Source organism: Pleurodeles waltl, chromosome 7, assembly GCF_031143425.1.
Source record: "Pleurodeles waltl isolate 20211129_DDA chromosome 7, aPleWal1.hap1.20221129, whole genome shotgun sequence".
Lineage (NCBI taxonomy): Eukaryota > Metazoa > Chordata > Amphibia > Caudata > Salamandridae > Pleurodeles > Pleurodeles waltl.
In genome coordinates, this window is record NC_090446.1 from 1,408,642,831 (window position 1) to 1,408,714,919 (window position 72,089).

Genomic DNA, 72,089 nt, shown 5'->3' on the forward strand with positions numbered 1-72,089 from the left:
CAAAACCTCCTTCCTGCCTCTTACCATCTCTTTACTTCCCTCTCCGTCTATCTATCTATCTATCTATCTATCTATCTATCTATCTATCTATCTATCTATCTATCTATCTATCTATCTATCTATCTATCTATCTATCTATCTATCTATCTCTTCTGATCTCATTCTTTCAAAAATGATTCCTGAAAAATAAATGCTGTAAGAAAAACGACATGACCAATCTATGCCCTTGTGCTAATGAAAAACAAACACGTGTGCAAACTATAAAACGGCTTTAAATATTTTACTCAAGCAGATTATAGGAGCACAAGAGTCACAGGAAAGTGTGTCCTTGCAACCTCTAGTGCAGTGGTTCCCAACCTATGGTCCGGGACCCCTGGGGGTCCACGAAGCCTCCTCAGGGGGTCCGCGACTGCTTAAAAAACTAAATAACTATTAACAGATTAGGTCCCAGGCTTCCAGTAATGACTGTATGGGGGGTCCCCGGGCTCCAGTAATGATAAAGTGGGGGTCCACAGAAGTTAAAAAGTTGGGAACCACTGCTCTAGTGAGCTCCACATGATGACCATGCTTTCAGCAGCTGATCTAGCATAAATAGCTCAGATGATTCTGCTTGTCGTCAGCACTTGGCTCTGTTTAGACTGAATGATGATTTTGTAAAAAAAAAAAAAAAAGAAACAAATAGGAGAGGCTACTGAGACGAACACTAAAGGGCTCCACATTTAAGTACTGATTGTGAGGAAGAGTACTTATGCAGTTTGATGTATTATTTACTCCCAACTCAGCAGACTGGTACTACTGCAGCGCTTGGTATGAGTCCATAGTCACCATTTTAAGGAGGCTCAGCTCATAGTCCCTGTACTGGTGCCAAATACCTTAGAGTACAAGGAAGCAGCATTTTCCCTCTTTTGCTGTGGCAAAGGCATGAGCTACCAAGGCTACTGATCAGACGTTTGCCAGATAATTCCAATCCATGCACAAACCCTGTTTGTGCAGGAGCAGATATATACTTTGGTCAAAGTTTAGCAAGTGCAATGAAGTCTGCACACCCAAAAGTTATTCTAGGTACGTATTGGCAGATCAACCCCATGTATCTGTGAACATTGTATATCCTGGGGGCTGTTGATTTTGGTGCCAAGACCACCATCTTATGTTTCATTTTGAAGGGCAAATCTTGCAATTGGTGGTGATTGCTGCAGTTTGTGAATTCTGGACCTTGCAGTATCAGATTTTGCACAGTGCCCTAATAATCTCTAAGCCGTTCCTGGCGCTAATAATGATAGAATAGATATGTCTCTGTTCTGTTCCTGGTACTTTATTCTTTCCTGTTCTATAGTGCTCTTTCACTCATTATATTTCTGGTACTCTTTCTTTTACCCCTTCTGAGTCTTTGGCTTTCACTTTTATCACTTTTTATTCAATAGTACTCCATTTAACTCTCACTGAATCTGTGGATCCAGGGGAATCTTATTGTTCTCTTCTATAGGCCTCCTCTTTCCTCTTTTTCCCTTGTCGTGTCTTTTTGCATCTTTTCTGCAAATGTTTTATGTTCTCTCTCTTTTTGTCAGTCCTAATATTACACGTCTCTCCTTCTCCTTTAAGATGACCATTCTTTTTAGATCCACCCACTCATCCTCTATGCGGTTCCCTTGCCCTGAATTTATTGTATTTCTTTCTCACTCTCGCAATATCTTTAACTCTTTACCTCTCACTGACTTTCTCTCTAATGAATTGAGATAAGTTTGGCGATGCAGGAAGTTACCTAGGGGAGATGAGTTTTCTGTATTTTTTTGGAATCTGAATAAGTTATTGGCAAGCTCAAGGTCTTCTGACAAAATGTTTCATTGATAAAAGCATTCATTAATTTGTACATTTTGTATAATGTTAACATAACGACTAGCAGCCTATTCAGAACACTTCCTGTCTCATGATTAAGGGAGTCATTTGGAACTTGAAAGCTGGGTTGCCAAGCCTCGGAGTCGATGGTGGCCCCAATTCTGCTAGTCCATTGCCAGACCACCTGCCTTATTTACAGATGCCAATTGGGTTGTTGGAGATTTATAGACACAGGTCATTCCTCTGACATGACAGAAGCACTTTTTGCAAAAAGACTAAATGGTGACCAGTAGTCATTGTCATGCCAGCATAGCAGCAGGATGGCATTTTTAGCTCGGCCTGTCTTGCAAGCCTCATTTTTTCCAAAAATTAAAATAAAATACATATGTTTTGGAGGCATTTTAAGTCAATACGCTGGGATGTTCAAATGCCACTAAAATGATGCTTCCTTCCAATACAGTACTCAGGGACAGATTTAAGGAAAAGTGGCACAGCGCGGTGCTATGCCAAAATTGGCAGTGCCACACTGCGTCACTTTAGAAACGCAGGGATGCACCATAGTTAAGTGAATACGGTGCACCCCAGCGTTTCCCCCTGCGCTGATGCACCATCTTGCAAGGATGTCTGTGTTGAGGGGTATGATTGTTTATGTGCGGGAAGGTGTCCCTTCATGCACATAAACAATCACTAATGGTGCTTGGGCACTTCTGTGTGTGCTGCACAGAGAATTAACGCATGTGCCAAGATTAAACTTAGATACCATTCTATTGAGCTACTGTGTTATTTAGAAATAAGATAAGAAAGCTTATACGAATTAAGCCTATAAAAGACACTGTTTGTAAAAGCTGAGCTGAGTGCGATTTCAGTTACAGAACTGAGCTGTGTTCCCTGCCCTATTATTCTTTGATAAATACTATATTGCTACTAGAGTTGAAAACTCGATTACAATAGTCGAATAACATTGCATTATTAAGACGTGGTATTCTGTCATTCAACTCAAGTGTGGCCTCCGCACACAGGTGCTTGCCAGAATACAGAGGGGCTTCATTACAAACACTGTTGGTAGCAGCTCCTGAAGGAAGAAAAGACAGACGAGCAACCAAGGATGAGCTGTCTCAGGGGTAAGGAGTGTGGGGCAACAGGTAGCAAAGAACATATCAGAACAAGGGATTTGCACAGCTGGCAGAGTATCAAGAATTAAATGGCAAGTAAAACGTTCAGAAAAAAGTAGGGGAGTGAGAAAAAACATGACAACAGCAACTTTGAGTGAAGCATCTCTCAAAAAACATTTATGCAGGAAACGTGGCTAAAAGTGATTCTTTTACATTTCTCCAGTTGCATTCCTGCCATTCCTGCATTCGCAACCTTTGCACGTATTGAACCCGTAATCTGTTCCGCAGTTGTGAAGACACCATTGCCCTCTCCATCCCATTTGAATGAAGTATATTTTGCATCTATATCCTTTTCTGTAAGAATCCAGTTCCACTCTTTCACCATCCCCAAGATGTTAACCTGTTATCTGTCCTCAGCCACAAGGCTCTGTGCTCACATTGAATCTTTTACAGTTGTAAGATTCCCATTCCACTCCGTTCACCCCAAATTCACATCCCACTCTGTTCGCCCTATAAATGTTACACATATTCTTCAGTACATTACAACGCATCCAGTAAATGTGCAATCTTTGCTAGTTGTGAGACCCTCGTTTCTTGTTTTCACCACCGGCCCTTGCAGTTCACAGCAGTCTAGCAAGGCGTGTAAGGCTCCCATTTCCCTCACTCGCCATCTCCATGCACCAAGGGCCAGATGTACGAAAAAACCAAATTGCGATTTGCAATTTGCGAGTCTCTGCGACTCGCAAATTGCAAGTCGCAATTTGGGATGCAGAAAGGTGTCTCAGACACCTTCTGCAAGTCGCTATGGGGTCGCAAAGAACCACCTCATTAATATTAATGAGGTGGGTCGCAAATTGCGGCCCCATAGCGACTATGGGCACTCGCTAACATGGAGGCCTGCTGACGTCAGCAGGCCTCCATGTTAGCGACCTGCTGCTCAATAAAGCAGGTTTTTTTTTTTTAAATGTAGCCCGTTTTCCCTAAAGGAAAACGAGCTGCATTTTAAAAAAATCTGAAACCTTTTATTTCGGTTTTTTCAGGGCAGGGAGTCAATCAATCAATCAATCATAGTATTTATAAAGCGCGCTATGTACCCGTCAGGGTTTCGAGGCGCTGAGGGGGGGGGGGGAAGCGCTGCTGATTTAGCGGTCGAAGAGCCAGGTCTTGAGGAGCCTTCTGAATGCGAGGAGGTCCTGGGTCTGGCGAAGAGATGTGGGGAGAGAGTTCCAGGTCTTGGCGGCGAGGAAGGAGAAGGATCTGCCGCCGGATGTCTTGCGCTGGATTCGGGGTACAATGGCGAGGGCGAGGTTGGCGGATCGGAGTTGACGTGTTGGAGTGTAGAAGTTAAGTCTGGTGTTGAGGTAGGAGGGTCCGGTGTTGTGAAGTGCCTTGTGAGCGTGAGTCAGGAGTTTAAAGGTGATCCTCTTGTCTACTGGGAGCCAGTGGAGTTCCTTTAGGTGAGGGGAGATGTGACTTCGGCGGGGCTTTATCTTGGATGCCGGCTTCCTGGAGGCGGGTCAGTAGGGTGCGGTGGCAGACGGTGTCAAAGGCGGCTGATTGGTCGAGAAGGATGAGGGCTGTGGTTTCGCCGTTGTCCATTTGATGTCTGATGTCATCTGTGGCGGCGAGGAGAGCAGTCTCAGTGCTGTGGTTTCGTCTGAATCCGGATTGTGAGGGGTCCAGGATGGAATTGTCTTCGAGGAAGTGGGTGAGCTGAGTGTTGACGATCTTCTCGATGACTTTCGCTGGAAAAGGGAGGAGAGAGATCGGACCACTCCCTGCCCTGAAAAACTATTTTTGGGTGCAATCACAAACTGGAAGGGGTCCCATGGGGACCCCTTCCAATTTGCGATTGTGTTACCATCCACTTGAAGTGGATGGTAACTGCGATGCCATTTGCGACCGCATATGCGGTCGCAAATGGTATTGCATACCATTGCGAGTCGCAAATAGGAAGGGAACACCCCTTCCTATTTGCGAGTCGCACATGCATATTGCGAGTCGGTAACGACTCGCAATATGCATTTGTGCATTGCAAACCCACGTTTGCGAGTCGCAAACGGTGATTTTCGCCGTTTGCGACTCGCAAAAGTGTTGCTAGATCTGGCCCCAAATCTTTTATCCCTCCAAGACTGTGATCCCTAGTGAGATTTCCATTCCCCTCTCCGTACACTCACACTCAGAATGTAGTGAATGTGTTACATACTTCACATGGAGTTAACAGATTCAATTCAACCCGCCCGAGCTCACACCGTGAATGGAGACAACCTGTTACAGCTATCAGATGGCCATTCTTCCCTGCTCAGTTGCATGAAGAATATGTTATTGCTCTTAGCTAGGAGGCTCTATTCCCCTTCACTCGTGCACGAATGCTGTGAGTGTTATGGGTGTGAGACTGCTCACCATCTGCATGCACAAGATGTGGCTTCCATTCACCCGTGTTCACATTCTGAATGCTGTGAGTGTGGTGCAGGTGTGAGACTGCTTGCCATCTGCATGCAGGAGATGTGACTCTCATTCACCCGTGTTCACATTCTGAATGCTGTGAGTGTTATGGGTGTGAGACTGCTCACCATCTGCATGAGGAAGATGTGACTCTTCTTCACCCGTGTTCACATTCTGAATGCTGCGAGTGTGTTGCCGCTGTGAGACTGCTCGCCATCTGCATGCAGGAGATGTGACTCTCATTTACCTGTGTTCACACTCTCAATGCTGTGAGTGTGTTGCAGGGGCGAGACTGTGACTCTCATTCACCTGTGTTCACATTCTGAATGTTGTGAGTGTGTTGAAGGTGTGAGACTGCTCGCCATCTGCATGCAGGAGATGTGACTCTCATTCACCTGTGTTCACATTCTGAATGTTGTGAGTGTGTTGAAGGTGTGAGACTGCTCACCATCTGCATGAGGAAGATGTGACTCTTGTTCACCCGTGTTCACACTCTGAATGCTGTGAGTGTGTTGCAGGGGCGAGACTGTGACTCTCAATCACCCGTGTTTATATTCTGAATGCTGTGAGTGTGTTGCAGGTGTGAGACTGCTCGCCATCTGCATGCAGGAGATGTGACTCTCATTCACCTGTGTTCACACTCTCAATGCTGTGAGTGTGTTGCAGGGGCGAGACTGTGACTCTCATTCACTTGTGTTCATATTCTGAATGCTGTGAGTGTGTTGAAGGTGTGAGACTACTCGCCGTCTGCATAAAGAAGATGTGACTGTCATTCACCTTTGTTCACATTCTGAATGCTGTGTGTTGCAGGTGTGAGACTGTGACTCTCATACACCTGTGTTCACATTCTGAATACTGTGTATTTATTGCCGCTGTGAGACTGCTCATCATCTGCATGCAGGAGATGTGACTCTCATTCACCCGTGTTCACACTCTGAATGCTGTGAGTGTTTTGCAGGGGCGAGACTGTGACTCTCATTCACCCGTGTTCACACTCTGAATGCTGTGAGTGTATTGCAGGTGTGAGACTGCTCGCCATCTACATGAGGAAGATGTGACTCTCATTCACCTGTGTTCACATTCTGAATGCTGTTAGTGTGTTGCCGCTGTGAGACTGCTTGCCATCTGCATGCAGGAGATGTGGCTTCCATTCACCCGTGTTCACATTCTGAATGCTGTGAGTGTGTTGCAGGTGTGAGACTGCTCGCCATCTGCATGAGGAAGATGTGACTCTTGTTCACCCGTGTTCACATTCTGAATGCTGTGAGAGTGTTAAAGGTGTGAGACTGCTCATCACCTGCATGCAGGAGATGTGACTCTCATTCACCCGTGTTCACACTCTGAATGCTGTGAGTGTTTTGCAGGGGCGAGACTGTGACTCTCATTCACCCGTGTTCACACTGTGAATGCTGTGAGTGTATTGCAGGTGTGAGACTGCTCGCCATCTGCATGAGGAAGATGTGACTCTCATTCACCTGTGTTCACATTCTGAATGCTGTTAGTGTGTTGCCGCTGTGAGACTGCTCGCCATCTGCATGCAGGAGATGTGGCTTCCATTCACCCGTGTTCACATTCTGAATGCTGTGAGTGTGTTGCAGATGTGAGACTGCTTGCCATCTGCATGAGGAAGATGTGACTCTTGTTCACCCGTGTTCACATTCTGAATGCTGTGAGAGTGTTAAAGGTGTGAGACTGCTCATCACCTGCATGCAGGAGATGTGACTCTCATTCACCTGTGTTCACACTCTGAATGCTGTGAGTGTGTTGCAGGGGCGAAACTGTGACTCTCATTCACCCGTGTTCACATTCTGAATGCTGTGAGTGTGTTGCAGGTGTGAGACTGCTCGCCATCTGCATGAGGAAGATGTGACTCTCATTCACCCGTGTTCACACTCTCAATGCTGTGAGTGTGTTGCAGGGGCGAGACTGTGACTCTCATTCACCCGTGTTCACACTCTGAATGCTGTGAGTGTGTTGCAGGGGCGAGACTGTGACTCTCATTCACCCGTGTTCACATTCTGAATGCTGTGAGTGTGTTGCAGGTGTGAGACTGCTTGCCATCTGCATGAGGAAGATGTGACTCTCATTCACCTGTGTGAACACCCAGAATGCTGTGAATTTGTTCCAGCTGTGGGATTGCCTTTTCTCTGCTCACACTCTGCATTCAGCAACACTCATCTAGCCAGGGCGTGATTCCCTTTCCCCTGTGTTCACACTCTGTAGGCTGTGGATTTGTTTCAGCTGTGAGATGTCTATTCCTCTGACCACACCTACATGCAGGAGATGTGACGTCCGTTCTCCTCTGTTCACAATGAAGACAATGAGTTTTTACACAGTAAAAAAGAGCACTCATTTGAAGACTTATCTTACTATTACAAATACCAATAGTGTACTATCATATCTGCCTTCAGCTAAAAATCGGAAGCTTTACTGACGGATAATATCTATAGTGCGAGAATGTGATGCACATTTATTTTGACAGCTGCAGGATGTCAATTCCTTGGCTCTCCCGTCGAGTGCTCAGGCCTTCTGCTCTAGCTCCTAGACTTTGATAACGCGTCCAGCCATTATAAATTACCTGTACCTGGACACGTTGGAGGTCGGTGAATCTTTTAACCGAGTCGGGCTCTCCTCATCCTCAATAGTCGAGTCACTCAGATCAATAATCAATAACTGTTGTAATCGGTAATCAGTACTCAATTAATAGATCAATATAACACATCAGAAATCAATAACAGTTGGTATTATGGCGCACCATGACCTTTCAGTCATGAATAACCACACCAGTTTATTAAAAGTTAGTGAATTTATTTCCCTATATTAACAAAGCTAGCACGATGTATATATGTCTCAAAACCAATTGATATATGTATATGAACATTACTAGCTGTCCATAACGGCGGAAGAAACGCAATCTACGTAAAATCTGGATAATGATACACTCTGTTATAGCAATGCAAATCACCAATGTGACTAACTGTATTTGACTAATTGCATACATTCGGTCAGCATAACAAGATTTCAATTCTTCATGATACATTGAACGAATACCTCGACTAACCTCTAATTAGCATTGGCATGTGGGACTTCATGGAAAACGAATTTAGTCAACACAAATTTGGAAAACTTCTAGCTAGGACCCTATCAAAATAGCAGTTGGTACCTAAAAGGAAAAACACAATGCATAATACGTTTATCCTTTCATATTTACCAAATACAATCAGCATTCAAGAAAAGTCTTCGTCCTTCAGGTACCGGTTGATCAGCATGGGGCAAATTTCAAAGGGGCAAAGTTAAGGGCAAGTTTCCTTGCAGCGGCAAGGAGAATGGGGCAAAGTTACTGCATGGGCAAGACGGGGGCAAATCAAAGTTAAAGTCTCTAGGGTGAGAATTCTTAAAGTCTCTTTCTCTCAGATAGAGAAAAGGGCATCAGGGTGTCGTCCAAAATGGAGTCTGGCATCAGGCTTCAAACCGGCATCGAGGAAAATGGCTGACTTCTCTTTGTCCGGTGGGTTTAAGTAAGAAACATTCCAAATTCTGTAGGGTCTTCCATTGGAGGGTTCATAGGTTGGCTTCAAATTGTCCAATCAAAAATTGTCTTTTACTAGCGCCCATTTATGCATACACTGTCCTTGGAGCCTTGGAACACAAATTGTATCATGGTTTGCCAATTATTTTACTATCTGTACCTTCATTGTCCGCAACTGCAGAGACTGACCTTGTATCAAAGGGGATGTAACCGGCCTAGCACGAAACCTTGGAGATAAGTGTACCAGCCAGTTTCTACTGGAAAAATACAACTTCAAGCAAGAATATATGTTTCATTAGTTCAAGGAAAAAAATCACGCAGTTAGAATTTGAAACCAAGCAACTAGGCCAAAGCCTGTACTAAATTTAAGCTAAGCAAAACAGTTTTCAAACAAGAAATCATGGCATACATTTGCGATTATGACGGATTACTACAATTTTAATACTTCGTGATTAATAAAGCTCGTTTATAATGATGGCGAACTTCCCCGAGGGCACATTTTTCCCAGTACATTATTTCTTTTACTAACATCGCTCTATATTATATGTATTGCTTACGCGGTGTGCATGGATATATGTCGGACCTTCTTTTTCTGCGTCATCAATCCCTCCTCTGATGACTAATTATGTCATCACATCAAATCTACCCACAAATTTTATTCCATTAAAATTCTGTATAGTAATTTGGCACTTCAGTCAATTCCCTTTTTCTTTTAGTCCCTTTTGACTTCTCCCGATATATTTCCACCATTTTGTTCCCTATTTTCTCTTCTCTTTTTCTTTTGTTCCTTGCTTTTAACATTTTGAAAGCTTTCCATATTCCCCAAGAGCCTAATAAACAAATTAATATTATCAATATTCCCTTTACTATTTTTAGTAACAATCCGTTCCAAACGTTGCTGAGCCAATTTCCCACGGAAGCAAATCCTTTTCCAACTTTCTCCCAAACTCCGGGTTCTTTCAATTCCTTTAAATCTACACTTTCTTTAGTTAAATTTGTAAGCATCGTTCTAATTTTTCCACTGTTGTCTGGTATATATGTACAACAGTGACGCGTGCCAAGCATTTTGCAAACGCCGCCATCCTTTGCTAAAAGAATGTCTAAGGCAAGCCGATTTTGAAGAGTCATAGCTCTTTCTGCAGCAAGTTCAGCATCCATCAGGATTATAGCTCCTGAAAACTTTGTCAGCATGTTATCCACAATAGTAGACAGCTTTCGTATTTTGATTGAATTCAATATGACTCCTACCGAAGGAATCAATGCTCCAAATATATCTCCTACCACACCAGAAGCTGTCTCCCTTTTCTGAACACGATGTGATTCAGACAGCCTTGGAAATTTCTTTAAGTCGTCTAGTTGGTAAACCTTTGGGAACATTATTCCCAAATAACACCTTCCATACCATCCTTTAGGAAGACGATAATAGGCGTTGAGTCCACAAATATAATATACTCCAGGAATAACTGGGTCTTGTCCATTCAGCATGAACGTCCACTTAGATTGAAATGCATATGTATGTTTACATTCACTCGTTCCCACAAAAACTGTGTCATAATATGATGGAAATCTATGTATACAAAATCTTCCTACATGCAATGTATCTAAAGCTATTTTCCCTTGTGTCTTTATTGCAGCAAAAGCATAATTATCTACAGACGTCCTTTCGTGTAATTCCCTCTCTAATTTCTCCTTCATTTCATTCTTCCTATCATCAGTGCGGTCGAAAAATTCTATTTCTACTGGTAAAAGCAAGCATGTAAGGTTCTCTCTATGTGCGTGAGCTGTGTGAAAAGGTGACATCGGTTCGAAGAATTCCCTCATTAATTTGGCATAATAATCTCGAGCTATCTTACTTAAATGCCCTATTATGGGGACATATGCAAAGGTAACATCGTAATTAGTATAGAAATAATGAATGTCCTTTTGAGCATAAAATCTGGAAGCTACTATACTACATGTAATTCCATACGTAAGAGGCATGCTGTGATACGTTACCCCCTCCACTACTGAGGTAGGTATTTGTGTACACACATAACAATCTTTCGCATCCATGGTCTCAACATACTCACTCAGTAAGCGATAGAAAACGTTAGATGAAAGTTCCTTCTTATCATGCAAGTGTCTCTCGTCTTGCTCGAGTCTCTTCAGAGCTGTTAGTTCAGTAACGATAATAGGTTTAGAAGTAAAAGCATCATTCGTCTCACTCTCACCATGCATTCCAAGAACTATTGCTACGATTATTAGTACGCATGCGGTTATTAAGCCTATACACATGTATTTACAATACTTAATTTTACGCCCCTGTGTGGTGAAGCTAGTCATGATCTGTATAGAATCAGAAAGTTGAAGACACTTTATCAAAGAGTGTTTGCAGGTATTTTCAAAGCTGAACGAGTTCAATGTTCACACAGTTTTCTTTAGCAGCTTAGTCTCTTATCGGTTAGCAGCGTTGTCTCAAAATCGGTTTCAAAGTCAATCAAGTTAGCAATGTCTTAGCCGGTTGAAAAGTCAATCAAGTGATCAATGGTTTCAATCAACAGAGTCCATAAAGTTTTTATTTCCAAAATGAAGTTCTGCCTCTTCGTTCTCAAGACTGAGGGATACGAATTCGTCTGACCAATCGTTATTGGCTACGTACGCCCACTCCGGACCGGAATACCTCCTGCTTGGTATCCTTTTTCTTTTCAATTTTGCATCTCTCTTTGATTCTTTCTCACTGGTACTTTCCTCTTTGGCCAAGTCCTTTTCTTCACTTGGTGTTGGTACTACAACAGACACTTCCTTTCTTTTCTCTTTCACTCTTGGCCCTTCACTGTCGTTCAACGTTTCTCTAGTTCTTAATTTTACAGGCGATATACTTGGTCTTCTTTTTGCACTGTGTCCATTTGATGGACCTGCAATCTCTTCTGAAGGAATTTGAGCAGTTTCGTTCTGTTCTGCCTTGTCCCCTCCTTCTGGGGAGTCAATCTGGTTTTCCTTTTCTTTTTCTGTATCGTCTGCTTCTGGGAAAGCCCTCCTCTGATCAGGCTCTCCTGCTTCTTCACCTCTTTCGAGCTCTTTGTCACCGTTACTTTCTTCAGGCTCTTTGTCACTTTCAACTGCTTCAGGCTCTTTGTTACCTTCAGCTGCTTCGTCGCTGTCTGAGGCTCCTCCTTGGTCTTCCCCAAGTGAATCAGTTGCTTCGTCCTCAGAGAATATTTCTCCCTCCTCTATTTCTGCCTGTTCGCTTCTAGTTCTGTTTCGCTCTGCCACAGCGCTTGGTACTTTGTTATCAGGTACTGGTAATTTCAGCGCTTCAACTTCCTCATCTGTGGGACACAACACCCTCTTTGTGTGACTGGCGTGAATCCAGTTGGGAACTCCCGCACACTTCACAGCGGTGGTAGTCGTCAAAATCACTTGGAAAGGTCCTTTCCAACGGGGTTCCAAACACGACTTCCTCACGTGCTTCTTTATCACGACCCAGTCACCTGCTTTCAGGGCGTGTCCTGGACCTTGGATCGGTGGCAAGGTGGTTGCCTCCACCTGGTGAGAGAAAGATCGAACCACATCAGCTAGACCTTTGGAGTAGTCTAACACCATATCATCTGTAATATTCAAAAGCGCATTTGCAGGAACTGCTGGAAGTCTCATAGCTCTGCCCATGAGAATCTCGTGTGGGGACAGTCCAGTCTTTCTGTCAGGGGTGTTTCTCATTGACATTAGTACCAAAGGCAATGCGTCAGGCCATTTCAAGTTTGTTGATGCGCATATTTTCGCCATTCTTGATTTCAATGTGCCATTCATTTGCTCCACTAGACCTGATGCTTCAGGGCGGTAGCTACAATGCAGCTTTTGCTCAATGTTCAGTGCTGCACAAAGCAATTTTATTACTTCATTATTGAAGTGACTTCCCCTATCTGATTCTAAAGAGATCGGGAATCCGAAACATGGTATTAACTCTCTCAAGAGTAGTTTTGCAACCGTGAGACTATCATTTCTGCGTGTAGGGTATGCTTCAATCCAGTGACTAAAAATGCACACAACCACCAACACATACTTCAAGCCTCCATGCACAGGCATCTCAATGAAGTCCATTTGCATCCTGCTGAATGGACCCCCTGCTCTTCCAATGTGGCTCAAATTTACAACGGTTCCCTTCCCTGCGTTCATCTGTTGGCAAATGACGCAACGGTGGCAAACTGCTTCAGCAACTTGACGGAATTTGGGGTTAAACCAATCAGTTTTAAACAACCTAATCATGGCATCCCTCCCAAGATGAGCTTGTCCATGGTAAAATCTGGCTATCTGTGTCAAAAGGCTATTTGGAAGAACGAATTTCCCTTCACTTGAAACCCACAATTCATCTAGTCTCTTTACACATTCTGATTTGGTCCACGAAAGTTTCTCATCCTCACTGACATCATTCTGTAGGCATTTCAATTCGTCCATCGTATCTATCACCTTTAGAGCAAATATTTTGCTTGGTTCGAGTTCTGATTCACCTATCAAATTCCATTCATCCCTAAGCAATATACAGTTCAATGCGCAGAACCTTGCGACTTGATCCGCATATCCATTTCCCAGAGAAACATAATCTTGTCCCTTCGAATGTGCACTGCATTTTACCACTGCTACTTCTCCTGGTAGTTGGATGGCATGTAACAATTCTTTTATTCTTTCGCCATTTTTCACTGGCGATCCTGAAGAGGTCATGAAGCCTCTCTGTGACCACAGTTGTCCGAAATCATGCACTATTCCAAACCCGTACTGGCTGTCAGTGTAAATGGTAACTTTCATCAATGCAGAGAGTTGGCAAGCTCTAGTAAGGGCTACCAATTCTGCTACTTGTGCAGAGTAAACTCCTTGAAGCCAAGATGCTTCCAAAACACCTGTTACTGTGCATACAGCGTACCCTGCTTTCAATACACCCAGTGCATCTCTTAAACATGAACCATCAACAAAAATAATTTGATTGTTTTCTTCCAATCGGGTATCTTTGATATCAGGTCTTGGTTTGGTGCAAAATTCAGTCACCTGAAGACAGTCGTGCTCGATGTCTTCAGCGTTCTCAATTCCAGCATTTTCACTGTGAAACAAGGTTGCTGGATTCAACGTAGTGCACCTATTCAGCTGCACATTAGGTGATCCCAGAATTATTGTTTCGTACCTTGTGAGTCTAGCACCAGTCATGTGCTGTGTTCGGGAACGTGTCAAAAGTATCTCGACTGACTGAGGGACCATGACTGTTAAAGGGTGTCCCATCACTATTCCTTCACTCTGAGTGAGGCTGATACCAACTGCGGCTACGGCGTGCAAGCACCCTGGCAGTGCTGCTGTGACCGGATCCAAAGTAGCTGAAAAATATGCTACTGGTCTGTTTACGCCACCATGGGCTTGGGTCAAGACAGACAAGGAACATGCATCACGTTCATGACAAAACAATGTGAAAGGCTTTGTGTAGTCAGGCATACCTAAAGCTGGAGCCCTGCACATGCATTCTTTCAATTCAATAAAAGCATCCATCTCTTCTCCTTTCAGTTCAATTTCATCCAATGCATCCTTCTGGGTCAGTTTCAGTAAAGGTTTTGCTAGGGTTGAGAAGTTGGGAATCCATTGTCGACAGTAACTCACCATTCCCAAAAACTTCCTCACCTCCCTCCTCGTCTTTGGGGGACTCATTTGAAGTACACTTGTTATTCTTTCCTTCATTATTCTCCGTGACCCTTTTTCTATTTGGTGACCCAAATATTTCACTTTCTTCTGACAGAACTGTAATTTTGAAGGAGACACCTTGTGTCCGTTCCTTCCCAAATGATTCAATAGGGCAATGGTGTCGGCTGTGCAGTCACTTTCTGTCTTGGATGCAATCAGTAAATCATCAATGTACTGTACTAGGGTTGACTCGAATGGCAATTCTAACGCTTCCAAGTCTTTCTTTAGAATCTGATTGAAAATTGACGGTGACTCCGAAAACCCTTGAGGAATTCGACAGACAAGTCGATGACTGAGAACCACTCGGCATCGCAAGGGACTTGAAACATTATCACAGCTGGATTTGGTACTACAGGGCAGCATTTAATTATTATGTCATTTATTTTCCTCAAGTCCTGCACAATTCGTACCTTTCCACTTGGCTTTATTAGTCCCATAATTGGTGAATTACATGGACTGCTTAACACTTCTTTCAGTACTCCCTGCTTTACAAACTCATCAATGAGTTGGGCGACTTTCATGAGGGTGTCTTGTGCCATATGGTACTGTGGGGTCTGGGGAAAGGTTACATTGGGTTTTACAGTCACTTTCACTGGTTCCACTCCTTTCACCAATCCCACCTCTTTTCCTGTCATATCCCACACTTCTTTTCCGACTGTTTCCTGTAACTCAGCTGGAATATCTGCTTCAGTGATAATCGGAAAAAGGGTAATCAGAGGATACTCTTCATCGACAGTCTCCATCTCATCCCCTTCTACACTGTCCTCTTCTTCCCCATCACTGCTCGTCTGAATTCTAATTCCATCGTTCGAACACATAATCGAACATCCCAATTTGCACAATAGGTCTCTCCCTAACAGTGATATCGGGCTTGAGTCACATACCACAAAATTATGTGACCCTTGGTAGTTACCAATTCTGACTTGTACTGGATCTGTGATTGGGTTCGTCAGGTACCTGTTTGCTACTCCCACTACTTGAACTGTTCTCCCTGAAAGTGGCAAATTTGGCACTTCAATGCTCCTAACAGTTGAACGTGTAGCTCCTGTGTCAACCAAGAATGAAACGCGATGACCCATAACTCTTCCCTCCACATACGGACCCTTTTGATCAACTTCCAAAGATGCTGCAAGCACACAATTTCCCTCCTCATCTGAACTTCCACTCTCCCATACATCGTTTATTCCATTCTCGCTGTGTAGTGGGAATTGGTGTACTGTGTCATTTTGACTCATTCCCTGACCCGTGACCTGTTGAGGAAGCATTGCTTGCTGCTGATTCATTGGTGCTAAAGGTATTTGCATTTGCTGATTAGGTACCATAGGAAACTGCTGTTGCATTGGCTGCAATTGTGTCATTTGCACACAAGGCATTTGCACCTGTTGCGGTTGCATGGGTTGTAGACACTGCATCTGGTTTATATTGTTTTGAAAATTTGGGTTCGGACCTCTCAGTTTCGGTCCTCTCATAGTCTGAAATGCATTGACATCATTGTTTTGCTGACCTACACCTTCCTGCACCATCATTCGGCACTCCCGTTTCCAATGCCCGACGATTCCGCACGTGTGACATGGCATCACCTTCTTCATTGCCTGTATACCATTTGGAATCATAACGGTATTCAAATCAGGACCATTATTCACAAACCCTCCTCGGCCTCTGCGTCTCATCTGCGGCTAAAACATAGCATTTCCCTGTTGCTGCTGCTGCGGCATCTGTTGTTGAAAACCTTGCAAACCTTGTAAACCTGTCTGAGCTGCTCTGAGCTGCATCACCATCACCTTCTCCTTCAATCTTTTCTGCTTTGTCTCAATCTCATCACTGCAGTATTTTGCATAATTCAACACTTCATCAATCGTCTTTGACTGCCAACAAATCAAATGCGATTTAATCATCTGGCTAATTTCGGGTCTCAGCCCTTCCACAAACCTGAACACAAAATGGAGCATGTCTTTTGGCTCAATCGTTTCCGTGCCACTATAATTTTTAAACGCTTTCAACAACCTCTCATAATACGCGTGTATAGATTCTTTAACCTCTTGAGCGGTCCTGTCAATCCTTTGCCAATCCATATTTTTCGACGCAACCTTGGTTTTCAAGTGCTCGATCACCTTATGGTATAAACTCATTACCATAGGTGATGGCACACCTGTGTCCCTATCTCTCTCTGGTTCACTCGTCGGCCAACCTACAGCCCTTTTACAATCTTCCCACAAATCAGCCGGAACCACAATTTCAAATAAGGTATTCAGGTCTTCCCAGAGACACTTCGCAAGTTTCACAAATCTATCCGTTTGTTGATACCACTCAATCGGCTTCTCTCTTAATTTGGGAAAGTCATCCGTAAAGGATTGAATATCGCACCTGTGCCATGGTACATGCACAAGTTTTCCCCCTGCTGTCTCTCTCATTGGTAGCATGGTTATCAGATCGTCATTCTGTTGTTTTTTCTCACTTCGTTCTGAAGTATTTTCCTTCTTTTTATCCTTTTTCTTGACCCACCTGCTTTCCCACTTGTCTAAACATCTCCAAACTCTGCAGTATCTCTTTAAGGTGTGTTTTCATCCCTGCGGATCTCATGTGTTCAAAATCTTTTGTCTCAAAGTCTAACCTGTAACTTCTGCTCAGGTGTTTTGTCTTACCTATATCGATCTCGTTTCTGTCTGCAATTTCTTGTAACTTCTTATGTATGTTGCTCACTTCTCTTGTAATCCTAGGGCACATGTATCTTAGTTCTTCCTCTGTGTATGATTCTAATCTGTTCAAACCCATTGTTCCCTCTACCAGTTCATCTGCCTCCATACCCAACCGTATCTTATTCAGGTATTCTTCTCCCTTCCCACTAGATGTACTCTGTGGGGAGTTCAGGCTGTTGAACCATTGTGTCAACTGTTGCGCGTTCAGTCCCATCAATGTAGCAGTTACATCAACTGCCATCGACGGTTTCTGTAATGTTTCAGTCTGTGAGGTTAACGGTACTAATAGTGGTGGATGTGACCTTACCACGGTTGACGGAGCACAAATTGGAATTGGACTAAATTCCGACAAGGACCCAGATCCATTTGGCAGTGCCGCTATCGGAGTTGTCTCTGGAGTGGTTTCTATGCATCTCCTCCCTGTCCCATTCTGTATCATTAACCCTTGGTCGCTGGTGCCTGAATTTGCCTGTATGTACAGTGGTACTGGTGGACCTACAGTGATAGGTAGAGATATTGCATCTGGATTCTGTCTGTTCCCCGAATTCTGTGGCATGTTAATCCCCACATTGTGGTTCATCATTGCTGGCATACCTAACTGGCTTTCTACTACTCGCGCTTCTTGCGTTTGCTTTTGGGGCATCGAGAACTGTGTTGATTCAGCTTGAATCAATGTCGGTCTCTGATAGTTTTGTCCTCCCTGTGCCATTGAATCGGAAGTCATTCCCACATTATGCTCATCACAACAGTGCCTTTGAACCTGTGGCTGATAGTTATCAGCAGGTTTCAATGTTGGCACGTCTGGGTACATTCTCTGAATCCGTGGTATTCGTGGTCAGAAAGGCATGTCAGAGCTGCTCGGCCTCTGAGATCTTCTCAAATTTGGTGTTACATTACCCTGTATTGGTTCTGGAGGGGCAGTACTAATGCTTGAGCCTTTTTCGCTTTCCACATATGGCGGTGGGCGATCATTCAGCAATTGTATAATGAACTCCTCATCATCTGACTCGTCTCCCCTTTTCGAGTTTCTATTGCTCTCTCCCTCTCTGGACTGACTCCTGTTTGTCTTACAGGTGGCTTTCCTTCCTTCCGTCTCCGCTTCCTCGGCAATCGCTGGAAACAATTTAATTCCCTGCAATACGTCTGATCGTCAAACCTTTTGTGTGCTGTCCCATCTAGCATCCGCTAGTGTCTTTTCTACTTTTCTTATTCTTGTCTCAAATTTCTTTTGTTGTTGGTTTCTAGCTATTAGCTCCCAAATTGCTAATGCCTCAAACTGTGCTGGCCTTGGAGGTACTTTCATGTCGTATAGCGCAAATCTCAGATTTTCTAAAACCCTTAGGTTAAACGACCCATGGATAGGGAACGCTACACTTCCATGTTTTTCTGTTAATTTGCACCATTGCTTTAGCCATAGACATGGCGCTACACCCTTTTCTTCAATGACGATGTAAGCTGGTGTACCCTCAGGCGGTGTTTCTTCTCCTACATTTGCTTTAATATAAACATCTCCCCTCATGGCACTCTTAAATGCTTTGAAAAATTGCATCTTTCCGTCTTTTGTTTTTCTAAAAATATGTAATCAATAAGTGACTTTAATTCCCGGAATACTCTTCGCTTGCCTTTCCCCTTCCAATTGCACTTCACGGACTGCGTCCAATCCGTGCGCGACCCTTCTCACCAACCGACCTATCCCAGCGCGGCTCCTAGTGACGTCACACTCACACACTGCGGCTGACAAAGTCCCGCGGCTTGTCCTCTTTTCATTCGGCTTCACTCATAAACTAATTTCTGCAATATAATGCGAGCACTTAACCAAAAGAATAAAACAGATCTGTCGGTTTACTACAGGAAAGGTAATACAATCGCTTCAGAAACCTTAGGGATTTTTCACTAGCCTCTGCAGTTATTCCATCTTTCTCGGTTTCCCACTTTCGCAAGCAAAATTTGACCCGCAAACTTTACTGTCAACTGATCAATGAACTATTCTAGTGCACTTTAGAATTCGTCAAATCTCAAAGTCGAAATTTTCTTTCACTCTGCAACATTCATACCGACTTGTTGACCACGCCCGATCAACCTATTAAACCGACCAGATCACAACATCAAACAAGTGTCACATACACTTTTCAACATACTCCGGAGTCTCTTGACCTCGCAGGGCCTGTCTCAACATCAACAACCACGTGGACAATTTTTCTGCTCAAAGCGCTACACACACGTGAAGTTCGACGACTTCCCTACTCTCACACCTTTGGAAGAACACTCCTCTATTATCTTTTAACTCCTTAAATCCTCACAAACTTCTCAATTAATCTGCGGCGATAAGCTGTGCAAGCGCGAAACCCTAACTTCACTCATACCGTCACTAGAAACGCTGAGACCATTCTCATACCACCATATTCCTCATTCGCAAGCTCCGAGATCCCGGGAAAGTCATTGGGGACTTAGGGCATCATCATCTCTCCAACTTGTTTTATCAAAGAAAATTCTAACCTGACACTGTCTATTGTTCGGATGGGGTCCCAAAGGGCGAAACCATCAATCTCTGCTACCATCTACTGATAACGCGTCCAGCCCTTATAAATTACCTGTACCTGGACACGTTGGAGGTCGGTGAATCTTTTAACCGAGTCGGGCTCTCCTCATCCTCAATAGTCGAGTCACCCAGATCAATAATCAATAACTGTTGTAATTGGTAATCAGTACTCAATAAATAGATCAATATAACACATCAGAAATCAATAATAGTTGGTATTTCGGCGCACCATGACCTTTCAGTCATGAATAACCACACCAGTTTATTAAAAGTTAGTGAATTTATTTCCCTATATTAACAAAGCTAGCACGATGTATATATGTCTCAAAACCAATTGATATATGTCTATGAACATTACTAGCTGTCCATAACGGCGGAAGAAACGCAATCTACGTAAAATCTGGATAATGATACACTCTGTTATAGCAATGCAAATCACCAATGTGACTAACTGTATTTGACTAATTGCATACATTCGGTCAGCATAACAAGATTTCAATTCTTCATGATATATTGAACGAATACCTCGACTAACCTCTAATTAGCATTGGCATGTGGGACTTCATGCAAAACGAATTTAGTCAACACAAATTTGGAAAACTTCTAGCTAGGACCCTATCAAAATAGCAGTTGGTACCTAAAAGGAAAAACACAATGCATAATACGTTTATCCTTTCATATTTACCAAATACAATCAGCATTCAAGAAAAGTCTTCGTCCTTCAGGTACCGGTTGATCAGCATGGGGCAAATTTCAAAGGGGCAAAGTTAAGGGCAAGTTTCCTTGCAGCGGCAAGGAGAATGGGGCAAAGTTACTGCATAGGCAAGACGGGGCAAAACAAAGTTAAAGTCTCTAGGGTGAGAATTCTTAAAGTCTCTTTCTCTCAGATAGAGAAAAGGGCATCAGGGTGTCGTCCAAAATGGAGTCTGGCATCAGGCTTCAAACTGGCATCGAGGAAAATGGCTGACTTCTCTTTGTCCGGTGGGTTTAAGTAAGAAACATTCCAAATTCTGTAGGGTCTTCCATTGGAGGGTTCATAGGTTGGCTTCAAATTGTCCAATCAAAAATTGTCTTTTACTAGCGCCCATTTATGCATACACTGTCCTTGGAGCCTTGGAACACAAATTGTATCATGGTTTGCCAATTATTTTACTATCTGTACCTTCATTGTCCGCACCTGCAGAGACTGACCTTGTATCAAAGGGGATGTAACCGGCCTAGACGAAACCTTGGAGATAAGTGTACCAGCCAGTTTCTACTGGAAAAATACAACTTCAAGCAAGAATATATGTTTCATTAGTTCAAGGAAAAAAATCACGCAGTTAGAATTTGAAACCAAGCAACTAGGCCAAAGCCTGTACTAAATTTAAGCTAAGCAAAACAGTTTTCAAACAAGAAATCATGGCATACATTTGCGATTATGACGGATTACTACAATTTTAATACTTCGTGATTAATAAAGCTTGTTTTTAATGATGGCGAACTACCCCGAGGGCACCTTTTTCCCCGTACATTATTTCTTTTACTAACATCGCTCTATATTATATGTATTGCTTACGCGGTGTGCATGGATATATGTCGGTCCTTCTTTTTCTGCGTCATCAACTTCAGTTCACCTGAGTTCACACTCTTGCTGGCGGAGCTGTGGGATTTCCATTCCTCAGCTCACCAGCTTCGTGCAAGTACACTGACTCCCATCCCCTATGCTGTCACTCTGAATGGAGTGAAGTTGATGCAGCTATGACATTCTCACTCCTCCCTGTTCATCTTTTGCATGAAGTTCACATGTCATCTGTCCTAGCTTTTTGCGCCCAACTCCCCGGGGCTGGCACTGTGAATAGAATATATACCTTTAATGAGGTGAGATTTCTATTCTTCTGTCATAGCTAAAAGCCTCTAATTACCCTATACTGAACATTTGTATGCACTAAATCTGGAATAAACACTACAGGTGTTAAGAATGGAATGCCTTTGCATACATTCTGTGTGCAGCATACCTGCATAATTGCTAACACCTGGGAGTAGCCCAAGGCGCCTGTGCTGGCTGCCTGTATGCAGTACATTAAAACTGATAAAAGGACAGAAAAGCCCAGAGGCTGCTGGATGGATCCGTTGATCTACAAGACTGTAACAAGGCTATCCATCACAGCAGGACGAGCACCTGCTTTGGGACAGTATCTCTGGGTGTCATCAGGCAGTGCACATGAAATATGCAGGTCATTGCTGCAGACGCACTGTCGCATTCATCATTCCCTTCAAGCCCGTAGAGAGTCCTGTGCCTTTTCTATTCCTCTGCCCCAGAATCCCACCTGCACTTTTCACCTTGGATGCAGAACTGGTTCCGGTTCGAGGCTGGTCGCACCTGTGACTTTTCTATCACTCTTCCCTCTTCACCTTGGTTGCAGAAATGGTTCCGGCTCGAGGCTGTTCGCCCTTGTGCCTTTTCTATTGCTCTGCCCCCTTCACCTTGGATGCAGAAATGGTTCCGGTTCGAGTCTGGTCGCAGCTGGGCTTTGCAGCATTTCTTATAAATTATAGCATAGGCTTGAAGAGGTTATACTTTTTTGTTTGCAGCTGAAGGCGTGCTGCCTCTCTGGAGAGGAACATGATAACACGGAGGGCGAACGGAGCACCACATAGGCCAATTAATTTCCTGAACGGTGTAGCTCTGCTCTAAAAATATCCCGAAGCTGCGGAAGGTGAGCAGTATACCGTATGCAGTTTGTGGTTCCAGAGTTGGAGACCAGAATCCAGATAGTAATGTAAAGGTGTGCGCTTTATAGAACTTAGCACAACCAGACGCTTCTTGGCACTAGCTCAACTTCGACAAACTAGCTTAACTCTATGCAAAACCATAGGAGTATACTAAATAGTAAATCAGTTCTCACCAGCTAAACCCTTGCAGAGAGTGCATACTCGGATCACAGAGCCATAGGCAGTAATGCTTGAGTATGTCAGGGAAACCAAAGCGATTAATCTGCACCTTTTGGCGATCACTGGGGAATAAGGAATCCTACTGGTCATGTTACCCAATATCCAAAAAATGTCTATTTCTTCCAGACAATTTCGATGGCAACGTATGTACCACAGCCTTGTGTTAATACCATGTAGTGGGGAGCGCTCACACCCCCAGGCTTCTCATCACACGCATCGGCCCATCCTTCAGACCCATTGATCTTCATTGTGCAGTTACTGTGTCTCTTTTGTCTGGCTAATAATTGTAGCCGTCGCTCCCCAAGTTCTCTCCATCATGAGTCCATTCTCATCAGCACGAGAGTACAGTTGTCTATGTCAAGAAGGGGTGTTCGCAGCTATCACTTTGTTGTAGTTGCGATTGGAGTTCACCAGAAAAGTGGTGTGTTTCTTTTCAGACCTTTTTAATCTTGAATTTTTTTACTTGCAGCACTTTGCTTGCTCCCACTTTTGAACTCCTTTTAAAAGTAGAATTACATGTCCCAGAAAACAATGTCCTGTTGGCTGAAAGGTCCGGACCGGTTGAACGTGCACCACATGATGTGGGTACATGTGTTACCTTCAATGAGACTTGTTACAGATTAATAGCTTTGCTTGTTTTATAAGTGTGAGAGATAATCATTTTTGTGAAAAAAACATCTTCCTCCTGAGGCCCTCTAAAATACTAAAACAGACCAATGCACTTTAACAGGGCCATTATTTCAATGGTTTATTTGAAACGACCTTTAGCTATACGTCCCCTACAAGAAGATATTTTGTTTCTACTCTAGAAACATGCATTCGCAGATGCCCCTAGCATGTGCGGTTCCCATCAGAAAGAAAGCACAATGGTAAGTTTGTTAGGTCTCGTCTGTCTGTTACAATGCATATTGTGTGTGGGCTTACCAAGAACTTAAAGCCTGCAAATTGCTCACCATTGATAGGCTTTCCAGCTACTCCCATTTGCTGCTTCTTATTCGGGCCCCAGCTTGTCAGTCTTGTGTTTGTCTCTTCCATGAAGAATTGCCTGTTTACCATCACTTTTGATTGGCTCTATGCTTCAACTATTTACTTTTCATGCACTACCTTTTTCAAGTCGTTTAAGAACTCTATGAAAGTGCACGTTTTTACCCAGCCGTCACCCACATGTACTTCTGTTTCCTGTACTCTGTGTTGCTCTTTGTCATCTATGTGTTTCTCCCTATGCCCATCAAAGTTGCCTTCGCCCTCGCGTGCTCCCCTAGTGCTTCCACGCCAACATGTTTCTCCCCTGCACACTCCATGTGACTCTCTCACTTGTTACTTCTCTTCCCTACCCCGTCAATGTATTGCTCCACTCACCCCTACCCTCCTCTCTTGTTTCATGCTTCACCTCCCCACCCCAGGAGTAGCCACCTTATTTCCTGCTCGCCTGTGTGCTTCTCCCTCACCCACTCTATATTTATCTCTTGCCCGTTGCTTCACCCTCACTGTTCCCTCTGGGTTGCTTCCTCCCATCCCATTTTCTCCCCCAACCCGCTCTCTTTTAAGTTTTTTTTTTTTGTTACTGATTGTTGGACCTGGCCCTCTCTGCAGGGTCATCGCCAAACTTTTTGCCTTCCTCGTCCAATTTCTAGTGAATTAGGAATCTGTGCAGTTTACCACTGGTAACCCATGCTAAAGAGCTTGTGCTCTCAACTTTAAACATGTTAAGATTGATTTACACCTAATTGCCACATTTAAGTTACTTGTAAGTCCCTAGTAAAGTAGTACTACATATACCCAGGGCCTGTAAATGTAATGCTACTAGTGGCCCAGCAGCATTGATTGTGCTATCCACTGAAGTAGCCATCTAAACATGTCTGAGGCCTGCCATTGCAGCCTGTGTGTGCAGTATTTAAACTGCCATTTTGACCTGGTTTAAATAAACATTTTTCCAGGTCTTAACCTTGCTTTTTTATACATAAAGGTCACCCCAAGAGTAGCCCCTAAACAGCTCACAGGGCAGGGGAATTGTACTGTTAAGTTCTACATATCCTGGTAGTGAAAACCCCCTACATTTGTTATTCACTACTGCAAGGCTTACCTCTCAGATAGGGTAACATTGGAATTACCTTATTACATCTAATACGTGATAACGTCAATTGGAAGTAGGAAGACAGATTGAGTTTGGTGTCTGTGTAATTGTAATTAAAAGCCTTCTTTAATGGTCAAGCCAGATTTTTAATCTGACTTAACTATTAAACTTGACGGTTCTGAAAATACCACTTTTAGAAAGTTGGTATTTTCTTATCCCAACAATTTGGTGCCTGCAGCCTGTGCTTGGGTCACATGACTAGGTGAAGCTGGCTGTTGGTCTTTGTGTATTGCACCCATACAGTGAGTAGAAGAGAAGATAGGTGTTGGGAGGATAGGCCACTCTGAGGTAATGAGGGTGAGAAACTCTCACCTACCACACTTGCACAACTCAAAGGTTCTGCCTGAGCACACTCACAAATGGGTTTGACACCAGTCTATGGTGACCCCATATAATCTGGGGCCAGGGCAGGGGGGCAGGAAATTCCAACCACCTCCTAGGGGTTGGAAACCTCTGAAGGTTTATCCTACTTCAAAGTGAGCATAAGGTATAAGTATTGGATCTCAGACCCCCAACTCTTCAGTACACATCTGGACCTGGGGAAGACTCTACCAGAAAGAAACACAGCATGCCGCTGAAGCAACTGCCACTTTGCTGGACTGCTGCAACTTGGCGCAAGTGGACACAATCTGATCTGTTATACAGTAAAATAGCAGTAGCCAGAAAAGCAAAAGAAAGACAGAGGAAATTAAAGAAACAAAAATGAAAGAAAGAAAAAAGGAGAGAAAGAAACAAAGTAAAAAAAAGCCTAATAACACAGAACATTTTCAAATGGACACAGTACGATCTGGTATGCTGTGAAATAGCAGCAGTAAGTAAAGCAAGACACTCCAAAAGTAATTTACAACAGAATTGGCAGGAGTTAGGATTTGATAAAGAAAGAATGTGCATCAGAACCAACCTGCTATCAAATCGGGCTCACAAAAGCAACACTAAAGTAATTATGAATTAAAAACGTAAATACCGGCACTGAAGAGAACTAGCTTGTGTGCACATGTGCTCCTTGTGAGAAAGCAAAATGCAGTCACTCAAAATGAAGTTAACCATTTCCTTAAGTAGGCTGACCTACTGCCACATGGTGTATTCTGTAGTGTGCAAAAGCAAAATCTGCATGACACAACAGCAGTCCAATGAATGAATAGAGGTGACTGAAAGCCCATTTATGTAAGAATATTATACATCATTTTATTAAATCAAAAGATCTTGGCTAACGCCAGACCTAAAAAAAAGCACCTACGTCAATTTGTATATGTGCACATGTGGTGCACATGCTGACAAAATTACACAGGTGGCTTTTTTTGTTCTATAGAATGAAGGATGCTGTGCAGCAAGGCTAAGAACTCTTGATAAAGTAAAGAGATTCCAAAGCCAATACTTTTTTAACGGACAGTTAACACACCACAACGGAATTCACTTAAACGCCCGGGTATTGTCCAACACTATACCCACCCAGGCATGTTTTTCTTCCCAACAAAGTTCGAAACAAGCCAGGAGAAGACAGGATAATTTGACTTTATCAAGGAAACAAACAGCTTACTGAACTGTTCTCGGGTAGCGTGCAGATCACAAACTGAAAACCCGAAGTGTGTACCTGGCCTCTTGAGTCCAGCACGGAGACAGAGAAACGCTGAACTTGTGACTTCCTTAGTGCTTAATCTGATCTGTGGTTGCCAGTTGGGGCCCACTTGCACTCATGTTCGGGAACCGGCACCTATTTTTCCTCATCAGATATTGACTGCAAGCAAGAAAGAGAAAAACGCACAAATGAGAAAGAAGGAGGACATGAAAAAGCATCACCAAGTGGGAAAGCAGGGACAGGCAAGAGTGAGACAAATGGGTAGGGAGTGTCTGGCAGGGGAGTAAAGTGGCCTGAGGTGATAGCATTAGTGTAGCAGAGCTTTGGGCACCAGCAGTCATTGTTTTACATATTGAGCTCTTGTCTTCCTTAAAACACCTATAAAATATATATGTTTTCAGGAGGTCCTGATTTAGCAAGAAATACAGATGGAAGAGAAGGAGGTCTCTGTTTGCGATAAAGCATGTTGAAAGACCAGGCTGTGTAGTGGGGACTCTAGCCTCCAGGAAGGAATTGCATCAGGAACAGTGCAACCGATGCCATGGGACTGAACACGCACTGCTAGCATCCATTTGATTGGCTAATCCAGTATCTGTCTGCTATCTCAAGTCTGGAAGGTACAGCTATAAACAGTGCTTATATTTCATGCAGCATGAGAAAGAAGTATAGTGGATTGCTTTCACTCTCCAGCCTTGCAAAAAGCCATTGAATGACGATTTTCAATCCATCAGCAGCAGGGCTTGATAATAAGCAGTACCCAATGACCTAAATCAGTAGAGTTAGCAAGTATACTGCAAGGAAACACACATTTTCTGTACTCATGGGCCTTGCCCATCTAGGAGCAGGGTGAAGGGTGCCTTTTATACGTGACTGATTTAACATGCATTTCAACCAGTGAGTTTTTTGTGTGGTGGCATGTGTATTCCACACTGCAGTAAATTGTGCTATTACTAGGAATGCAGAAATGACAGAATGTTTTTAAAACCTGGCTTGCCACTCAATGGTCCATTTCACAATTGCATTGAATCAGTACCTTGAAAAGTGTTAAAGGGGGGGGGGTATTCTTTTGAGATGATGAGGGATAGGCTGCTGTTGCTACTCACAAGATGAATGTCCAGCTGCTTCCTGATGATACGTATCATTTTTTTTTGTATGGGGTTTCAAATCCAACATATGACTTCACAGAGATCATTTGAGGGAAGATGAGCTTGAAATCAGAAATATGTTTACATTGCTGACTCTGTGAGTTGCTGCTGGGGCTGCTTACAGGGTTTAAGAAATTATTTTTGGGTTTGTACTTGTTTTGTCCAATTCCAGAATCTCAGTGAAGGCACAGTGCAGAGATTCATGGGTTTCAGGGAGTAGTGAATAGACAAAGATTCCATGTTACTCTCTACCATGCATGAGCAGCACCCAAGAACGTTCCTCTTTCCATTTCCTGGACATTAAAAGTCCTGTCTTCATCTCCCCTGCGGTACCCAACAGCGGCGACTCATTGCAATGGCCAACAGATCACCTATTTGCTCTCATCGAACACAAGCAGGATGGGCATTCACCCTCTTTGCTTTTGCTGCACATGAGCTCACCTTAGTTCTTTTTTCCCCCCTGCACTGCATCTCTACTGGCACTCTTGGTCAGAGCAGCTGAGATAAAGGGGTGGGTCAGGGAGTGATTAAAAAATCAGAGACTTCAAGCCTCCCTGGTTGACCATAGTGTAAAAAAGGGACATCAGGAAAGTGAATTGAAATGGATTATTCTGAAGAAAGTTGTAACATCTCATGTTGACGTTGATAGATATAGAAGAAAAAGAGAGGTTTTCTGGATCTATTTTTTGGATACAGTACACCAAGGACTTAATGACAAATTTCTTTGGGGAAAATGCACTCCTTTAAGACATCAAGCCTGTTGCTGGCACTTCCTTTTCCTTTTAGAACAACACTGCAATAATTCTCTTGGATTTCGTTTAGACAATAATTTCGATAATTATTCTGTGGTCATTTTTTTGTCATTGATAGTTTAGGGACTACATATATGTCCTGTTTTGGTTACTATCATCACTCTTGAAAATATAGTTCTTTTGAACTACATACTCCATGATGTCTGACCCAATAAAAAATCCTCTTTTATTAGGATAAGGGGCTTTTAAATATTTTATAATATCTGTATATTCTTCCTCATGTTTTTCTTATTTTATTTTAGCTTGAGGATTTTCCTTAACATGGTGTTTGTATCTTTTTCCATGAGATGATTTCAGTCAATTTTTTTGTTCAATAATACATTGCCCGACCCCGAAATTTTATATCCGCAAGAGTTGGGAAATGATATAGGCCCTCATTATGACATTGGTGGTAAAACCCACTTACCGCCGCGCTGACCACCGCCAAAATACCGCGGTGGCGGCAGATATCCGTTCACCACATTATGACACACATACACCAATCTGTCACTTTTCAGCCACATACCCAAATCTGCCAGTCCAAAGTTCAGTGATAAAGTGGCGGTATCCAAACCCACACCGTTACGCCAACAGAACAACGTCCACCACATTATGACCGACAAATCACCACAGGGGACATTCAATGGCAGTAAACCATTGGTGGTACGTACCGTCGCGCTCAAAATACACACACATACAAAACACCACATTGGACAATTCAAACAACACACACCACACCCACATTACCCACAACCCTTTTATGACTACAAAGCATTGGCACGAGACAGACACCAAGACCACAGATAAAAGCAGAGCCACACACTACTTACACCCATACACCACTCACGCACCCCACATCACACACCCCAACACATCACCCTACACACCCTCACCTACACACCTCACACAACACCCATGGCACCACAAAGACACCCCCAATTCACAGAGGAGGAGCTAAGAGTCATGGTGGAGGAAATCATCAAGGTAGAGCCACAGCTATTTGGAGCATAGGTGCAGCAATTATCTATAGCAAGGAAGATGGAGCTATGGTGGAGAATCATGGACAAGGTCAACGCCGTAGTACAGCACTCAAGAACTAGGGATGACATCAGGAAGAGGTGGAATGACCTACGGGGCAAGGTACATTCCATTACAGCAAGACACCAACTCGCTGTACACAGGACTGGCGGTGGGCCCCCACCTCCTCCCACACAACTAACAACATGGGAGGAGCAAGTGTTGGCAATCATGCATCCTGAAGGCCTTGCCGGAGTAGGAGGAGGACTGGACTCTGGTAAGTCAACTCTGTACTACTACCTGCATGCCATAACATACCCCCCTCACCCTCACTCCCATCACTCCACCACTTCCCACACACCCCACCATCACATCTCACTTATCCCAGTGCCAAGCCCTGCATGCCATACCAATGCATGGACACCACTCACAGACCTGCATGGACGCCTATCATTAAAACATGCACAGTAGAGAGAATCCGCTAACCCACCATATACCAACTTACACAAGTGAAAGCTGCCAGGGCAAATACAACCAAAGAGGGCAGGCCACGGATGCACAATATGTTAGACACAGAAACAATAACACAGCATTTACATCCCCACAGGTACCCTAGCCAATGTCAACAGAGAGGAAGTGCCAGCAATATTCAGTCCCCCAACAGAAGAGGCCCACAGTGATGACTGCAACTCTGGTCTTCTGGATCTGGATGACCAACCTGGCCCATCAGGGACCTCTGGACAGCTGGTTGCCCAGTCATACACCACCACAGAGCCTTCCTCATCAGGAAACACCACCACAGCACCCACCCAGCGTACCCACACCTCTGCCCCCAGGACACGTCAATCAGCAGTGTGCCCACCGCTACAGGGACCCCAGGCCACATCTCATACCCAAGACAATCAGGGACCTGGGGTCAGTGGCAGGGGGCACACGGTTCAGGGGACAGAGGCACAGGCCAACAGGGAAACTGGCAGGACTGCTGGGCGCCAGGGGGAGGACAGGCCTAGGGAACCGACTCTCCAGGAGGCACTTGCAGAGATCCTGGGAGCATATCAACATTTCCAGGACACGATGGGCCAGATCATGGACAATGTGCAGGAGAACAGGCAGCTGCAGGAGGGACAGTACCGGGGGATCCAGGAGGACTTGCAGGCCATTAACAACACCCTGATCTCCATAGCAGGGGTGCTGGCAGACATGACCAACATTATGAGGGAGGCAGTATAACACCAGCAGGCCCCTGCCTCTAGCCATATATCTGAATAGCCTTCCACCTCCACTGCCACTAATGGCCAGGAGGCCCCGCCACAGGACCTACAGGCCACCAGCACCCCTCCCCCTGCAGAAGGTGAACCACAACTCAAACATTCCCTGCGATCCAGACAGAAGCCAGAGACACTTGTCAAGACCCCCACCAGGAAATGAGACTCTCCTGATTGTTACCCTTGTGTCCCACTCTGTCACTCTGTCCACCTTGAACTGCCATTGCTTCTCTTCCGTTGTCCCCTTGGACAATGCACCTGTCCTACAAATAGACTGCAAATATACCCTGGACTTTACTCCATCATCACCCCATCCCATTGCACCTGCCCCTCCATATTTTAGCACTTCAATAAAAACCCTTGGAAAAAAACAATTTTGGAGTATGTCAAATTGTTAAAGTATGTATTTATTTCAACAGGTTCAGACATTGCAATTCAACTGTACAGAAAAAGAGCATAGGTGTATGATCTGTAGCTGGCTGCAGTGATCACACCAGGAGCATATGTGAGGTCACCAGCATCTGTAAAATGAATTGCCAAAGGGTACAGTAAGTGGGTTTAGAAGTGGGAAATAACAGCATGCCAGTGCCACAGAAATTCCAAAAAATTAAATTGAAATGTGAAGTAACACTGTCTTACCTGTGTGTCATTGGAAGTACTGTCTGATGACTGATGTTCTGTTGTCCTCATCCTGTGCCTCCTCATCCTCACTGTCCACAGGGTCCACTGCTGCCACATGGGCATCTCCGGTCTCCTCCTGCTGAAAAAGCACATGGCGTCTCAGGGCAAGGTTGTGCAGCATGCCACTATAATCTAGCAGACCTTCTTGGGTGAGTAGCTCCATGTCTGTTAGATGGAGGCACTGGAACCTGGCCTTCAGAAGGCCAAAGGTCCTTTCTATTATCCTTCTGGTTCGTCCATGTGCCTCATTATAACTTACTTCTGCCCATGTCCTGGCATTCCTCAGAGGGGTCAGCAGCCATGATTTGTTGGGGTAACCAGAGTCACCTATTGAGCGACATTTAGCCACACACTATCCTATATGGCCCACACCATACCCATATACCATATGTGTTGGTATATGGGTATGGTATGGGGACCAGGGCTCACCTAATAGCCACACCCTGTGCCGCTGTAGTTGGGCCATCACATTTGGGATGCTGCTATTCCTCAGGACAAAGGCATCATGCACCGACCCAGGATACTTAGCATTGACGTAGGAGATGTACTGGTCCGCCAAGTACACCATCTGTACATTCATAGAGTGGAAACTCTTTCGATTTCTGAACACCTGTTTATTTTGATGGGGGGACAAATGCAAAAAATTGTTCCATCAATCGCCCCAATTATGTTGGAGATATATCCCATTGCATAGAACTCAGCCTTCACTGTGGTCAAATCTTCAACCTGGGGGAAAACAATGTGGCTGCACATGTGTTTATTTTAGCTTGAGGATTTTCCTTAACATGGTGTTTGTATCTTTTTCCTATGAGATGATTTCAGTCAATTTTTTTGTTCAAGAATACATTGCCCGACCACAAAATTTTATATCTACAAGAGTTGGGAAATGATATAGGCCTTCATTATGACATTGGTGGTAAAACCCACTTACCGCCGCGCTGACTGCCGCCAACATACCACGGTGGCGGCGGATATCTGTTCACCATATTATGACACACATACACCAATCCGTCACTTTTCAGCCACATACACAAATCTGCCAGTCCAAAGTTCAGTGATAAAGTGGCGGTATCCAAACCCACACCGTTACGCCAACAGAACAACGCGCACCACATTATGACCGCCAAATCACCACGGGGGACATTCAATGGCAGTAAACCATTGGTCAGGGCTCACAACACTCTGGTCAGCACTATTCAGAACATTGGCTGTGACATTACTGCTGCCAAGCCCACTGTCACTTGGAAAGAACCAGTTGCCAAGAAATGGATCACTGATAGCACTTGCACAAGAGGGGGGGATCCCAGTGGGGTGACGGATAGCAGATATCAGGTCAGGCTCCAATTGGGCACACAGCTCTGTGATTGTGGCCCTGTCAAGTCTATAGGTGAGGAATGATGTGCCTATCCTCCATTGTAGCCAAGTCCGCCAGGGGTCTGTACACGGAGGTATGTCTCCATCTCCAATTTATCTGCAGTGGTAGCAATCTATGGGCCAAAACAGTGAGGAGCCGTTCACAAACTGAACAATGGGGCTACAACAGAACTTTGCATGCTGTTAACTTGCAATGGGTAAGTGTGACTAGTATAGTATGTCCAATCTTCAACAGTGATGCAGCAAATATCCAGGGCCTGCCCCCAACGCCCTCTGAAATGGCGTACGCCTGTCCTGTGTGGAGGGACAGGTGGAATTGAGGTAATTTCGCTGACGTGCGCCGTTGCAGGAGGCTGTCCGGAACCTCCGTGGAACTCCTCATTGGGTAACATTGGGCTCTATGGGGTACAGTGGCCAATGTGGATCTACGCCGGCGGTGACGGTATGCACCACCGCAGACGTGATCGCCGTTTTCTATCATATTCCTCACTTGCTACCTGACCTTCAACAGGAAAGGACCTACACTGCATGTGCTGCTATGACCTGTGTCTGGAACCTACCATGGCCTGTGTGACTGAGGAAAGGGCCCCTGCCTTCATTTCGGCAGAGTTGGAGAGACTGGTGGATGGGGTCCTACCCCAGTACGGACTGCTGAATGGGTCTTCAGACTAACAGGTGAGTACACTGTGGGCATGAATGCATGGAGTTGTGTGTGAAGGCCTCGGGTAAGGAGGGTGGGTGGATGTCATCTGGGCGGCTTATTGGTTGTGTGCTGGGCCATGTGTGTGAAAATGGTGATGTCAAGGGGTATTGAGGGCCATAAGTGTAACAGGCAGTACTGTTTGACTAATACTATTTTCATGTGTGTATTTCCTCTGCAGGTCAGCGCCCATCAAAAGAAGGGTATATGGCATGCCATCACCAAGGAGGTGTGGACCCTCGGGGTCTATGGCAGGCAGAGCACCCATTGTTGGAAACGGTGGGAGGACCTGAGACACTGGGCACTGAAGACGGCGGAGGCCCAGCTGGGGATGGCCTCCTAATGAGGAAGGGATGCCCATCGAACCCTGACCCCCCTGATGGTCCGCATACTGGCGGTGGCCTATCCTGAGCTGGATGGGCGCCTAAAGGCATCACAGCAGCCACAAGGGGGTGAGTACAGTGCCCACCATTACAACTTACGCATGGTAGGGTGGTATCCAGGTGGGGGTTGTATGTCAGTGGGTGCCCCTAGGCCAGGCCTGACTTTGCAGCGTAGGTCCCCTGGTGGTTAGGGTTCTGAGGGGATAATGCTGCTACCTAGCTTGTAAGCATCCACTACTGGTCAGGGCTTCGTGGGTCCCAGGTGCCCATGCCTTGGATGCTAACTATTTCTCTGGTAGTACTATGGCGTATTGCGGAGGACTGTTCCCTGTGTTTGAGGGTGCTGTGTACGCCAACGGTGGTGTTGGTGCAGCCATTGACCAAGTGTATCCTTTGTCTCTTCCCCCCCCTTATTGTTTTGTCATCCTGTCCTAATGTGCATTAGCATCATCTGGCGGAGGAGCAGAGGCACTGGCGACGGAGGAAGCTGCATCCGACAGGACCCAGGAGGCAGAGTCCACCGACGCTGAGGGCACCAGTGGGATGGAGGGCGAGGGGAGCACCACAGCAGAGACTAGAGGGGACAGTTCTGACACAGATACCTCCACGAATGGAAGCTCCCTGGTGGTGGCGGACACCTCTGTGACCACCCCAGCTACAGGTACAGCCGGCACCCCGTACCAGCACCGCCCTACTAGAAGCCCCTCAACAAGTTTCCTGTACCCGCTCACGCAGGAGGGTGGGCATCTCCTTTGCTCCAGGCACCTCAGGCCCTGCCCCAGTTAGTCCTGCTGCCCTGAGTGGGGAGGCTATTGACCTCCTGAGATCCATCTCTGTAGGGCAGTCAACCATTGTGAATGCCATCCAGGGGCTAGTTGCCAAATGCGACAGACTAATGCATTCCTGGAGTGCATTCACACTGGATTGGCGGCCCAACAGAGACCTTCTCCCTCTTCCCGCCCCAGTGTCCCTAAAAAACTGTTCCTATCCACCATTGACCTCTTCCCTAAACCTTCCCTAAACCAGCCTGTTGGCGGTGCTCCCGCGGTCGTTGACCCTGGCGGTCAATGACCGCCAGGGTCAGAATGACCCCCACTGTCTCTGACAGGGATGTCTTTCAGAAGTACTTAATTATGCGTTGGCAGACTTGGGGCCTGATTTAGACCTCTGTAGATGGGTCATACCATCACAATGGTGATGGATATCCCGTCTGCCGAAATCTAAATCCTATAGCGATAGAAAGAGATTTAGTTTTCCTCGGACGGGATATCCGTCACCATTGTGATGGAGTACCCATCTGGCAAGTTCTAAACCAGATCCTTTGTCTCCATTACTCTCCAGAGCAAGTCCCAAAGTGTTCTCCCTGACTGGGACTTCTCCATGTAGACCCATAATTTATCTGTTGCTCTAATGGACCCCTAGTCAGGGTTCAGACCCAGCTTCAGGTACTTGGGGCCTGGAAACACTGGAAAACATACCAGTGGTTGTTACTGAGAACAGGAACACCAGACAACTAACTGTAGAATAGTCACTGACTTCCTGAGGTTGAGGTCATTTTTGAGTGAAAGGCTGTAAAGCAGTACTTAGAAAAGCCATAATCAGCACTTTAGTTGGCATTTGAGCCCTGCTAGCAATGAGTCATTAGTTGCATCTGGGCTCCAGTTTTCGTATCAACTCGCACTCATATTGTGTCCCTTACTGTTGTTGTTTTCCTCCCTCTAGTCAGCATTGGCTACCCAGTTAATCATTCCTTCCATTGTGCTGTTGTTTATGCTGTCTTTCTTCCATCCTCACATAGTTTCTGCCTGGCACCATTCTGTGGTATTATGTTGGATTCCTAGACAGCTCCCTATTCATCAGATGCTACCCTCTGCTGAAACTGGAGAGCTTGGTTGCATTATTTGGAGTTCATTGGTCCAACTAGCTGACAATATATACTTACCCACTGCCCTCTGTCTTCTAGCTGGTGCGCAGGCTTTGCAGTCATGGTAAAGGCTCTGCACTTGTGGCAGAATCTCTGCAAAGAGAAACTGCGGTGCAGAGATTTTGCCACAAGAGTGCAGACTCCGCCATGACTGTGGAGTCTCCGCCATGGCTGAAGAGGCTCTTTATAAATCGGGCCCTGAGTGTGGTGGGATCAGGCGCTGCCTACATTGGGTGAAGGTTGTCAAGCCTCTCACCTGTTTTAGGTAGGTCTCAAGGGACTGAGCACCACCCCACCGCTTCCTTACCAGTGCTTCGATTCTATCTCAAGGTGTTTTCCTTCCCCACTTATTCAGTGTCGCTCACATTTTGAGGCTTATGTCACACCTCCATGGGTTCTAGATTCATCAGTGTGGGCTTGTGTCAGCCGCATTCACCAGGTTTCCATAGTGTATTTTTGCTCCTGCTAGGGGTTGACCTCCAACCAGTTAGGATCCATTTCCATGAAGGAGTGTGCTTGTTGGACTGAGACGGATGCTATGGCGTTCAACCGTCCACACTTGGCTTCCTCAGTTCTTCAGACGTTAGGATGATGGTAAGGGCATTCCAACTAACATTTTCTCCATCAAAAACATATGTCGCTCATTACGACCCAGGCGGTCGGCGGTAATATGGCGGAAAGTATTGCCAACAGGCTGGCGGTACTTTCCGCCATATTATGACATTGGCAGTTTGGCTGAAGCCAAACCACCAATGTACCACACCGACCGCCACAGTGGTAACAGCCGCCGGGCAGGAGATATCAATCTCCAGCTCGGCGGTTGTCACTGTACCGCCTGCGGGATTATGACCCCACCTACCTCCATGGTTTTTGTGGCTTCCTTACCACCACGAAAACCATGGCGGTAGGCACTATCATTGACAGTGAATCCCTTCCCTGTCACTGATAGGGGTCTTCCCGCCCTCTCACTCTCCAGATGCCCTCTCTACCCCCACCCAAACATACACGCCCCCTTCACACACACATTCTCACAAACATTCAGGCATGCATACATCCACTCTCACACACCCGCACACACTTTCAAACATACATGCAGTCACAACACACAACATACACGCACTCACACCTCCATACATGCACACTCACATCCAGCACACACCCGCATCCACACACACACACAAACATACATACACACACACACAACACCCCCCTCCCCTGTCGGAGACCTGACTTACCTGTGTCCAGGGGGTCCTCCGGCAGGAGATGGGGCGAGGCGCTGCTGCCAGCAGCAGCCTCCACCAGCACAACACCGCCAGGCTGTATTATGGGTCATGATACAGCTGGTGGCGGACTACTGGCTTGGTGCTGCTGCTGGCAGCAGCGCCACCTTACCGCCATCCACCGGCATGGACACAGACGGATTTCCGCCATCCTCCTGGCGGAAATCTGGCTGTGGTCATAATACGGCGGACGGCTGATAGCCGCAGAGACTGTCTTTTGGCAGCTGTCGCCGCGGCGGTAGGCGGTTTTTACCGCCATTGACATAATGAGGGCCTATATTATTTATCTCTGGCCTGGCATCCAGAGATGAGCGTTGGGACATGTTTGCTCCACTTCCTTGTCCATCTAATAGAACTTGATTAGTTAGTCTATAGTCACATATAAAAGAAGGAGGGAGGCAATGCTGATCACTGTGTGAGGCAAGTGTATGACTGGATGATTTGAGGGCTAAAGTCCTGATCTAAAGATGATTGATAAGGATTGTTATAATACAGTCAAGGTCAATCCATGAGATTCCACCCAGTTAATCAGAATTTCATAGCCCACTGTGTTAAACGCAGCTGATAGATTTTTGAGAATTAGATCTGACTGATTTCACTCATGCAGGATGGCGAGGAGCTATTTTCAGATATTTGCTACAGTAGATTCAGACTCAGTTAAATGGAAGAATCCCACTGGGAGTTAATAAGCAGAGACGTTAAAAGGCATTGGCAAAGTTTTGGCTTCAGAGCAGCTACATGGAGAAAATCAAGTGTTTGCTGATTCCACAACTCTAATGGAAGGGATGGAAATGTCTGTACCCAGTAATGCACCAGAATAAGCATTGGCACTTCACATCATTTGTAGATAACAATTTCCTTTTGATTGGGCCCTAAACACACTCAGTGGAAAAATCTTTTGAGAGCGGTACAGATAGCCCAGTTACACAGCTGGTCAGATAAATTGTCCAGTTTTGTTCCTGTACTGCCAATAAGCTAATTCCCAATGTAATCTTGAGGTTGGGATGCTGTAGTCTCCTCAGCAAACCTACCTGCATACATTGCTGTGGGCCTTTATCCACGCAAACAAAAATCGAACCCCACAATTGTAAACTCTTGCTAAAGTCCCTGCATCAGGAAAAAAGACTTGTCAGACAATTACAGTTTCCTCACCTTCTGCTTATTTCAGTTCTCTACTCTGAAAACCTAAACCAGATTTTTCACCAACGAGAAAGGAACTATTTTTAGGTGGATGTGAGCAATGGGCACAGGCTTTTTGCAGTCACTCAAAGTGCATTGTGCCAATGGTAAATTGGGCTAACCCACTTCCTCATGTTGTATGGGTAGAAGCAAAACTTGGATGACAGTTAAACAGGCCAATTAGTTAAGCCCACTCTCCGAAAGCTCTCTCATGTAGGTATATTAAGTATGATTTTATTTGGAAAAACAGTAGTTTGGCAAGACAACACAACTGCCGCAAAAGCCAGATAAAAAGGTAAGGCCTCCCATAGTAGAGGTATTGCTCTTGTTACACAGATATTACAGAAGATAGCTTTTGGAGAGCAGAGCTATTTTCAAGTCCACACAGAATGTGCATGTGCAATGCCCAGATAGTTCATATAACACTAAACGTACAGGCTCAGACCACTGGCAATAGAGCCATTTCAGAGGCCTGCTCATCTTTCAAGTTACTTAGGGCCTGATTATGAGTTTGGTGGTCCAGGGATTGCCGTGGTGATGGTCTGAACGCCACAATGTTGGCGGTCCAACCGCCGTAATATGATACATATGGCTAAACAGACAAAAGATTGCTGCAGTCCTGCCCACGAATCTAGAATGCTGCATTGGGGAGATAGGCTAATGCGTCTATCGTAAGGCAGGCTGCCAGTTCAACTGCAGTCCCAATCGGGATGTTGCTTTCTGCTGACATGACTGTGGCGGTCCAACCACCACACTTGAGCAGGATATAAGGCCAAAACTCACCTGTAGGCAGCATTACACATCCTGTGCTGCCATAGAGCTGATACTACAGGTCCTGCTGCTGCTTGTGCTGCTCGATGGCGCACTTAATGTCATTGTGGATGCAACCAATGGTAAGCCAAACACCTACTCATTTCCTCCAACTCCACAGCAAATCGATGGGCCGCCATTGACCTGGTATGTGGGCTGTACTACCTGGCCCAAATATGTCATGTGTCCTAGTTCGGCGTTTTGCACAAAGTATGTCCCAATCACATCCCTATGGCTCTCCCTATGGCCACGGCACTGACACTGAACCACCCCACTCTACAAAACTTGATATCCCAAATATCAGGGATAGTGTTGTGTTTTCATAATAACGTGCCACAAAACAGCAAATCCTCATCAATATCACACCTACAAATTGAGGTGACACCATCACATCGTTCACATGCCATGGACTGTTGTGACAGCCCATATATATATGCATAGATGTGTCACTGAACCCAAACACACCTTTGCTGCAAAATCCTTGTAATAGACTCAGACATATCACCCACATTGCAAGGGAATGTAAGGTAAATGGGATGCAGATTAATTTTGTGTGACAAACATCCAAAGCACAAAATGTAAACAATCCCTGTAGAATAGGTATGGCGGCATCAGGGAGACCCCAGGAGGGCTGCTGCCCTGGGACACATTTCACTTTGCACATGCCTCAAAAATAACATTTTCACAGGAACTGTGGCCTGATGAATATCCGGGACAATGAATAGTATAAACAAGTGTCATGCCCATGTGGCAAATGTGTAAGTACAAGGCTAGAAAGCAAATACACCAGTAACAGCCTGGTTCACACATTTAGACAAAGTAGGTGTAAGATACACACATTAAAATGGACACCTGTCCATTCAAATGTATAGGATGATAGCTCAATTGAACACCCAAAACCTCTCGCTTTCACACATTACACAAATGTCCAATCTAGGTTCGCCGATCAAGGTGGCAGCAAGGGCAGACGCTCATTAACGAGCTCCAACACGCAACACACACCCGCATCCAAGCACTTACAAACATACACACACACCCCCACACAAACCCCCCCACCCCTCCTCTCCTGTCGAAGACCCGACTTACCTGTGTCCAGGGGTCCTCCGGCAGGAGACGGGATGGGGCGCTGCTGCCAGCAGCAGCGTCCACCAGCAGAACACCGCCAGGCCATATTATGGGTCATGATACGGCTGGCGGCAGACTACTTGCATGGCGCCACTTCTGGCAGCAGTGCCACCTTACTGCCATCCGCCGGCATGGCCACAGCTGGATTTCTGCCATCCTCCTGGCGGAAATCCGGCTGTGGTCATAATAAGGCGGACAGCTGGTAGCGCCGACGACAGTCTTTTGGCAGCTGTCACCACGGCAGTAGGCAGTTTTTACCGCCATTGACATAATGAGGGCCATAGTCTGGAGGCTTGAAGATGCTGAAAACAGAGTCAGGTGAAACAACCTGTTTTGTTGGGTTCCCAAAGGGGATGGAGGGCTGGCATATACAAGAGATCCTCGCAAATTGGTTAAAGCAAAATCTTCCGAGAAACAAATTCTCCTCATGCTTTATAATCGAATATGTGCATCGGGGATTTGGCCCTAGACCACCACCACCAGGGCCCGCCCCCAGAACAGTAATTGCATGCTTTCTGAATTACCAAGAAAGGGATATGATCCTTGGAGAGGCAAGAAAACTGGGGAAAACACGGTATGAAAACTCAAAGGTACAGATCTACCCACATTATACTCGAGAAGTCCACTGTCAATTCACTCAAAACGAAGCTACGAAATCTACAGCTGCAATATATGCTCCTGTTTCCAGTCAAATTAAAAGTAATTTTTCAAGGCAAGACCCACTTCTTTAACACCCCTGCAAAGGCGTGGGAGTGGCTGGAAGAGAGATCCCGACTGAAGCAATCAGTGGCTAGGACCTCAGAAACCCCTCCACTGCGGGATTCGGAGTTAGGTAACTTGACAAAACAGACGCTCACCAGGACTACCCAGCAAAAAAAAGAGGACCTCATCAACCAAGGAAACAAACTACACAGACCAGGCCAAATGTGATGTCCTCGGACTCCGAGGAGGGGGAGACACCCCTCCTTCAAAAAACACAAAATGACTGAGACTAGAGAAGCATTGGAGGACATGGAGTCCAGTGGAGGGCTCAAGACAGACTCAGCTGGACCTCATCCTCTGGTGGCGACCATCACCAACCTTGAGAACGACCTCCCGAATGCTGGGCCTCCCCCTTTGGATGACCTGGCGACCGAAGGCAAAGGCAACCTGTAACTCGAGGGACTGCATGCAACACGGGTTCCAAGACCTGGCCACTCCACATACTGGCAAGGCGAGCTCGCCGGATGAGAATTAACTGCATAAGGAGAGACCAGGGACAGTTTGTCACTGGCAACCGCCTTCACCTACATTGAATTTTAGGATTCTTTTTCCATTTGAGTAGTTACAGCTATGTTATAAGAAGGATACACTCACAGAAGACCAAGGTAGGTGTGGGGGGTGGTTGGAGCAGATATTTTTCTACACAGAGGACATGACATTAGGGAGACGGTACAAGAATTATAAGCCAGAAGGTACATGTATTGAATGCCACATTATTAGACACAAAAGAGCAGTTACAGCAGCTGTCGGAGTGGAGATATACGCAAATGGAGCCATGTATGGGGACAAATGTAGGGCCTTTACACAGATTGACCGTTCAGATGGAGGAAAATGACACGCAAGACGGGGAGGTTTCACTCATGACATGGAATGTAAATGGGCTCTGCAAAATGTGGTTGCCACATACTTCTAAATATTAAAACCAGATGTGATCCTCTTGCAGGAGACACATCTGAAGGGCTCACATTGCAGTTTCCTGGGCGTGGGAACTTATAAGGTACTAGCACACGCGAGTTATACATCAGACTCCTGAGGAGTGGCCATACTAATCCGAAAATCACCCCCCTTCTGCATTAAAAAAACTCGGGTGGACCCCTAGGGGTCAAATGTGTCAGTGAAGGGACTGTGGGGTCGGAGGGCTATCTCCCTCATAAGCATCTATGCCACACTGCGACTGCAAAGACAGGCACTGGACAAGGTCACCAAAATAATATTGGAATCTGCCTCCCCTGTAAACATAATTGGTGAAGATTTTAATGATACAGTAGACCCATATATAGATCTCACAAGCCCAAATTCAGGACACAGGGGAGAAACACCACTGGCTGGGTTTTTAAGTACTCTCGTTCTGACGGACACCAAACACCCATCCGAGCACCAATACTCATACTTCTCATTGGCCCATAAGGTCTTCTCTAGACTGGACTATATTCTGACCCCAGCAGCAGAGGTGAGCAACATAGCGAAAGTAGAAAACCTGGCTAGAGGTCTGTCTGATCATTCACCACGGTGGCTTCAGGTGGGGGCCTCCCCACACACGCCCAGGATGGGATGCAGGCTGAATACCTGAGAGCTCACAGATCGGCCCGTGGCACACCATCTCCGAGTGGACACTGAGCTGTACATTGCAGAAAACATAAATATGGTGTCATCTGCTACAGCAATATGGGAGGCCTACAAAACAGTCCTACAAGACAGGGCACAAAATACAAAAGCGTACAAAAGAAGAAAAGAAACACGGTAAATAGAGGCACTGGAGAGAAAATTACTAGAGCTAGAGGAGATACCTGGGGCAACCACAGACCAGATCAGTATATGCCAGTTACTAAGTCAGCAATACCAGACACTGGCAACCCAAGAGGTGAGATCCAAATTTCTTGCCACGTAACACCATCTCTATGATGCAGACAACAAAGCCTGGAGACTAATCGTATGGCTGGGCAAAAGGGAAGTAGAGGCTCGGTGGGTCTATAGTATAAGGAATGATAGCGGGGAAATACACACCTCAGCACAAGCATAGTTGACGCTTTTGCTAGGTATTATACCAGCGTTTACTGGACTGGCCCATTGGCAGGGGAGCAATGGATCGTAGAATATCTGGCACCAGTAACGACCCCCAACACTCATGCTGGAAGACCAACAGATGCTGGAAGAGGACATAATGCTATCAGAAATAGTGGCAGCCATAGGTAAACAGAAGTCTGGGAAAACCACTGGTCCTAACAGACTGCCACCAGAATTCTTTAAGAGCAATCCTGCTCTCCTATCCCCCCACCTACTCAGTATGTCTGAGAAGGCAAGGCGGAGGGCTCCCTTCCACCGGACCTACAAAATGCTACCAAAGTGGTGATCCAGAAAGCCAGGAAACTGATTGAGGATTGTGGCTCATACTGCCCACGCTCACTTTTAAATACAGAAACAAAAATACTAGCCACAGTGCTGACCACACGATTACTGACGGTCATAAGTGACCTTATTCACAAAGATCAAACAGGCTTTATGCCCAAGAGATCCCCTAGATTTAACCTCTGTAGACTTTTAATTGGTTGTAGACTGCTAAGCAGAGGGGAGACCCCCATCTATTCTTAGTCCTGGATGCGGAAAAATAACTTGATGCTATCCATTGGCCCTTCCTGAGACAAGCCCTTAAATTCAGATTTGGCCCCCGATTGTTGGCATGGGTAGACCTGCTCTACACTACACTAACCCGGTGGTGTGGGTGAACCAGGCAACCTCAGCAGAATTCTGTATTGAGCAAGGGACATGTCAGGGGTGTCCCTTGTCCCCCTTACTGTTTGCTCTGACCTTGGGGCCCCTGGCATGCCTAATCTGAACTCATGCTGATGTGGTAGTGTTCGAAATGGAGTCTCTAGTCGGCAGAGGTATACTCCTTTGTCCAAGTAGGGACCACAGTCCTAGTCAGGGTAAGTCACAACACAATCCATGAGCAGTCAGGCTTAACTTAGAAGGCAATGTGTAAAGTTTTTGTGAAGAACTTATACAATGACACAGTGAAAACACCACAAAAATACACCACACAGGATTAGACAAATAGAGAATATTTATTATCTGAATAAAATACTGTTGAAATTATGACATTTCAATGTACATAAGCAAAGTTATGAATTTGTAAAGATTATATTGCACCAAAGCGCTTAGAAGCACAGTAGCTCAACTAGGGCTATCATGTCGTCGTTGACGAAGTCATTCCCAACAATCCGACACCGCTGGTGGCAGTCACGGACCCTCAGGTACAGTACCTTTGGAAAACGAAGAACAAAGATGTCGCACAGAGTCGGGGAGAAGAGGCATTGCTGGAGCTAGTGCGGCATCAGTCCTTTACAGCGTCTGAGGAGATGAGGTGTTGGTTCTGCACTGCAAGGCAGGTGGAGGCAAAGTGTTGGTTCCGTAGGGTTGCCAGGTGAGCTGATGTTGCATTGTTAGCAATGCGTGACCCAGCAGGGTTGCTGGATCCAGTCGGTCAAGACGTGATGTGTCGACTTCAGTGTTGCGATGACCCTGCTTGACGTCAGCAGTCTTGCAGCAATGTGGGACTTGTGTTGCAGGCCACAGTCATTGCGTGCAGCACTGTCCACGGAGCAGGCTGCGGCGTCTGTGCTGGCATCTCAGAAGTCATTCTAGGCATCACTGAAGTCAGGGATGGCAAAGACTTCATCTACTGGCTTTTTGCTAGTTTTCTGAGACTTCAGAACAGGAGGAAATTTCAATCCAAGCCCTTGGATAGCACTTTTAGGGAAGGAAGAGTTCTTCAGCACCGCAGAGGCCAGCAGGCAGCAGGACAGTAGTCCTGCTCAGCAAAGCAGTCCAGGTGAGTCCTTTGGGCAGCCAGGTAGGTCTTCTGACACGTGCAATCTGATTTGGTGGTTTTAGATACCCAGTTTATATACCCAAAAATGCCTCTGAAGTGGGGTAAACTTCAAAGAGTGGTTTTGAAGAGCACAAGTTCCCCTTTCAGCCAGCCCTGTCTGCTAGGGTCCTAGTGGGGGATATCAGTCCTTTGTGTGAGGGCAGGCCACTGGACTTTGAAATGTAAGTGTGAGCCCCCTCCACCCTTCTAGCCCAGAAAGACCCATTTAGTGTGCAGATGTGACTGAGTTTACTGTGTTGGTGGTTGTCTGGGTGGAATGCACAAGGAAGCTGTCAACCAGAACAGCCCTGACGTGGATGGCAACAGGCTGTAAGGCACAGATGGTAAGTGCAGAGAAATGCCCACTTTCTAAAAGTAATGTTAAATCCAACCTCAACAGTAAGCAGTATTTTCTATTACCATTCTGGCCATACCAAATATGACCCTGGCTAGTCCTTCCAGAACAGAATCTACCACTCAAAGGTATATGAGAACAGTTCTAATGCTAGTCTATGAAATGAGCAGGCCTCACAGTAGTGGAAAATGACTTGGTGAGCTTTCCACTACCAGAGCATGTAAAACACATAGATAGGCACATGTCCTGCCTTTTACCTACATAGCACCCTGCCCTACGGGTTACCTAGGGCCTATCTTAGGGGTGACTTATATGTAGGAACAGGGGAGTTCAAGGCTTGGTAAGTAGTTTTAAAGGCCAAGTTGAAGTGATACTGAAACTTCACACACAGGCCTTGCAATGGCAGGCCTGGGACATGGTTAAGGGGCTACTTGTGTGGATGGCACAATCAGTGCTGCAGTCCCACTAGTAGCTTTTAATTTACAGGCCCTGGGCACATGTAGTGCACTTTACTAGGGACTTACAAGTAAATTAAATATGCCAACTGGGTATGAACCAATGTTACCATGTTTAGGGGAGAGAGCATATGGACTTTAGCTCTGGTTAGCAGTCCTAAGCCCAGCAAAAACAGTGTCAGAAAAGTGGAGGGAGGCAGGCAAAAGGTTAGGGGATGACCACCCTAACGCTGTCAAGTCTAAAAAATTGTTTTTGGGGTGGATGAGGAGGGGTCTGGAGGGGAAAAATATTAGTCTATACTGACAACATCTTGTTATATGTTACGCACCCAGCTACGACACTCCCAAATATATTCCAGCTCTTCCACCAATATGAGGCCCACACTGGCTATAAAATAAGTTGGGATAAATCAAATATGTACCCGGTGGGAGGCCATTTAGATACCAACGACTCCTGTGACATCTACTCACTACCTTGACGGGGCTTAGGTACTTGGGCCTCTACTGCAAATGCCAACAGCAGTTTTCATCAGAACATCAACCCCCTTTTAACAGAACTTCATAACTTGGTGGAAAGATGGAGACCCTTACCCCTAACATTGCTAGGGAGGGCCGCAATTTATAAAATGATTGCGCTACCCAAACTTCTTTATACTTTCCAAAATACATTCTATATTACCCCAGAAGAGGTTTTCATCTCAATTGAAATGGAGATCCAGTAGCTATTATGGGACGGAAAGCACTCATGGGTGGCTCTACAAATGCTCCAACGAACTCCATGATATACGGGCTTACTATTGGGCATCATATTTAATTTTAATAAACGGCTGGGGCTATACTCCGGGTGACCACCTGACATATGCACTAGAAAGACACCAATGTCTTACACGTCCCTACCTGCGCTATCTATATGGAGGCAGGGAATAAAACAGTTGCTGACAGTGACACCGTTAGCTACAGAGGCTTGGAGAAGATCACAGGTGTATACCTGAAGGAAATAGGGAAATTGAGAGGCTTTCAGGGGTGGGGCTTGTTGGACATATCCAGAATAGGAGATATTATAGAAAATGGAGGATTGAGCCCTTATGACTCCCTCAACCAGTATACCAAATGCACGATAAGCAGCAATATAAATACAATCAGTTTAAACACGCTTGGGAAGCTGAGAAATTAGATCCTGGTGACTTCCCAGGCTATGCTCCACTGGAGAGGAGATTGTTACAGAGAAAGATCGCAGTGAAAGATCTCCTGGACGTACAAGACATTAATAAATAATATGCCTGACCTACTTCAACACCTGAAATCTCAGTGGGAGCTCACAGTGGTTGAGATGGACGATGCTGATTGGGAGGCTGCCCTAATGCACCCAAGGGAATTGGCCATCAAATCAAGGCTGAGACTAATTCAATGTAAAATCTTGCATAGGGCATATTATGGGAGGGCCTGAATACACCAATGTGGAAGAGCAAAATCCCCTCTCTGTCTGCGTTGTAAAACCGCTGAGGCTTATTTGTACATACACTGTGGGAATGTGCGTTATACAAATATACTGGTCCTCAGTGATGGGGGAACTAAAAAAAATTAATGAAGGTACCATTAGACCCCAAACTCATGTTGTTAGACATACCCACGGATATAGATATCAGCTGGCTCAAATTGCTTTTCCATAATTTGGGTCATATAGTGGCCAAAAAGGGATGTAGCCAAACACTGGGGGGCCCCAGAAGCACCTACTCTAGGGGAATGGAGAATGGGAATGGACCTTTATATCGGTCCTGAAAAAGCGACATACAGAGCCTGAGGATGTCCACGGAAATTCTTCAAGATATGGACTCCATGGCTGGATTACCATGGTATAGACGAGGGGCACTCTGATTTCCCCCTATAACTGCCGCAACATTTGTGATACAAAACAAGACCATACACAATGATAGGTTACTACACACATGCAGCTGGGAAACTATGGCCCCCTTTATGACAATGGCAGTAAAAACTGCCTACTGCAGTGGCAACGGCCGTCAAAAGACCTTCGCCGCGGCTACCATCTGTTCACCATAATACAACCCCAGCTGGATTTCCACCACAAGAAGGGCAGAAATCCGGCTGTGGCCATACTGGCGGATGGTGGTAAGGTGGCACTGCTATTACCAGCAGCGCCACGCCAGTAGACCGCTGCCAGACGTATTATGACAAATTATACGACCTGGCGGTGTTCTGCTGGCGGGCACTGCTGGCGGGAGCAGCGCCCCGTCCCCTGCCGTAAGACCCCCTGGATACAGATAAGTCGGGTTTCTGACAGGGGATATGGGTGTGTGTGCATGTATGTATGTGTGAGTGCGTGCGTTAATGCGGGTGTGTGTTTAGTGTTGTTTGCGTGCGTGTATGAATATGTGTGAGTGCGTGTATGAATGGAAATGTGAATGTGTGTAAGTTTGGATGTGTGTGCGGATGTGTGTGAATGAATGGATGCATGCGTGTATGTATGCATGTATGTCTGTGTGGATGAGTGTGTGTCTGCGTGTGTGTGTTGTTTGGGGGAGGTTGGAAGGGATGGGGAGCATGGATGAAGGGGAGTAGGCGGTGTCTGGGGAGTATTGGGGGGAGGGGGCCTCCTATCATTGGCAGGGAAGGAATTCCCTGTCACTGATAGGGCCTTCCACCATGGTTTTAGTGGCGTTACGAATGCCACGAAAACCATGGCGGTAGGCAAGGTCATGATACCGCCGGTGGCACAATAGTGGCCGCCGGCCTGGAATTGTTATCCCCAGCCCGGCGGCTGCTACCACCATGGTGGTCGGAGTGGTACATTGGCGGGTTGGCTTCAGCCTACCCGCCAATGTCATAATGTGGCCGTAAGTACCGCCAGCCTGTTGGCGGTACTACCGCCACATTATCTCCGACCGCCGGGGTCATTATGACCCCCTATCTTCCTCAATGCACTACTCAGCACTATATTAGACCTCCGGTGCCATGTACTTAACATTGTGATAGTTACTGATGTGATGATAGCCTCTGTGAAATGTTTTTATTACATGTTGTATAAAATCACAATAAAAATAATGATAAAAAAACAAATGTCCAATCTACACCAGGGGGAGAAATGTGACCAAATAGATGTTGACATTGGCCAGGCCAATAAGATCAACTTACTGTATGAAACAACATGCAAAGCCAAAACAATTGGGTTACATCCCAAACATCCATTTATCTAACATTTCCCTTTGTCCTGGGTTACCCCAGTGCTGGTTCCAAAGTCAAATCTTACCAACCACATCAAATGGCTCATCAGTTAGGGTTAAATGGACACAACTGAAGTCATACATCACAAATTATTCATGAACATCTTAAAGGTAGAAAAGTAATGACAGGACCACTGTGTAGCAAAGCAAACAACTAAACTTTATTTACAGCACTCCACAAATGGAGTAAAGGCCAATGGCCAGTCCTTGGAAAAAAAGTGTGCTGAACACACTACTGTGCTCCACAACTTGCCTCCCAAATCATTGCCACATGAACCTCTACAGGACGGGGCATCTAGTGGGCATTCCAGGCACCTTAATGATCACCCTTGGGTGGGGTGGGGTGGGGTTGGGTTTTGGCTAGGTGGGTTTCGTCTTGGGAGGGGTGGGCTTCACTTTGGGAGGGGTGGGCTTCTTCTTGGGTTTTGATGGAGTATGGCCGGGTCTGGGGGGGGGAGGGTGAGGAGGAGGCACGTGTCACAGAGGAGGACTTGGATATCGAAGGGATGGGTTGGGGTGTGGGTGGGGTCATTTTTGCTTTGGGAGGCTGGTGGGGTTTCACAGGGGTAAGGGCAAGGCCAAAAAGGAAACTTTTCTTGAGAAAATGGGGAGGGTGTACAGTGGGCATTAGGGGTTGGGAATTTGAGGAAGTGATTGTGTCAGCTGTGGAGTTGGGTGTTGTTGGTGCTGGGGTGTGTGTCTGAAGTATGTTTGTGTTTTGTTGGGTTCTGTTGCGTGTGTGAGTGTGGGTGTTTGCGTCTGTTCGTGGGCCGTGACATGGATGTGATAGGTAAAGTGGGAGTGTTGGAAATGGCTGTGTGGGTGTGGTGTCTGGAGTATGGTGTGAGTGGTGGCTGTGGGTGTTGGGGTGGTGTCTGAGGGTATGGTGGATGTGGTGGCTGTCTCTGTGGGTATTGGGGTGATGTCTGGGGGTGTTGTGGTGGTGGCTTTGAGTGTGGTGAGTGACTGTTGAGTGCTTGTGTGTCTTGTGGTGTTTGTGTTTATGCGTGCTGCTTGCGGCTGTTGAGGTGTGTGCGTGCGTATGTGTGAGTGTGCTTTGATCAGGTCTGGGAGTAGGGAAATTGGATGCGCAAGAGCAAGGTGGTGGGGGGGAGGGTGGGAGGTAGAAGGCTGCTGTGAGGGAGAAGGCCAGAGCCTGAAAAGATCTCTGTAGGGCAAACACATCACTGTGATGTGATGCCTTCTAGCTAGCTGTTGGAGCTGTATTCCCTGCACCTGGATGGCATTTAGAATGGCAATCTGACCTACAGAGATACTCCTCAGGAAGTCAGTAGCCTCCTCACTTAAGGCAGCAGGGGTAACAGGGCAGGGCAGGGGGTGAGGTGCCTGGCCTGAAGGAGATGGCTACCTTCTTGGGCGAGTGGGCCCAGCCAACTGGGTGGGGAGCAACAGGGAGGGTGGAGATGGAACTGGGGGTGGCAGACGAGGATGGATCAGGTGTAGGTCCTAAGTATTCCACCACCACTAGAGAGTGTCCAATGGAGGTCAAGAAGGTAATTTGGAGCCAGTCTCCTCTGTGGCACTCCTCACCCTCTGGGCCACTGAGTCCCTCATGTCTGATGTTTTGTGACCAGAGGTATCGTGGCCAGCTGCTTTCCTACTGATGTTGGCCCTGTCTCCTCCGCTTGCCTGTGATGATGCTGAAATGACAAATGCAAAGAGGGTCAGTCCGTGTGCCTGAACACACTTGAACAACAGCTTTGATTACAAAACAAAACCATAACCTACAATAGCCCCCTGCCACAATGTCCTCCAAAGTGCCTCCAACATTTGCAACACCACATGCATGTCTGTTACATGAACTGTCAAAATTTGCCAAAAGGAAACAGATTCCACTCAAGTTCCTGCAATCAGCAAATACTCATGTACAAAATACCACAGCATGATGAAATGATGGGGAAATAATTCAGCCATGTACAGTAGACCAAAGAAGGTGACATGGAAACACCCATGTCACACTGTGATAGCTCACCAATGGTAACTTCAAAATATGTACATTGTCTAAATAGTGTAATGGAAGTTGTACTCATGTTGCTTTGCTAGATAACACATCTTGCACAGAAAAATACATTGAACAGCTAGATTGTGTATGAAACAGTAGTAAAATGATGCTACAAAATTGCAAGGTACACATGCCAACATGTAGGCACAACTACAGATGCCAACAGTGTTGTTACCCAAATCATTTAACTGTACATTCCCTACTTACCAGGGGAACATATTGCTCAGTGACTACACTCAAAGGACAATGTATGCTATGTCACATGAATGATGGCCACCACCACTTGAGAGACAGTAGGGAGGCACCAGCACCCTTGACACATTGAAGACAAGTGGCCTGTTGGATACAGATGTCAATATGCTATCTGGGGCAGGCACATGGCTGAGTAAAGTGATCCGTTAGCTCATGTTGTTTGATGTTGGAGTGGATACACTGAAGACAAGTGGCCTATTGGATACAAATTACACCCACAACATGAATCGACATGAGATGATTGACTGCTGCACTCAGCTATGTGTCTACCCAAGGAAGTATATTGGTAGTAGACTGTACTCCTTTTTTTTTTTTTTTTTTTTTTTTTATCCCTGGTCATAGGACACGGGGAAAGGCACATCAACATGCACCAACTACCATACCTACACTCACAATAACCAATCTTGTGTATTGCACATTGGTCATCTCTACTACGCATGGGGAGTTGGCTGCCTTTAACACATGTGAGTGGCCCCGTTGGCCTCACTCAGCCTGCCCACAGCATCCTCCCATGGACTCTACCCCTACAAGGCTGTGCCCTTGGCACAGAGGCCCTCTCTAACTGGGTCCTGGACCCTCTGGATTGTTGAATTTCACCTCAGGATTCAGGACTGGGGGGCACAAGATGTTAGCTACTTTGATAGGCACACAGATTGGGGGAAATGTCTTAGATGTTGAAGCAACTGGGGTGGGAGGTGTTGTTGTGGGCACAGTAAGACTCACTGTTGCCGTCTACCAGGCTGTCCAGATGGGCCAGGACCATCATCCATGTCCACATGTCTAGGGGTGTTGTGTTCACTGTGGGCTTCATCCAGAGGTGGGTTGGGAGTCTGGTCAGTGGACAATGTCTGGCCAGGTGCTGTGTCAACCTGACCTGTTAAGAAATAGAGTACATTGTCATTGGTTGAAGTGTGTGATCTACATCCAAATTTATTTGCCACTGTTTGTGGAGACCCTGAACAATCTTGAGTGGTATGTTTGCTGTGTGTCCTATTTTACCATGATATTGGAGTTATTGACATGACGTGTGAAGTTTGCAGAAAATATTAGACTCAGCTCATTAGATGCGCTTATCAGATGCACTTTAGATGAGGGAATTTACATTTTAGAAACAGTTAAGTCAACACAGTGGAGAGGAGACGTGTATTTAACCTTCCAAGGCCTAGTTGTATGAGATATAGGTGCTGTAAAAAATTGGGTCTTTGGTTGGCAGCCAGGTTAGCCCCTGTCCAAGCAAGGACCCTCACTCTAGTCAGGATAAGTCACACACAATCCAAATTAGCCTGTGCCCACCCTCTGGTAGCTTGGCATTGAGCAGTCAGGCTTAACTTAGAAGGCAATGTGTAAAGTATTTGTGCAGTAAACCATACAATACAACAATATAACACCAAACAAATACACCACACAGTGTTTGGAAAAATATATAATATTTATCTGGATAAATGCAGGTCAAAACGATTAAAGATGAAATAAGCAACTGCAGGGATATCACTGGAAGTGATATCAAATGTCTTTAAAGTTAAAGTATTACTGTAAAAGCAATAAAAAGTGTCTTAAGTTCTCCTAGAAACAACAAGTGTCTCTTGCAGGGGACCGCAGATGAGGGGATGCGTGGAAAACGGTGAGTGTGCGTCGGTTTCTCCCCTTCGCACACGGACTTGCGTTGTTATTTTCCACACGGGAAAGACGTTGGGTCGATTTCCGGCATGCGGACTCGGATCCTCTTCGGGTTGCGGGGTTTTCAGACACCCAAGGGACGATGCGTGGAATCCTGGGCTTGCAGAGCAAAGTCACAGCGGCTGCGTTGATTCAGGTAGGCGATGCGTGGAATTTTCTTCCGCACGGCAGGCGCTGCGACGATTCCTCTCAGGAAGTCTGGTGTCGTCGTTCTGAGTCGGCTTACGTTGATCCAGTAGGGCTGTGCGTTGAAGTTCCGGTTGCTTCGCTGGCGTTGCGTCGATCTTCTGTCGCGAAGTCAGGCTGCGTCGTTCTGGATCGCCGTGCGGTGAATTTTTCACCGTGAGCAGGCTGTGCGTCGTTCTCGGCAGGCGGTGTGTCGAATTTTCGCCGCACGGGGATTTCAGCTGCAGGAGAGAAGTCTTTTTGGTCCTGAGACTTCAGGGAACAGGAGGCAAGCTCTATCCAAGCCCTTGGAGAGCACTTCTGCAGCACAGCAAGAGAGCAGAAGGGCAACAGCAAGGCAGCAGTCCTCTTCCGAAAGCAGTCAGGTGAGATCTTTGGGCAGCCAGGCAGTTCTTCTTGCCAGGTTGCAGGTTCTGGTTCAGGTTTCATCTCCAGGAAGTGTCTGTGGTGGTTGTTTTTATACCCAAATGTGCCTTTGAAGTGGGGGAGACTTCAAAGAGTGGCTTAGAAGTGCACCAGGTCCACTTTCAGTTCAATCTTGTCTGCCAGGGTCCCAATAGGGCGTGTGGCAGTCCTTTGTGTGAGAGCAGGCCCTCCACCCTCCCAGCCCAGGAAGACCCATTCAAAATGCAGATGTATGCAAGCGAGGCTGAGTATCCTGTGTTTGGGTTGTAGGAGTGAATGCACAAGGAGCTGTCAACTAAACCCAGCCAGAAGAGGATTGTAAGGCACAGAAATATTTAAGTGCAGAGAAATGCTCACTTTCTAAAAGTGTCATTTCTAAAATAGTAATACTACAACTTCACCAGTCAGCAGGATTTTGTATTACCATTCTGGCCATACTAAATATGACCTTCCTACTCCTTTCAGGTCAGCAGCTACCACTCAAGCAATGTATGAGTGCAGCCCCAGTGTTAGCCTATGAAGGCCTCACAGTAGTGTAAAAACGAATTTAACTACACAGGGACATGTCCTGCCTTTTACCTACACAGCACCCTGCCCTACAGGTTACCTAGGGCACACCTTGGGGTGACTTATATGTAGAAAAAGGGGAGTTTTAGGCATGGCAAGTACTTTTAAATGCCAAGTCGAATTGGCAGTCTAACTGCACACACAGGCCTTGCAATGGCAGGCCTGAGGCAAGGTAAAGGCAGTGCTGCAGGCCCACTAGTAGCTTTTAATCTACAGGCCCTGGGCACATATAGTGCACTCTATTAGGGACTTATAAGTAATTTAAATAGCCCAATTGGGTGTGATCCAATGTTACCAGGTTTAAAGGGAGAGAGCATGTGCACTTTAGCACTGGTTAGCAGTGGTAAAGTGTGCAGAGTCTAAAAACTAGCAAAAAACAGTATCTCAAAAGTGGAGGGAGGCAGGCAAAAAGTTAGGGGTGACCACCCTAAGGCTGTCAGGTCTAACAGGCGCACACACAACTTTGTTGTATATCTAGCTGTAGCCATCATATGAGCACTACTGAGTCAATATGGTAACTGCCACTACCGAGTCAATGTGGTATCTGCCACTACCAATCTGATGAAACCGCTTAATACCTCAGGAATACTTCATGCACAAACTTGGTAAGGTGTCATTCCTGTCATCAGTACTTTCATTTTGGAATACCAGGGCAAGAGCAAGCTAAGTAGACAGACACATCTCTGAGTTGAGCATGATATGTAGATTACTCACTCCCATGTGAGTCAATATTATTTGAGAGATGGCACACAGGTGTATTGGGACAAGTGCAGAAATACCTGTTGGTTTGAGGTACAGAAACAGGTCCGTCTGGTGGTTGTAGTCATGTCACTTCCTGATTCCCCACACTACACAAATGCTAAACTAACAGGGAAGGGTACATCATTTGAGAGATGGCACACAGGTGTATTTGAACAAGTGCAGAAAGGCCTTTTGGATTTAGGTACAGAAACAGGGCCTCCTGGTAGTTGTAGTTATGTCACTCTCTGTACTGCCCAACACTTGACAATGTTTTGTCTTACATATCTGTTGCCACACTACAATTAGGTTGGACATACACTTACACATTGACAAATAGCATGGGTCCTGGGATGAACTTTTGATATTAAAACACTTACAGACCCCATTCCATTATATGGCATGTACTGGGGATTGATACATGTGATGTTATGTACGACAATGCACATTGACATGCTCACATCTCTGCAACTATGGGTATTGCATGTTGGGAAAGTAGATGAACAACACAGTGGCAAAAGATGAGATGTGAGCATACCAGACATTGAAGATTTGTGACACTGTTTGTGCCAGACTCCAATCCCCCAGCTATTCCTGTCAAGCCCTCAGGATGCAGATTGGCCAATACCTTCCCCTCCTAGGGAAAGAGCTGTAATGAGGCACTGGGAAGACCACCACTAGTCTTCAGGAACTCCAGGTGTTACCTGGAAGCCAGGGAACACACTTTCCCCTCAGGTCTATCCACCTCTTCCTTATGTCCTCCTTTGTTTGCAGGGTGGTGCCTACAGCCTTCACTCTGTCAACTATTCTGAGCCACATTTCCATTCCTACTGAGAGGAGTATGCTGAACTTGTGCTCCAAACAAATGTGGCTCTACTTTCACAGTTTCATCCACCATGATTCTCAACTCATCTTCAAAACAACGGGGATTTTTGGGATGTTACATGGATGTAAGTTAAAGTGGGTGACGGGGATTTACTTAGCAAAAAAAGTGAGAATGGGAGTAAATGGACGTGTGTGAAAGGTGTTTAATTGGATGGTGAAAAAAAGGGTGCCTTATCTATCAATGCTGTGAAAATTGGTGGGCTTTGGTACGTTTCTTGCAGTGAAGCAGGAAAGGATTATGATCTGGGACGGGGTGTTTCATAGTGTGATTTGTTGGTGTGTCCACTGGGCCAATGTATGTCAGCTGTGTTGTTTTTGAATCCATCCAATGTGTGTGTTGCTTTGCTCAATGCATACCGTGGCAGCTGAGCACCGTCAGTTTACTGCTGCAAGAAGAATATCACATCGACTGTGTTTTTTATAATGGGCTCGGCGGTTGCACGCGGCAATGACAGCAATGGAGTGGCTACTGCCAAGATTGCAGACTGCCGCACAGCTGACGGCCAGCCATTTGTTTTGGCGGTCGGCGGTTCATGCTGTATTCATTGTAGTATGTGGTCTGGAGACCACCGGTGCAGCGGTCTTTTTGGGACTGCCACCTTGGCCGTCTGGCGGTCCAATGGCCAAACTCGTAATCAGGCCCTAAAATTTGCTTACCTGATCCCTTAGATAAAAACACTATCCCTCAAGTTATACTTGTACCATGATTATTTGTGCCATTCAACATAACATAAAACCACCTGATAAATAGATGATTTCTATTCAGTTGCTTTGTATATTTCATTGAACAATCATAGTTACTGTTAGAAATGGGATCTCTAGTTGGCAGTTTGTTTACTCGATGTCCAAGTAGGGATCCTCACTCTAGTTGGTGTAAGGGAGATACACAGCTCAGATGACCCCTGTTCACCACCTTGGTAGCTTGGCACAAGCAGTCAGGCCTATCTCGGAACCAATGTGTAAAGCATTTGCGCATGACACACAGTAATGCAGTAAAAACACTACAAAAAGACACCACACAAATTTTTGAAACATAGCCAATATTTATCTGTGTAAAACAAGACCAAAACAAGAAAAAAAACAATATACAATAATAAATATATGAATTTTGCAAGAATCACTTAAAAATACAGATCCTTGAAGTCAATAGCTCCATCTGGGGCTATCATGGCGTCGTGAACAAGAAATCCACCAGTTCAGGCCGGCTATGGTGTCGGGAACACCCGCAAACAGTACTTTGGAAATGCAGGGCATCATTATTCTCGCAATGAGATCCAGAGCCCAGCGTTGCTGGCGTCTGCAGGTGTCGGTTTCAGAGGTCGGTGCAGGGGTTGTTGGCCCTTGAAGTCACACTCGTTGCAGATCGAACTCCGGGCTGATTACAAAGTTGGGTGTGCTGGCGTTGATGTCATCGGGAGTGCGGTGCGAAGCGGGACGATGCAACGTGTGGTGCCCACAGGTGACGGTGCAGGGAGCGGCTTGGTGACAGCATTCTGCAGCATCGGTGAAACCAGGGCTGTGGTGTGGAGCGGGCCAGTGTGATGTGCGGTGTCTCCAGGTTGTGGTGCAGGCAGCGGCATCCTCGTTGCTGAGGTGCTGTAGGCCCAAGACAGCGGTACGATGGGGGGCAGGCTCCGTGAGGCACCCATGGGTCGTGGTGCAGACAGGGGTGTCTGTTGGCGACACTGAAGTTAATGGCACTGGCGTCGGGGGACTGGGGCTGCGGTGCAGGACAGTGCTTCATGTACCTCACAAGCCATGTCCTCAGGCCATGGTGCAGACAGCCTTGCTGGTGTCAACATAAAGCGGCGTCATCGGGGATACCAAGTCTGCGGTGTGAGCAAGACGATGCAGAGTGCGGGCCCACAGGTCACAGTACAAGCAATGGCTCAGTGACGGCATCAGGTGGTGGTGTCGGTGAGACCAGGTCACAGTGCAAGCAGTGGCATCGTTAACAGCATCGTGGTGGTTTTTCTTCTGTTGCAGTACAAAGCACACAGTTCCAAGTGCTATAGGCAGATGAATCTGAAGTCTTTGGTGTCCCTGAGACTTCCAACAGGAGGCAAGTTCTACTCCAAGTCCTTGAAGAAACTTCACAACAAAGTCCAGTCTTTGTCCTCTTTAAGGGAGAAGCAGCCACTGCAGGCCAACCCAGCAAAGCACGCACAGCAAAGGGACAGAACTCCTCCTCCAGCTCTCCAGCTCTTCTCCTTGGCAGAGGTTCCTCTTTCTTGATCCAGGGCTGTTTTAAAGGTCTGAGGTTTTGGGTCCACTACTTACATCCATTTCTTCCTTTTGAAGTAGTCAAATTCCAAAGTAAAGTCTCTGGTGGTGACAAGACCCTACCTTGCCCCAGACACACACCAGGGGGATGGAGACCGAATTGTGTGTGGACAGGCATAGTCCTTTCAGGTACATGTCAGCTCCTCCCCCCCCCCCCCATTCTAGTCCAGGAGACTCATCAGGATATGCAGCACACTCCCCAGTTCCCTTTGTGTCTCTGTCTATAGGGAATTCACAAACAGCCCAATTGTTAATTTGACCCAGACATGGATTCCACAAGCAGGCAGAGGCACAGAATGATTAAGCAAGAAAATGCCCCCTTTCTAAAAGTGGCATTTTCAAACTGGCAAACTAAAAACTAACTTTACCAAAAGATTTATTTTTAAATTGTGAGTTCAGAGACCCCAAACTCCCAATCTCTATCTGCTCCCAATGGGAAACTGCACTTAAAACATATTGAAAGTGATCCCCATGTTAACGTATGGGAGAGATAGGCCTGGTGATAGTGAAAAATGAATTTGCCAGTGTTTTACTATCAGGGCATGTGAAACACACCAGTACATGTCCTACATTTTAAATACACTGCACCCTGCCCATGGGGCTACCCGGCTCCCAACTTAGGGGTGACTTGCATGTAGTAAAAGGGAAGGTTTGGGCCTGGCAAGTGGATACACTTGCCAGGTCGAATTGGCAGTGCAGCATTGCACACACAGACACTGAAGTGGCAGGTCTGAGACATGTTTACAGGGCTATTGATGTGAGTGGCACAATCAGTGCTACTGGCCCAAAAGTAGCATTGGATGTACAGGCCCTGGTCACCTCTGGTGCACTTTACTAGGAACTTACCAGTAAATGAAATATGCCAACCATGGATAAATCAATTACCAATACAATTTACAGACTTTAGCACTGATCAGCAGTGTTAAAGTGTGCAGAGACAATAAACCAGGCAAAACAAATTCCAGTATTCCATAAAAAACAGGAGGTCAGAAGGCAAAAAGACAGGGGAAACACTCCAAATGATGTCAGGTCTAACAGTTACACTTACAAATGTTGATCACGATCACACCAAGTACCAGCAAAGAGCTGGGATCTTGTCAGATGACGCTCAGCCCTCCCATTTTCATTGTACTCTACCGCCGTCCCTGCACATTTTGTGATGGATGCTGATCAATGCTGCAACAAGTAATTTCAATAGTCAGATTTCACAGTTTTTAATTGTTTTCCAAACACCACTTGTGGACATGCAAAACTTTTATAGCAAACTTAGACTCAGCCCATTGCTTATCATGGGTTGCCTTTCTTGTCACTGTTATTTGCTTGCTTTTCATTGATGGCTTTCTTCCTCATCTTGTCCCATGGAGCATAGCTTATTCACCTTCTGTTAGAAATGGGGTTTTTGGTTGGCAGTCAGGTTACCCTCTGTCCAAGCAAAAGCCCTCACTCTAGTCAGGGTAAGTCACACACTATCCAAGATTATCCTGTGCCCACCCTCTGGTAGCTTGGCACGAGCAGTCAGGCTTTGAGGTACTGGGTTTTTCAAAACCGGTACTGATCCGGTAACCCAGCGGTGCCAGGGTACACCCAAAGACCTCGGGTACTTTCCTGATTCAGACTACAGAAACTCAGAGTCTTCTAGGTGAAGTCAAAGATCGAATTTATTGGCTGCAACCAATTGACAAGTGTCCTAGAAGTACAACAGCACGATTTGTATGTTCTCAGGAGACTGTGTGTCAATGCAAAATCAGGTTTCCTTATATACAGTTTTTTAAGCTTCAGGCAAACATTCTTGACATTTTGGTTGGTCATTCACATGTTTTCACTACAAAGGAAAAACCAGTGTCATGATGAAACCTCATATTTCATGTCATCCAGCCCATAATAAATTACCCGGCAAGGCCTAGAATTTCACATCAGATAAGTGTGGACCCCCAATAAAAACGGGCACCTCCCCCTCGTAAAGTAAGAAGAAGAAAAGAGCAGGTGCAGGTGTGAGCAAGTTAGGCAGGGTGTGTGAGCGATAATAAGGGTTTTATGGCCTGGTGTGCCTTGATGCTATCTGATTCGGCCACTGGGAGAGGGACTGACCAAACAGGTTTGGCCTGAGGCAATGGTTCCAGCTTGCCCAGGTCAGAGAAAAGTCAATCAAGGTGGACGTGTCCTTGGAATCAAATCTGACTGTATTATAAGCCTATGTGAGGGCAACTTTTAAAAATGGCTGCCGTGTATAAAATGGGAGCCACGAGTGCAGGACGAAAATGGCGATTTCGAGGTGAAAACGCTGCTGGAATTGAGCGAAAATGCTCATGCTTAGTGTGCTAGTCATTATCGGTCTTTTGATACTAAAATCGTACTGCTGTGGCAAAGTAAATTACATGGGTCCAGAATTTTTAGAACCACAAACCCTCCTTTTGCCCTTACATAGGCAATAAACCTATTCTCATGCTAATCTGAGTCCAGGTCTATGTTTATAAGGCCATGGAGATGTTGCTGGAGCAAAATTCTAGTACTTGGTAACTCTCTCTGGACAGGTCTCCTTGAACATGAAGTAGCACAAAAGGCCACATATGGCAGGACAAAATAAGGAATACCTCTATCTGCAGTAGGTGGCATAAGATCACACACCCAACAATTAGTGATGTTCACTACTAACTAGTGTTGATGCAGAAGCTGTACAAAAGAATTGCTTATGAATTCTGATCTTCTAACCTGCTCATGTTCAGGAAAAGGGTGAAAAGAGTGCAAAGAAACAATAGTAGGAAAAGACATAGGTTGGGAAGTGGGTGCAGAAGTCAATTGAGTAGAGAAAAACAATCCTACCCATAAATGACAACGTCATGTTTAAAAGACACTAGAAAACACGTTATTAAGAACATATAGACAACGGGAGAAAGTAGTGACCACTATGAAATAATAATTTTTCACAACCCTAACCAAAAAGCAAATCCTAAAATTATCTAGTAACATTTTTAGGGCTCCTCTGCATTTCAGTAATTTTTGTATGTTCAGGTGGAACAGTGGTGACTCTCATCAATGCTCTAAGGTGAAAAGGGGGTACTCTTTCCACAGAAAATGGACTTTATTCTGCTTTTACTAAACAGAATAGTACTTTAAAACAATGCCAGCAAAACAATCAGTCTCCTAACACCTAGTCTATACAATCACACGGAAACCTCTTGTGAAACCAACTATGCCCAGAGTCCGTTCAAAAAGCCTCTCTGGCAGGCTTCTATTGTCCATCAAATTTTCTTTTGTTGTTTTCTTTCGCATGGGCCTCTCAATTCAGGCCTCTTCGTGAGAAAATACTGCTTAGTTGGAGTGCCCTCCTGGCAAACACCCACAGCTCACTCGAAAGTCTCAATGTCTTAAAGCAATGCACCAGTGTCTCTCCTCTGTGGCAGACACTACAAACAATGTGCTCTTCATTGATCAAGGGCACAAATCATCTCGTGCAGACGCAAGCACCATTAATTGGGAAATAGCTCAATCTCAGCAGCACTTTCAGACTCCAACACTCATTATTTAGTGTCAGAGGACGCTCAAGCTGCTCTTTCATGGGCACCACAATATAGTGCCTTTTTCCAAACTTGAAATCTCCGGTGCACTGCCCTTCTTCCATTGGAGCAAAGAAAAGGGGGGGTGTGGCCAAAACTCAGGCCAAGGTGCTCAAGGGATTGCACACTGTCAGAGGTTACCAGCACATGACAGGTAGAGAAATTAAACCTCAAAACAGCTCTGCCATCAACAACAGGAATCCTTCTCTTTAGCTCCTTTACACTGAAACTTTGGTTTTGTGATGTCCAACGCCGTCTGATGGAGCAAGTACGATACCATGCGCTGGCGATCGCTGTCCAGCTTTGCTACTTTCTGGGTGCTGAGACTGTAGGGCCAAGACGTCCGTCTTTCATCTGTAGCTGTCACTGATGGGAATTAGGCTTAAATCAATGTCCTGCAGGTTATTATGACTTGATACCCGCAGAATCTAGTGACGTAGGAAATGTGCCACAGTTGTTAGTTTCCTTCAATTTAGTAAAAAAAACAGTTCATGGTTTTTAACAAGGGGACTGCAAGCAGGTGGTCTGCAATCTTCAAAGGAGTAGCCATACACCATGGGCATAAAATACAAAGACAAAGGCAGAAGGGCAAAACAGGGTCTCTAGCATCTTTAATTGGGTTCTCTCCATTATTCTCTGCCATCTATAGCTACATGAGAATTCTATCTGAATGGATTTCGTCACACAGTGGCATTGTCTAATGGGGTAAACACATATTTGCCTCAATGATTAAGTCTAGGTGTTCCTCCTTACCTTAGAACATCTCAATAGAGAAATCACATGATACCGATTATCAGGGACATGTAGAAACCTTCCTTTAAAAACTGTGCATCAGGTGCACTATGCAATACACAGGCTAATAGTCAAATGTGCAAACAAAAAGACAAGAACTAGAGGGTCCTGAAATTTGCATGATTTAGGACACATCTGATCCCACCAAAAATTAAAGTAGCAGGAACAGAAGGGAACCGAAAACCAAATTAAAATAGACATTGAAAATTCGTCATGTTCAAAAAGGTAAACATAAGATATCTCCTATTGAGATGGAAAACTTGTCTTACTATAATATTGAGTCAGTTAACCAGTCTATCGCTACCCTGACAGTCAGGCTGGAAAACATTGAAGCAGGCCTAAGGCAAATTCTTGAAAACCAGTCTGGTCATACCAAAGGGAATTATACATAACATGGGGGTCCCTGGTACATCACTGCAGTCTGGAAATGTGAACCTGAACAATACATCAATAATAATAATAAAAGGTCTGACTGGTGAAAGGAATATGAAAAAGAGAAATGGGACTAGGACATAGCTAAAATCTCAATTACTAAGCATGATGCGACATTGGTCAGGGGAAGTAACAAAAGAAAAAATCTATAGGAAGAACAAAAAAAATAATTTGGGTGATAGTCAGGCATGTGACACAACACCGAGAGTACGGGTGATACACAAAGGCCAAAGTTACACAAATTTTAACTCTACTGTCGGTGACTACACCATATACAGTACTCCTAGCTAATGTTTCAGTTCCTTCTTCAGGAAAAAATGAAAACCTGGTTTTCTTTTAAGGAACGAAAGCCATATGCTACTTAGGAAACAGAACATCATTAACTAATGTAATATAGAAATTAGGCCACCTTGAGTCACAGATCTATAATTTCATCCTTAGGTCCAATCAAGGATACATAAATGTAGGGCTGCCTGTTCCTTTAAGGGAAGGGGCAGTAACGTGACTAACTGCAGGTGACACACTTTGATCCTGTATATCTCTTTTTATTTTCCTTCAATACCATTATAGCCAAATAGACATGCACTACTGAAGTGTTGTCTTTTATGTTCACAGCATGAAATATCATTATCTGTGGAATTTAGTAACCAGAACAAGTTCAACCAACTGTTGCGTAGCAATGGGCATCGTCATGACCATCCCCTCACAACACAGGGGAGCTTGTAATAGTATCAAAAGCAGCAACAAACATGCAAAAAACAAATAAAAAAAATAATAAAAACGCACAAAACGTCAAGCCATCAGATATACTTGCTGTGTATCAAGCACAAAAAGCATAGACAAAACAATAGCATGTGTGAATAAGCGGTGACACACAACACCATGTCATGTACTTTATGCACTGTAAACCTGCAGCCCAAAACCCAATATTTGGGCCTGTTTAATTTGTCAGGTTTAAAATCCTTACCCTCCTTTTGACAGTAGATCACCAGGCAATGGAAATCTGCTGTCAAATATAACTTTACTGTTTCTCTTCTAACATACAGGACCAGCAAGAACAATTCATGATAGGACCAAATACATGAAAATAAATTTCCATTACTTAACTGTTACCCTCTTCTCAGTTACTTCGCAACATCAAGCCACCTTAGTTTTACCTTTCTAAAAGTAAAAATTGTTACACTGACACTCCATATTAATTTGGCACCTACAATTTCCACTGTGAAAAATAAGTCTTAATTGGCAAATCGTTCTCATTAAGGCATGTAGCCTTCAAAATTTGAGAAAAGGGCTGCATCTTATTTTCTGTCTAAGACTTAATGCAACACTTCGTTTTCTGTCAAATAAAAGCAACTAGCAGGCATCATTTTATTTTTTTAGAGCGGAGACACAAATGTATCAGTTCTGCAGAGCATTTAACATGATGTTGGGACTTTCGAAGAAACCCCTTTTTTTTATATTTTCCCTTTGGAATTAAGTTCTTTAATTGTATTGATGTTCTTCTGGAGAAACCAGAAATCCCACTTTTAGAGGCCCGTAGGGTCATTCTGCATTTTACAGAGACAAGGCCCTAATTTAAAAGGTCACAAGTGTCAACATGACAGCCTCCTCCATTGTTTATGGGAAAACTAAAGATAGCATCTCAGCAGCATGACTTGAGCCAGCCTCTGTAGCTCTCTTAACTTCTGCCACTCTGAATCTGTCAAAGACAGTAGGCCTTTCTATTTTCCTTCTAACCTGCAATAATTCACTCTATTTAAAAAACATTTTTTTTCCTTTTTAGGCGCTAAAAAAAAATGTATCTCTATTTCCAGATTATTAAACTACATTTACTGTGAATAATTCAGAAACCTTAATAACACACATACCAGTTGTTAGAATAAATGCTTGTTGCAATCCCATGCAATGGTACATATTTCATCAACCTCGAATGAATGAACGTCTCAGTAGGCCCAGCTGAAGTTAGAACCTTCAACCTTGATATTAAAACAAGCCTTTGTACTGGCACATTGACTCATTGAATCATAAGAAGGCACAACCTGCAAATATATATCAAACCTAAATGTATGCATTTACTGAAGCCTGAGACACTTTAAAAAGTACTCTGAATGAAAGAAAATGCAGTTTAAACAGTGCTTTTGCCCAGAATCGACTTTGATATTTTAGGCATTAAAAAATCAATATCCTACAATTTTCTTGCATAATATGCATTACCAGAATGTCTATTACACAATCCATGAGTCAGCCATTGAAAATATTAACTTATACTTTATAGAAATGAGCTTGTTTGCTCCTGCGCCAAGAGAAAATTGCACATACAAATGTCATTTTAGCGGTGCAACATAACTTAAATTAAATTTTAATGTTAGGAGGTCATAGTATAGGTATTAAGCTTTATAAATATTAAAAAACGATTTTGAAAGGCACTTATTTTTTTAAATAATTTTTCCATAATTAATAATTTTCTTTAAAAAAAAAAAAAAACCCAATTATTCTTTTTTTTGTGATAATTCCACATATAAAAGCAAGCTGCATCCCTTGCCTATTATTTGGGATACATTAACTCACAAGCCTAAGCGCATAAGCCTAACTTGAAATGCATCACATTTTTGCGCCACTTTCATTTAAAAGGAAGGTTATGCAAAATTCCACCCATGTTTAACTGGGAAAGTGCTGGCTGAATAGAAAATAGATAATTTCGTTTTTTTTTTTTTTTTTGGGGGGGGCCCTATTTATATCTATTGAATGTGTTTTCTAATTTATTAAGCATTTAACTGCAGTTTTGTATATGTGCACAATTGCTCATTCTATAAATTAAAGAGCAACATATAGCTATGTTAGCACATCACATGGTTCATTTCTGGATTTTTTCTAAGTTTCTACTTAATATTAATTAACCAACATTTTACTTAACAAACTGTAAACATCAAGAAGACCCACAAACACACATTGAGCTCATTTCAGATATAAACAGAAAACACTCAGTACACACAATACAGCGCGCTTTAGCCATTTTTCATAAATAGCGCCGTCGCAATTTACTTACAGAACCGTTTGCAGATCCTAGTTGTAAGTCATATTTACAAGAAAAAAAAGAAAACTTTTCTCAATTATTTCCAAGAATAGCGGACCCATACTTTATTAAACGTGATGGGGCCCACTCCGTGCTTCACATATAGTTCATAGGTTGGAGTTCCAATCGGAGGAACCGGACATGAGTCCTCCAACCGGGAGTCCCTTTTACAACCAAGACAAAACAAATTTCCAAGTCTGCTAAGACCAGGCATCTTCGCTTACTAGTCTAGCTTCAAACTTCAAAGGATTATCGTTTACGATAGTCTCGTGAATACACGAGTCCTTCGGCTTTGGTACTTGCAAGTTCCAAATCAAAGTGATCCCAAAGGGATACCAAACCAAATGTCCAACTAAGGACCAAACCAAGTGTTCAACTAAGGACCAAACCAAGTGTCCAACTAAGGACCAAACCAAGTGTCCAACTAAGGACTGGGAGACGCTCCACTTATACTTAACTGAAAATATCAATGACGTCACCAGAAGACTCGTCTTATCGTTTCGCTCTACCAAAAATCAAAGGTCCAAATCAGGGCGATAGCCAGGGCAGCAGTCCTTCATAGCCGTCGGGAAGCGGGGAACCTCGCAACAAAGACTTTCGGACCACGTCGACATGCAGGGGTCGATGAAGTGGCGGCCTTCCTCCAGAATTTTCACACGAAGCTCCCCACGGACCTCAGGCTTGGACCGGTACCGCTGGTATCGCCCCACGTTGGGCGCCAACTGAGGTACTGGGTTTTTCAGAACCGGTACTGATCCGGTAACCCAGCGGTGCCAGGGTACACCCAAAGACCTCGGGTACTTTCCTGATTCAGACTACAGAAACTCAGAGTCTTCTAGGTGAAGTCAAAGATCGAATTTATTGGCTGCAACCAATTGACAAGTGTCCTAGAAGTACAACAGCACGATTTGTATGTTCTCAGGAGACTGTGTGTCAATGCAAAATCAGGTTTCCTTATATACAGTTTTTTAAGCTTCAGGCAAACATTCTTGACATTTTGGTTGGTCATTCACATGTTTTCACTACAAAGGAAAAACCAGTGTCATGATGAAACCTCATATTTCATGTCATCCAGCCCATAATAAATTACCCGGCAAGGCCTAGAATTTCACATCAGATAAGTGTGGACCCCCAATAAAAACGGGCACCTCCCCCTCGTAAAGTAAGAAGAAGAAAAGAGCAGGTGCAGGTGTGAGCAAGTTAGGCAGGGTGTGTGAGCGATAATAAGGGTTTTATGGCCTGGTGTGCCTTGATGCTATCTGATTCGGCCACTGGGAGAGGGACTGACCAAACAGGTTTGGCCTGAGGCAATGGTTCCAGCTTGCCCAGGTCAGAGAAAAGTCAATCAAGGTGTACGTGTCCTTGGAATCAAATCTGACTGTATTATAAGCCTATGTGAGGGCAACTTTTAAAAATGGCTGACATGTATAAAATGGGAGCCACGAGTGCAGGACGAAAATGGCGATTTCGAGGTGAAAACGCTGCTGGAATTGAGCGAAAATGCTCATGCTTAGTGTGCTAGTCATTATCGGTCTTTTGATACTAAAATCGTACTGCTGTGGCAAAGTAAATTACATGGGTCCAGAATTTTTAGAACCACAGCTTAACTTAGAAGGCAATGTGTAAAGTATTTGTGCAATAAATCATACAATACCACCATATAGCACCACAAAAATACACCACACAGTGTTTAGAAAAATATATAATATTTATCAGGATAATTGTAGGTCAAAAAGAATAAAGTTGCAATGGAAAATTGTAGAAATATCACAGGAAAGTGATATAAAGTGTCTTAAGTCTTTAGAATGTAACAAAAGTCTCTTTCAAGCACAAGTACCTGGTTAGGAGTGGAAAATCTCCTCAGAGGGCCACAGGAGAAGAGATGCGTGGAAAAAGGGTGTGTGCGTCGATTTCTCCTCAGCACACAAAGACTTGCGTCGTTCTTTTCCACGCGGGGAAGTCGGGCGTCGTTTTCCGGCGCGCAGACAGTCTCTTTTCGTGGATCGCGGGGATTACCAAATGTCCCGGGTCTGTGCGTGGATTCTCCGACTTGTTTTCCGGCTGCGCGTCGTTCTGCGGGGCTGCGTGTCGAAGTTTCGATCTCACGGTAGGCGTCGCGTCGATTTCTCCTTGGAAGTCGGGCGGCGTTGTCCTTTCGAGGCCGTGCGTCGAAATTTTGGTCTCACGGCAGGCGTCGCGTCGATTTCTCCTCGGAAGTCGGGCGGCGTTGTCCTTGCGAGGCCGTGCGTCAAAGTTTCGCACTCACGGTAGGCGTCGCGTCGATTTCTCCTGGAAAGTCGGGCGGCGTTGTCCTTGCGAGGTTGTGCGTCGAAGTCTCGATCGTCCCGAGGGCGTCGCATTGATCAGCGTCGGTGTGCGGCGTTTTTCTCGCCGCGAAACAAGCTGTGCGTCGAAATTTTTGGCGCACGGAGCGTCCAAGTGAAAGGAAGAAGTCTTTTTGGTCCTGAGACTTCAAGGAACAGGAGGCAAGCTCTATCCAAGCCCTTGGAGAGCACTTTCACAGCCAGACAAGAGTTCAGCAAGGCAGCAGGGCAACAACAAGGCAGCAGTCCTCTGTAGAAAGCAGACAGGTGAGTCCTTTGAGCAACCAGGCAGTTCTTCTTGGCAGGATGTAGTTTCTGGTTCAGGTTTCTTCTCCAGCAAGTGTCTGATGAGGTAGGGCAGAGGCCCTGTTTTATACTAAGTTGTGCCTTTGAAGTGGGGGTGACTTCAAAGAGTGTCTAAGAAATGCACCAAGCCCCCTTTCAGTTCAATCCTGTCTGCCAGAGTCCCGGTAGGGGGTGTGGCAGTCCTTTGTGTGAGGGCAGGCCCTCCACCCTCCCAGCCCAGGAAGACCCATTCAAAATGCAGATGTATGCAAGTGAGGCTGAGTACCCTGTGTTTGGGGTGTGTCTGAGTGAATGCACAAGGAGCTGTCAACTAAACCTAGCCAGACGTGGATTGAAGGGCACAACAAGATTTTAGTGCAAAGAAATGCTCACTTTCTAAAAGTGGCATTTCTAGAATAGGAATATTAAATCCGACTTCACCAGTCAGCAGGATTTTATATTACCATTCTGGCCATACTAAATATGACCTTCCTGCTCCTTTCAGATCAGCAGCTGCCACTTCAACAATGTATGAGGGCAGCCCCAATGTTAGCCTATGAAGGGAGCAGGCCTCACAGTAGTGCAAAAACGAATTTAGGAGTTTTACACTACCAGGACATATAACTACACAGGTACATGTCCTGCCTTTTACCTACACAGCACCCTGCTCTAGGGGTTACCTAGGGCACACATTAGGGATGACTTATATGTAGAAAAAGGGGAGTTCTAGGCTTGGCAAGTACTTTTAAATGCCAAGTCGAAGTGGCAGTGAAACTGCACACACAGGCCTTGCAATGGTAGGCCTGAGACAAGGTTAAGGGGCTACTGAAGTGGGTGGCACAACCAGTGCTGCAGGCCCACTAGTAGCATTTAATCTACCTGCCCTAGGCACATGTAGTGCACTCTACCAGGGACTTACAAGTAAATTAAATAGTCAATCATGGATAAACCAATCAATAGTACAATTTACACAGAGAGCATATGCACTTTAGCACTGGATAGCAGTGGTAAAGTGCCCAGAGGTCAAAAGCCAACAACAACAGGTCAGAAAAAATAGGAGGAAGGAGGCAAAAAGTTTGGGGATGACCCTGTCAAAAAGCCAGGTCCAACATGACCCCCTACCAGCCTAAAGCCAGGGGAGAACAATCACTATCCTGATGTACTTCCCTGTTTGAGGCGACAGAACAAGGACCCAGGCCCACAACAGCAGGGGCATGCTCCAGTTCTTCGCCTTCCTGACTCCAATTGGATCCCTCTGTCCATACTCTCAGGGCCCACTAAGCCACCCCATGGGGAACCTTTCTCCTTACCTGCGGATCCCATCTGTGCAGCACCTAACCTTCCTTTGCTCACAGATGTATCCCAGGAGCAGGATAGTACCACCATGACCAACACAGTGGTGTTGCCCACTCTACCCCCGGGGTGTGACACTTGTCCCCTCCCCAGGGATAACTCTGTCCACCTGGACAGCAAGCCACAGTGGTTACTGACAGCTGCCAGGGATGAGAGCCAGGCCCCAGGCCTCTCAAAGCTCTCCCACCACTGTGGCTGTGGAGAGTGGGGGGCGGTAGCCCCAGGTGCTGGGCACCCTTTAACCACTCTCCCTTCCACCAGGTCAGGGATGACAGCCTGAACCTGGTCCTCCCCTCTGGGGCTCTGTACCCTCCCTCCTGGAGCGGTACCCCCAAAGTCCAACATGGTCAGGGTGCTTATAGAAGTCGCCCTGTACCATTCCTCCACCAGTGCAGGGCTGTTAACCTGCAACTGGCCCTCCAACCTGGGGTCTGTACCTTCAGGTTGGACTAGGGCCCGGGGTGAGGCTTCCCTCCCCCTGCCCTCTCTTCTGGGGTCCAGCACCCTCCAACTAGGAGTGGCCTCCTCAGAAGACAACATGGTAGGGGCACTGTTATCAGTAGCCCCTCCCTCCAGGTCCGGGGGGACACCCTGAACCTGGTCTTCCAGCCCAGGGTCTGTACCCTCAGACTGGATCACTGCCTGGCAAACCAGGACTTTCTGGGAGGCACACCTACCCCCCACCAGGTCAGAGTTTAAACTCTGCACCTGACCATTCAACTCAGAGTCACCACCCTGAAGTTGAACAATTGCCTGGCACGACAGGACTTCCTGGAGGGCACACTGACCCTCCACCAGGTCAGAGTTTAACCTCTGAACTTGGCCATTCAACTCAGAGTCACCACCCTGAAGTTGAACAATTGCCTGGCACGCCAGGACTTCCTGGAGGGCACACTGACCCTCCACCAGGTCAGAGTTTAACCTCTGAACCTGGTTCTCCAACCCAGGGTCACCACCCTGAGGTTGAACAATTGCCTGGAACACCAGGACTTTCCGGGAGGCACACCTACCTCCCACCAGGTCAGAGTTTAACCTCTGAACCTGGCCATCCAACCCAGAGTCAACACCCTGAGGTTGGACCACTGCCTGGCACGCCAGGACTTTCTGGGGGGCACACCTACCCCCCACCAGGTCAGAGTTTAACCTCTGAACCTGGTCATCCAACCCAGAGTCAACACCCTGATGTTGGACAACTGCCTGGCACGCCAGGACTTTCTGGGGGGCACACCTACCCCCCACCAGGTCAGAGTTTAACCTCTGAACCTGGTCATCCAACCCAGAGTCAACACCCTGAGGTTGGACAATTGCCTGGCACAGCAGGACTTCTTGGGAGGCACACCTACCTCCCACCAGGTCAGAGTTTAACCTCTGAACCTGGGTATCCAACCCAGAGTCACCACCCTGAGGTTGAAGCTTTGCCTGGCATGCCAGGACTTCCTGGGGGCACTCTCACCCCCCACAAGGGACACACCGTCCCCAAGGGCCACACAAGAGTCTGGTTGGCGCAGGTCTCCCGACCTCTGCCCATCCGGCAGAATCTGGGTTTCCCCCAAACCAGAAACAGTTTCACCTGGGTCATTCCTGGGGGGCTCTGCTCTCAGAGCTGTCCCCTGACTCTCAAGGTCCTCCACTGGGGTCTGCAACCCCCTCTCAACCCTATGTCTGGACTTCTGCACCCCCTCACTAGGAGGGGTACTGCCAGACACCAGAACTGTTGGGATGCTGGTTACAGTCACCCCCCCAAGTTCTTCTGACACTGCGGGCTTCCCTCAAAAGGTGGCCCTACGGTACAGGCTAGGCTTCCCTCCAGGTGTTCCCTCATGGAACCCTCTAGGACCTGGGACCTACCTGGGACACTACAATCCCTTCCCACCTCACTTGGTTGGGAACCACCTAGACCACTCCCTTCAGGAGCACCCCCAAATGCCTCTTCAGACCCTCTGGTACTCACCCAGAAGTCTGCCTCCATTGTAAGTTCCCTGGGGTCAGAGAACTCACACTCCACCTGGTGTTGGCGTAGCTCTGGAAAATAAGGACCAGACATATGCTCTCCAGCAATTACATCACTCTGCCCTTCACATGTATTAACCACAGTACCCTTCACCCAACCACCCAGTAACTAAGCCTTGGAAAAGCACTCTACATCACCCTCCTGAGACTGGTGAGACAGTATCTGTCTGTCCCTGACACTCAACCCATACTCTTCTGGGATGTCTCTACACTCTATATCCAGGACGTCCACCAGGGGGGAACCCTTTTCTCTGTCACTCTCTGCTAGAGTCAGTAAAGTGTCCCTCCCCCCAGTAGGAATATGACTCCCTGTGCCAGTTCCCCAATCCTTCTCAGGGACCCTGTGCATAACGGGAACTACCTCATACCCTTGAACCGCCTGGGGTGTGTCAACTCCCTTCTTCA